Below are 68903 nucleotides of genomic sequence, written 5' to 3'. Positions count from 1 at the left end.
GAGGGGAGGGGGGGAGGGGAGGGTGTTTAGTACAGGACCCAGAGGGGAGGGGGGGTAGAGGGGGGTGTTTAGTACAGGACCCAGAGGGGAGGGGGGGGTAGAGGGGGGTGTTTAGTACAGGACCCAGAGGGGAGGGGGGGTAGAGGGGGGTGTTTAGTACAGGACCCAGAGGGGAGGGGGGGGTAGAGGGGGGTGTTTAGTACAGGACCCAGAGGGGAGGGGGGGAGAGGGGCGTGTTGAGTACAGGACCCAAAGGGGAGGGGGGGAGGGAGGAGGGTGTTGAGTACAGGACCCAGAGGGGGGAGGGAGGGTGTTTAGTACAGGACCCAGAGGGGGGGAGGGAAGGTGTTTAGTACAGGACCCAGAGGGGAGGGGGGTAGAGGAGGGTGTTTAGTACAGGACCCAGAGGGGGGGAGGGAGGGTGTTTAGTACAGGACCCAGAGGGGAGGGGGGGTAGAGGGGCGTGTTTAGTACAGGACCCAGAGGGGGGGAGGGAGGGTGTTTAGTACAGGACCCAGAGGGGAGGGGGGGTAGAGGGGGGTGTTTAGTACAGGACCCAGAGGGGAGGGGGGGAGGGAGGACTGAATGCACCAAGGCCTCTCAGAGAATCTCAGCGCTCAGAAGAGCGTGTTAGTAACGCTTCGTGACCCCGCAAGGTCACAGCCTTGCTCTCCCTCGCCCTGGACCCCGTCCGGAGCGCCACAGGAAGCGGGCGCAGCGAGACAGGAAGCGGGCGCAGCGAGACAGGAAGCAGATCGGCTCAGTTAGACCAGCCAGACGTGTGAGGGGGTATGGTACCTCCGTGTTTAACACATCGGGAAAGAACAGTGAGTGCGACCGTCAAAGACAAGAACAGTTCAGGCACGGCAATCATCCGTAGCTGAAAATAGCCCTTTGGCAGAAACGGGTGCCTCCATGTTGTTATTGTGCAGACCTTCGCATTTGAAGAACTCATCTAGGTCACGTCATCACCAGTTTAACACCCAGCCGCAAGCTTTCACCAGTGTGGCAAATTTGCTTGCATCCTCTCAAACTGGGCATTATGGGATGGAGATTCCCCTTGAGAGTTCTCTGGAGACTCAACCGTCTCCCCGGTAACCCTGGGGTGTAGCTGTACCATGTTTTGGTTGATTATATGCAGGGGCACCGCATGGGATTCTGGGCCCCCTGGCTAATGTGTACTCTGGGCCCCCTGGCTAATGTGTACTCTGGGCCCCCTGGCTAATGTGTACTCTGGGCCCCCTGGCTAATGTGTACTCTGGGCCCCCTGGCTAATGTGTACTCTGGGCCCCCTGGCTAATGTGTACTCTGGGCCCCCTGGCTAATGTGTACTCTGGGCCCCCTGGCTAATGTGTACTCCGGGCCCCCTGGCTAATGTGTACTCTGGGCCCCCTGGCTAATGTGTACTCCGGGCCCCCTGGCTAATGTGTACTCCGGGCCCCCTGGCTAATGTGTACTCTGGGCCCCCTGGCTAATGTGTACTCCGGGCCCCCTGGCTAATGTGTACTCCGGGCCCCAAAATCTAAGTCATACAGGAATGTGGTTTGGCTGGGGCCCCTGTTTGACCCCCCCTTACAATTCCCCAGCCTGATTGTACCCCATGCTCGTAGGTGTGGAGGACATGCATGGTGTTCAACATCTACAAGTGCTGCTGCAGGTTGTCAATGAAGGAAGCAGAGGTTACATACACCTGTACCAGTGTAACTACCGCAGGAACACTAAGTTACAGTTGGATATCGTGAGTCAAGTAGCCTACCTTCCAAACAACACGTTCTCCATAGGCCGGAATGGGTCATCACCTCTTCGTTCTTCTTGCTGGTCTCGTTCTCGCTGACAGACTTGCTCTTGCAGGTGCCGCGCGAGTACAGCCAGTAGTCCGTGCCAACCGCGATGGTCATGAGGCTGAAGGCGGCGAACGCACCCACCGTGGTCAACAGCATCTGAACCCCGCGGTCAAACAGACCCATGTTTCCACATTCCATGAAAGGGGGACCCCCTTTCCTCTTGATATATAGGAAATAAATATTTGAAAATTTACGGGACCAAACCAAACTAAAAAAATGGGATATATTAGAGCGAAAGGAGGGGGAAGGAGCTGGATGCGGTAGGAGCCTTATGGTTGCGTTTAGGTGAGGACTAGATAAGAGAAATGGGGACGTTATTTTCGGGTGGGTTGGGGAGGAGCACGAGGTGCGTCTCTCTCCCCTGTTTGATTAGTCGAAATCACCCAAAAGATAAGATCGTAATTCTTCACAAGGTAGGATATAACTCCTACTAAAATGAACTATAGTCCAGTTGCAGCTGTTATGTTAAGTAATGTGGTAGCCGACTACTGCGCAAAGCTATACATGTGCGGATAATAGCCCACTATTTATAATTTATTATCACGGTAACTTGAGGCTGCCTTATTGAAATGAAATATTCTGTGTCATTGTTTGAGATAAATCCCTAGGTCTTAAAAATTTAGCATTTAACACGTGAACAGTTGGTTGGCAACCTGTTTCTTAACGTGTATGGTTACAACTAAGCTGTTTTATGGAGTTAAATAAATATGAGATCAAATGGACCGGGAGAAGGGGGTGGCGGTAGAGTAATGGCAGGCTCAGTAGAGCTACAACAGTTATGCCTGACAAGTCAATATTTCTGGAACTTAAGCCAAAGCTGAATTTGCCAGTGTAGTTTATAAATAGGCCTATGTCTATGATTACCTTATTGTATAATATTGTAATTAGGTGTCGATAGTCAGAGGGAAATACAGGAGAGATCTACGAAATCAAGGGCAGGGAAAATCTATCATACTAGTAAAACAGGGGGTAAATAGATAGACGGATTCAAGTCCAATCCAGACAAACAATTATCCTTGGCTTTTATAGGCCTATGCTGACTTAATGTTTAAGTAGGCTAGCCTAAATATTACGGGGCTAACAGCAATCCAAATCAAACCACAATGGAATGAAGAAATCAAGCAAATTAATAAATTATCAAATCAAGAGAAAGCAAGTCAAAATCAAACTAAACAGCTGCTATATAGCTGCTATATTTCCTTTTTCCTAAAATTCTGGTCCCCAGTTTCCATATGTAGCCCTTAGCTCTCTGAAGGTTTCCGCCGAAAATGGGGATTTGCAGTTTGAAGAGGTTCCGTCGTCGATCCGGAGAGAGCGGGGCGCATCCAGTAAGGCAAGCCGACCATTACTCGACATAGAGTCGGGAATGGGAGAACAAGGAGATGAAAATGCCGATAAAACCTATCCTTTTCGGTACTGCTGTTAATGCTGTTGCTTGGGTATCCAAATTCACGGCGCTTGTATCAACACCAGAAGCGTAGCCAGAATCGTCCCGTTTGCATAGCCCTTGCGCCATGTACATCAAAAAAATAATATCTGGGGACACCGAGTTGCAAATCAAAGAAAATTGACAGCAGGTTAAATGTTGTACTTCGTTCTCTTCCTCTTGGTCGCTTGGATGACAGCAGGTGTTTCCGACGGTGTAGGAGTGCTGTTTGCTTAGAAAAATATTACACAATCAGAGGATGAGACCGACGGAACGTCAAACCAGCGGCACAGGGTCAGAGCAGTGGAGTTGAGGGGCGCAGATTGGACGCTGTACCCTAGTCAGGATATCAGTGTCAGCGCTATACATTTATTTGAGCCTTTCCCCCTTCGGATGATGGGGACTGTCTGTATATAGGATGTTATTTGAATCTGGCAGTTTTGATTTGCGCACGCAGATCCACGCCAATAACACACGTTGAATGAAAATATTTGTACATGTATTTTCTGTTGTGAGGGGAGGGGTGAAGAGGGAACGTACATACATGTACAGTATGTTTCTGTACGAATGGGGAGAAAGATATGTAGGATTTCAGTGAAACCTTGAAGATACGTGATACAGTTAGCCTTTTCGAAAATGTTATCCTCTTGGGAAGCACATCTTTCTTAAAATTCTATTTTTATTCTCAAATGAAGGCACCGATACAATTTTCAGCTCTGAACTCGCGGCTTCCAGAAATGGTGCATCTTCCAACGTAACTCTTATTTCCACAGCTGTCATTATTTGAATTTGATTTCAATTGAAAGGGTTTGAGTTTAGATATAGCGTTTTGATTCATGCACTGCATATAATTGACAATTTTGGAGGATGGTGGAACGTGGATTGTTCGCTGCTGTGTTCCCATCTGAGGTCTCCTTGTGCGGTGCTGAAAGAACAGCTCGTGCACGCACGCCAGCGTCGTCAATGCGCGTGTCTCCCCCTGGCTTCTGAGCGCTGCACCTGCAATTGAATATTGAACCTATTTAAACCTTTTTTTTAGGACTGTACACCGGTTCAGCAGCAGACCTGCTGGCTCTCTACCCTGCTCTCCACCGCTAGTATTTACCAGACCAGGTTGTTACACAGTATTAGGACGCTATCAGCCGTGCCACAGCGGCCTCATTCGGCAATTAGCAAACAGTCCTGCTGGTTTTGGCCCAAGCTTCTATGATCTCAACAAACCCATGAAACAAACAAACAACATGTCTGAATGGATGACAGGCTGGCGGCCAGCCTCAGCAGGGGTAATGGACTCGTCGAGTTCATCCGTCTCCGCGTGTTGTAGCCCACTGAACACGCAGCCCGTTCTACACACATTAAGGGCGCCACGGTAGCTCACGTCACCGAAACGGTCCAATAAAGCGTTATTCCCCATGGGAAAATGTGTCCAAACTTTTGGCTGGTACTGTATATCTTTTCAACATGTTAACTGAGGTTGTCCCCAGCGCTGCACACTGAATACAGCTGATGTATCAGGGCACCAGTGAGCCAGAAGGCTCACTTCCTCACCGTGGAGATGCTACAAACACTCTTGCTAATAAGGTGAGGAACACTGTTGCCCTGGCACACACATCCCCAGTCCTGTCCTCCTGCCAGTACTGGCTGCCTGCTGGGCCTCGTCCTGGGAGACACTGGAGCCTGAGGGAGGTGGAGGGTGGAGGGCAGGAGCCTGAGGGAGGTGGAGGGTGGAGGGCAGGAGCCTGAGGGAGGTGGAGGGTGGAGGGCAGGAGCCTGAGGGAGGTGGAGGGTGGAGGGCAGGAGCCTGAGGGAGGTGGAGGGCAGGAGCCTGAGGGAGGTGGAGGGTGGAGGGCTGGAGCAGGAGCCTGAGGGAGGTGGAGGGTGGAGGGCAGGAGCCTGAGGGAGGTGGAGGGTGGAGGGCAGGAGCCTGAGGGAGGTGGAGGGTGGAGGGCAGGAGCCTGAGGGAGGTGGAGGGTGGAGGGCAGGAGCCTGAGGGAGGTGGAGGGTGGAGGGCAGGAGCCTGAGGGAGGTGGAGGGCAGGAGCCTGAGGGAGGTAGAGGGTGGAGGGCAGGAGCCTGAGGGAGGTAGAGGGTGGAGGGCAGGAGCCTGAGGGAGGTGGAGGGTGGAGGGCAGGAGCCTGAGGGAGGTGGAGGGCAGGAGCCTGAGGGAGGTGGAGGGCAGGAGCCTGAGGGAGGTAGAGGGTGGAGGGCAGGAGCCTGAGGGAGGTGGAGGGTGGAGGGCAGGAGCCTGAGGGAGGTGGAGGGCAGGAGCCTGAGGGAGGTGGAGGGTGGAGGGCAGGAGCCTGAGGGAGGTGGAGGGTGGAGGGCAGGAGCCTGAGGGAGGTGGAGGGTGGAGGGCAGGAGCCTGAGGGAGGTGGAGGGCAGGAGCCTGAGGGAGGTGGAGGGCAGGAGCCTGAGGGAGGTAGAGGGTGGAGGGCAGGAGCCTGAGGGAGGTGGAGGGTGGAGGGCAGGAGCCTGAGGGAGGTGGAGGGCAGGAGCCTGAGGGAGGTGGAGGGCAGGAGCCTGAGGGAGGTAGAGGGTGGAGGGCAGGAGCCTGAGGGAGGTGGAGGGTGGAGGGCAGGAGCCTGAGGGAGGTGGAGGGCAGGAGCCTGAGGGAGGTGGAGGGTGGAGGGCTGGAGCCTGAGGGAGGTGGAGGGTGGAGGGCAGGAGCCTGAGGGAGGTGGAGGGTGGAGGGCAGGAGCCTGAGGGAGGTGGAGGGTGGAGGGCTGGAGCCTGAGGGAGGTGGAGGGTGGAGGGCAGGACCCCGAAGGAGGTGGAGGGTGGAGGGCTGGAGCCTGAGGGAGGTGGAGGGCAGGAGCCTGAGGGAGGTGGAGGGTGGAGGGCTGGAGCCTGAGGGAGGTGGAGGGTGGAGGGCAGGAGCCTGAGGGAGGTGGAGGGCAGGAGCCTGAGGGAGGTGGAGGGTGGAGGGCTGGAGCCTGAGGGAGGTGGAGGGTGGAGGGCAGGAGCCTGAGGGAGGTGGAGGGTGGAGGGCTGGAGCCTGAGGGAGGTGGAGGGTGGAGGGCAGGACCCCGAAGGAGGTGGAGGGTGGAGGGCTGGAGCCTGAGGGAGGTGGAGGGCAGGAGCCTGAGGGAGGTGGAGGGTGGAGGGCTGGAGCCCGAGGGTGTTGGAGGGTGGAGCCTGAGGGAGGTAGAGGGTGGAGTGAGTCTCTCACTATAATTCCATCTGTACAGACTGTCTGAATCATCTTGTTTTTATATTGTTATAAAATACTTTTAATTCATACATATAGCTAAACCTTGTTGTTAATAGCATCTGCATTTGGGTCTCTCTCACACTCACACACACACACACACACACACACACACACACACACACACACACACACACACACACACTCACACACACACACACACATACACCCTCCCCAGGGGATAGCCTTGAGCTCTGACTAAAGACCTCTCAGATTCTGCGTCTCTTCTAGGATTTGGGGCATCCTGGTGTTCATTAAACAATTAACCACTGACAGCACACTGCACCAATCAGAGCTCCCGGGTGGGCTCCACAGGAAGCGCCCTGCACCAATCAGAGCTCCCGGGTGGGCTCCACAGGAAGCGCCCCCACCACTCTGCAGTGGGCTGGCTGAGCTGCAGACCTGACCTACTGGGGCCTGTGTTTAAACATCCCTGCGGCACGGGCTCTGGGAACGCTTTAGGTCCATGCTGCTCTGGAGAATAAGGCCACAGAGATGTTAGGAAAGTGAGGGCCCACCTCAGGTGAGACACACCTCTGGACAGAGTCTCTCCCTGGGAGATGGGCCTCATGACAGGAAGGCTTTGGTTGAGGCTCTTCCCAGCATTCCCTCTGTTCCTCAAGAACTGCTCTTCCCAGCATGCACTCTGAGGGGGAGGAATACTGAGAGAGCTGTACATGATCCATAAAGGAAGAGCATGCAGTCATGTGTGTTACTACGCTGAACAAATGAGGCGGGTGCAGAAAGGCCCAGTCACACACACACAGAGACACACACAGACACACACACACACACACACACAGAGACACACACAAACACACCTACACACTCACACACACACACACAGAACCCAGGACCCAACACTAGTTTGGGCAGTAGATGAATATTGTCTACTCTTTGGCACTTCCCCTTTGTCCTTGCCCCTGAATTGCAAGAATCGTGATGACACCTTTCTACAATGACATAAAGTCCTCATTAAGGCCACTGTTAAGAATGTGGCTGATGGGCCATAAGCTTGAAGGCCAGCATTGTCTCTCTGTGTCGTTGTCGTCGCCTCGTCCCCCCCAGACCTGGATGCACAGCCAGTGGAGAGCACCTTACAGGGAATCAATATGTTTTCAATCTACAGCAGTGGGTCGCTCCCTCGCATTCTAATTAGAGCTGGCCCCAGCCACTGAGGAGAGGGGGAGAGAGAGAGGGAGAGAGAGAGAGGCAGAGAGAGCGATAGGAAAAAAAGCAACGAGATAAACAGAGAGAGAGAGCAAATGAAAGAGAGAAAGAGTGACAGAATTAGAGAAAGTGAAAGAGAAGGAGAGGAAGAGAGTGTGGAAAAGAAAGAAAGAAAGAAAGGAAAAAGACTAACATAGATGGACATGCAGAGACAGAGACAGAGAGAGACCGGTCGCTCACCAGTCTGCCTCTACTGGACACAGACAGAGAGAGACACACCAGTCTGCCTCTACTGGACACAGACAGAGAGACACACCAGTCTGCCTCTACTGGACACAGACAGAGAGACTCACTGGTCTGCCTCTACTGGACACAGACAGAGAGAGACACACCAGTCTGCCTCTACTGGACACAGACAGAGAGACACACCGGTCTGCCTCTACTGGACACAGACAGAGAGACACACTGGTCTGCCTCTACTGTACTTGTTTTTATCCAGAACACCATGTAGATCATTCTCTCACAGCTGCTGGTGACAGACACCTGTTCTGAGGCCTGTTCTCACTGGGCAGTGAGCCTGTTCTGAGGCCTGTTCTCACTGGGCAGTGAGCCTGTTCTGAGGCCTGTTCTCACTGGGCAGTGAGCCTGTTCTGAGGCCTGTTCTCACTGGGCAGTGAGCCTGTTCTGAGGCCTGTTCTCACTGGGCAGTGAGCCTGTTCTGAGGCCTGTTCTCACTGGGCAGTGAGCCTGTTCTGAGGCCTGTTCTCACTGGGCAGTGAGCCTGTTCTGAGGCCTGTTCTCACTGGGCAGTGAGCCTGTTCTGAGGCCTGTTCTCACTGGGCAGTGAGCCTGTTCTGAGGCCTGTTCTCACTGGGCAGTGAGCCTGTTCCGAGGCTTATTCTCACTGGGCAGTGAGCCTGTTCTGAGGCTGTTGTCAGATCAGAGAAGAAGCAGGAGGGGACTCGGCAGACCCAACTGTGACAGAGGAAGAAACACACATGTGCTGACTGCCCTGTTTCCATGGTAACGGAACGGAGCCCGCCCGCTCCTAAAGTAGCTGTTACGGGCGGCAGTCCTACGTTCACACATCCCCGTGTGGGTGTGTGTGTGTGTGGATGGTGTGGGGGTGTGTGTGAACTTGATAGTCAGTTTTTCCGAGGTTTCTGTCTGTCTGTGAGTACTTATCTACCAGCATCTACAAAGGAAGGAGAAACAAACAGATACCAAGATCATCCAGAAACACTTTCCAAGGTCATTACCAGAAACACTCTCTAAGGTGTTTACCAGAAACACTCTCCAAGGTGATTACCAGAAACACTCTCTAAGGTGTTTACCAGAAACACTCTCTATGGTGTTATCTAGAAAATATTTCTAAGGTGTTTACCAGAAACAGTCTCTATGGTGTTATCTAGAAACTATTTCTAAGGTGTTTACCAGAAAAAGTCTCTATGGTGTTATCTAGAAACTATTTCTAAGGTGTTTACCAGAAACACTCTTAGGCAGTGGTTCCCAACCCTGGTCCTCAGGGACCCCTGTTCTGCATGTTTTAGATGTTTCCCTGCTCCAACACACCTAATTCAAATGAATGGGTCGTTATCCAGGTCTGCAGAAGCCTGTTAACGACCATTCATTTGAATCAGGTGTGTTGGAGCAGGGAAACATCTAAAACAGGCAGGACAGGGTTGGGAACCACTGGTCTAAGGTGTTTACTTTGATCATTCAGGAAGCACCAACTGACCCTTGAGTTGCTGATGGCTGAGCAGGTTTAAGGAGGATCCGTCAATGTGCTGAGGAGGATCCGTCAGTGTGCTGAGGAGGATCCGTCACTATGCTGAGGAGGATCCGTCAGTACGCTGAGGAGGATCCGTATGCTGAGGAGAAACCGTCAGTGTGCTGAGGAGGGTCCGTCAGTGTGCTGAGGAGGATCCGTCAGTGTGCTGAGGAGAATCCGTCAGTGCGCTGAGGAGGATCCGTCAGTGCGCTGAGGAGGATCCATATGCTGAGGAGGATCCGTCAGTACGCTGAGGAGGATCCGTCAGTACGCTGAGGAGGATCCGTCAGTGTGCTGAGGATGATCCGTCAGTGTGCTGAGGAGGATCCGTCAGTGTGCTGAGGAGGATCCGTCAGTGTGCTGAGGAGGATCCGTATGCTGAGGATGATCCGTCAGTGCGCTGAGGAGGGTCCGTCACTATGCTGAGGAGGATCCGTCAGTACGCTGAGGGGGTTATGTAGCCCGATGTGCATGTGAGGTGTGCCCATACATGTGCATTTAAGGGAGATCCGAACCCCAAACTGCCCCAGCGAGCTAAAGGCAGGTCGTTGTTTTGTCCCTGGGGCGGTTTGTGCTTCCTGCCAAGGATTCAACTGGAACTGCAAACCCTCCAACCGCTAGGCTGCCGAACGACATGGGCATGAGCACTCACATACTGCAGACACACACACACACTCACACACACACACACTCTCACACACACACTCACACACACACACACTCACACAAACACACACTCTGCAGTATGCTGTGGCAGGCTCTGTATGCAGATCCTTCCCTCTCTTCTTAGGCATTACGTCACAGATATCAGGCAGAGACAGGAGGTAAAGATACATTGTAGACAACAATGGTTAATCTAGCAACACACCATGTTATGTCAACTGGTTTTACTTTGAATAAATCAGATATTCTGATATAGCGTTTAAAGTATAAAGAGCCTTTGTGTTGCACTGATCACAGCTATGTTAGGTTTAATGTGTGTGTGCATGTGTCTGTGTGTGTATGTGTCTGTGTGTGTATGTGTCTAGGTGTATCTGTGTGCGTGTGTGTGTGTACGTGTGTGTGCATGCGTCCATGCTTGTGAGTGTGTGTGCGTGCATCCTTGTAAGTGTGTGTGCATGTGTGTATGAGTGAGTGTGTGTGTGTGTGTGTGTGCCCAGGTTAAAGCAGGCGAGGTGAATCAGATTGTGCTTGCTTCAGTGGTATTGGAAGACTTGACCTTCCCATCCACAGCGCTTTTTCAATCCAATCCAATTAGCTTAGCAATGTGTCACCACCAGAGTAGCGTTGCGTGAACATGCTGGGGGAATCCCAATGCGAGAGAGCCCGATATTTCATCTCACTGAACCCGTAGCCTGCCCTTGTAAACATAAGATATGGAATGAGAAATGACATTCGGAGCCAGCGCGATATAAACACGAGTATAGAACAATGGCTAATAGCTATATCAGTCCATTAGGTTAACAAGCATTACTTAATGAAATGTATACTGATATCCTCCTCCCAGTATTCCTCTGGAGTCTATCTCTTCTGTGGAGACCCATGTCAACAGAACAGATTGATCATTCTAAATTCCCCTCCATAGATTTAATGCAGCAAAGTCATTTGCCGACCATGCTATGACAGGCCTCTTCTTGATGAGAGGTTCTCCCTGCACGTGAGGACAAGTGAGGAAATGTAGACGTAGAAAAAGACAGGCTCACTGAATATGTTGTTTGGAATCGAAAGGGGATTTCTTGTTTCTGTGAGTCATTTCTTGGACTGACACTCAGAGTACATTTACATTTAGTCATTTAGACGCTCTTATCCAGAGCGACTTACAGTAAGTACAAGGACATTCCCCCCCGAGGCAAGTAGGGTGAAGGACCTTGCCCAAGCACACAACGTCATTTGGCACAGCCGGGAATCAAACCAGCGACCTTCTGATTACTAGCCCGATTCCCTAACCGCTAAGCCATCTGACTCCAGAGTACCTTCAGTCAGGTAAAGGTGCTCTCAGAGTACGTGTGTACTGTATGACAAGCTTCATTATGATGAAGGAATAAAGATGCTGCTGATGATCCTGGTGTCTCTCTCTCCATATGGTGAATGTGCAAATCTGTCTTTTGATGTACCTGTTGGCTATAGCATTGTGTCCAACCACAACACAACACACATAAGTATATCAGAATCTTAGAACCTTTGTCAACGCACACCTCCCTGTGCTATAGCTTTGTTAGGAAAACAAACAGGACCGTTACACTCCAACTGTAATGTAACTAGTTTATTGACAATGGTCAAATACAGTAGAGTGTTCCAGATGGTAGGGAGTCTCTGCGATGATCTTCTCCAGATATCCACTCAGCCCAGCGAGTTCCAGCCAGGAGAGAAAGACCTAGTCCTCGTCCGTACTACTCAAAGTACATTTCTGGCTCCTTGGCAACGGTCCTTCTGTTGTCCGGGAGAAATTGGACCAGGAGACCTGCAGGGTAGAAGAACCGAGAGGCAGGAAACTAGAACAAACATCCCACATCAGCCCCCTGGAGATCCTCCAGGCCCTGTGTCCAAGTGTCCTGGAGCCAGACACTGGACCCCAAGCTGCTCCCCATGAACAGGCTAGCCTTGCATGGCAGCTCCCCACTGTGGGTGTGTATGAGTGGGTGAATGAGAGGCATAATGTAGAGTGCTGTGGGTGCCGGGATGAGAGAGAGAGTGAGAGAGAGAGAGAGACAGAGAGAGACAGAGAGAGACAGAGAGACAGAGAGAGAGAGAGAGAGAGACAGAGAGAGACAGAGAGGTGTGTGTGTATGTGATAGAGAGACAGAGCCAGCCAGCCCTTTACGTTTCTGGATACTTAAACGTATCAGTAGGCCGTCCTACTGGCTTCAAGACACCTTGAACGTCTTGACGATGGACTGAAGCGCACGGAACATCCGTACGTGTAAAGGATGTCTAAGGGGCTCCTGGTTGGTCTTGAGGTCCTTCGACTGCTCCAGATTGAGAGGCAAACCACACTTAGCCCCTGTGACAAGATAACATTTTTAATTGGTGAATTTGAAGTTAGGCTTTGTCAGAGTCATCAGCCCAATCTACAGGATCACTTAGTGATTCATTAAGGATGACAAGCAGTGGTGGTCGCTCACCAGGTGTGACGTGAGAGCTGGGGGGAAGCTCCTCCTGGGCTGAGGGCTTCTTGGGCTCCGTCTTTCTCTTCAGAACCTGCAGAAAACACAGAACATGCTGGAATCAATGGAAACTATATGACAACACCTCTCAGTCCACCAAAGCATCAGGATTTAGAACAACAACAGCCCCTCAGTCCCAACACTGCCTCTTCATTCTATACTTGCTCCATTACATGAATAACCAACCCATAATCATTCATTCTGTACTCATACGATATACTATAAGCTCTACTCTATAAGATCTGTTACATAAATAGCCCACCTTGTTCTTGAAGAGCTTGGCTTTCTTGCTCAACCACTTCAAGCCCTTTTTAGGCTTTCTGGTCTCTCGTGCAGAGGTCGACGCTGTCCCAGCATCGATGATGACCGCTGCAGGGCTGAGCTCACCGAGATCTGCCCCAGGACACAGAGCTGCAACAGCAGACTCACACAGAGTGTCATCCATCACTCTCTCCGTCAGGATCCTGACCGTGCGGTCCTGGGTCTCCTGGCAGGCCTGGCTGGAGGTCGAGGGAAGGTTCACTTCCAGGCTCTTCTGCAGCTGACCCTGAACCGAGCTCTCTGCACAGCTGTGGATGGGTTCCTGTCTGGAGGGCATCAGGGGGATGATCTTAAATGTCCGCTCTTCGAAAGCCGACAGCTTGTCTGCAGCTTTCTGCAGGGTCCTCAGCGTGCTGTCATAAAGCAGCTGGCTGGAGGAGTGGACCTGCTCCCAGAACTTCCTGCCACCAGATCTCGTCTTAGCTGATGCCTTGTGCTGCTCAACTACCTCATGGAGATCGTCCAGTATCACACCAAGCAGGTTCTCACAGTTGTCAGAGGAGACCAGCAGAGATGGACGCTCTGAGCTCTCTGGATTGGCCGCATGGGTGGTCGCCGGCTGGCGAGAGAGCTTCTGAGTTGCTCTCCTCAAGACCTGCTGGAACACATCTCTTCCTTTGATCACATACTCTTTAATGATCTCTCCCACTCGCATGTTATTATGAGCCTGGCTCTCTCCAGCTGTGGGTGGGACCTGAGGACATACAAAAATCAAGGTCTCCAGGACCTCGGTGGTTCTGTGTCCACACCCTGGCAGAAGGGTGTCAACGAACAAGGAGCGGTAGATGTGGGAGAAGGACAACTCCGGGCGCCTTAGGATCAGCGAATGATCCGAGATGGCTGAGATGCCTTCGATGAGCTCATCGATCTCCACTTCCTCTACGCCCTTGTTTAGACAGGCCAACATCTGTTCGTTGGCCAGCTCCTGGAGTTTGGTCAAGCCTTCATTCTTCACGCTCTCCCGATAGCAGAACTCACTACTTATGGCTCTGCAGGCTGCTGACACCGTGTCGACAGACCGGATCAACAGAAGCCTGATGAGAGACGGGGGCAAACTTTCCAGAGACGTCTCGTTCATCAAAGAGACGCTCTCGTCCGCCGTCACATCTCCCATCCTGGAGGAGCTCACCAGGGGGCTTAGTTTGGCCGCTGCCTTGCAAACCATCTTCTTGGCTGCAGAGGAAACATCCAATGCGTCCCATCCTGTGAGGGAGGAGCTGTTCCCTGCTCTGGATGTTGAAGACTGGCTTTCCAGCAACTCAACAGCACTTTTAATGGATTCGATGATCTCCTCGACCAGGTCACTGGCCAGGGAATGTCCATAGCGACCGTTCCCCAGATAAGGGAGCATGACCAAATCCTCAGTCAGTGATTGGCTGGATGAAGATGTGGACGAGCCCTCCTTCCTACACGGCCCAAACTGCTCCTCCAGCTTCAGCTCCACAGCCTGGACAACGTTGGTCCTCGACATGGTGGTCAGGAGCTCTCCGAGGGACCTTCCAGATGATCGACTGCTGCTCCCTGACCTCCTCAGCAGCGGTAGAGTCTGCACGTCGGCACAGACAGCAGAGAGGAAGTAGCTCACAGAGGAACAGGTAACAGGCCCTTGAGCTTCTTCTTGGAGGGCGGCCCTGGCTGCCAGGACGTTGCTGATGACCGCCTCGATCACCTCAGCTGCCACAGAGCCCAGACTGGCCTTGGCCTCCACCTGCAGATCCGGAGAGGGAGTTCCACTGGGTGTCCTGGTTGTGCCAGGGGGCATTCTCTCCACTCCACTGATGCCCTGGGAAGTGGACGCAACCTCCAGGGCTTCCAGCTGGTCTTTTGACCCAGTGGTGGGTACTGTAGGAGGGGGCAGATCCGAGGGCTCGACCAGGTCCATGTCCTCCAAACTTAGAGGCCTCACGGTCAACACCCTGATGAAGGTGCCCTTGTTTCCAGACAGACTCCCCTCTCTTCCCTCGTTCACCTCGGGCTGAGATGAGTCTGTATTATTTTTCTCCATGTCTCTTCCTCAAAGACTGCCTTAGGGCACACTTGCTGTGCAGTCTGGTTTGAGAGAGAGGCTTTCACACCTGACCCCTGAAAAGACAGACTTTTCCAAAGAACACAGAATATATAATTACTTTTTTCAGAATAATCTAATATCTACCTACATATCTACATGAGAACATTGTCTTGGAAATTTAAACCTTTAACTTAAGGTGCAAAACAATGGGACCATATTACATTATAATATTTCTCTGTTCCAATACGAATTTGTCAAGGTGAAAGTGCTGCAGAGATCCAAATCCTTGTCCAATAAAATGTTTACGTAAAACTGAGCACAGTGATCAGAACGGCCTTTATTTGATGAATTACGTCATAATACAGCAAACGTCATCAAACAGCAGACGGCGAGATTTGAAGATGGCTCTATTTACTTTTCCAAAAAACAGAGAATAGGCTACAATAACCTTCTCTGATTAATGTATTATCTACCTTCACATTTACCCAAGATCATCATCTTGAAAATGTCAATCTTACAACTTGAAAAAGTCTCTGTATCTTCCTTACAACTTTAAGGTGCAAAACAATCTGAATATTTACTTACATTATAATATTTCTGTGTTCCAATACGAATTTGTCAAGGTGAAAGCGTCGTAGAGATCCAAATCCTTGTCCAAGAAAATGTTCAATAATAAATGAGAGCAGTGATCAGAACGGCCTTTTATAGTTTAATTGATGAATTACGTCATAATGTAGCAAACGTCATCAAACAGCAGATAGCGCTCTTTACACCCGGTCTGTTTAGAGTCCAGGCCGTGGTCAGTTAAACAGTTGTGTTAAACAGGGGAGTACATTCAATTGTACATGAACTGTTTGAAAACACGTTTTGAAAAATGAAAATGTGTAAAAAGCTGTCCCATCCACATTGGAAAATAAACCGACGACATTGATGTTCCATAATCCCTTATTTAGGATTCACTACAATCCCTTGTAGTGAACGGGACTGCGCCCGACTACATCAAGTCTCTCCTGCAGCCTTACACCCCCACCCGCCACCTACGGTCTTCTTCAGACAACCGCCTGGTGGTCCCACCTCTCAAGACCGCCCGGTCCCAGCAGAAGCTCTTCTCCTGCCTGGCACCCCAGTGGTGGAATCAACTCCCCACCTCCATCAGAGACACGGACTGTCTCTCCAACTTCAAGAGAAGGCTCAAGACGCACTTGTTCCGGGAGTACAATGGTACTTAGGAATGGTTTGCTGAACCCAACGCTAGTTTCCTCAAGGATCACAATGACTCTTGCTTAGACTGTTGCTCTTGTTGGTTAGTGGTAGCTGATTTAAACTGTTGTATTCTATTTTAGTTAATCCTATTTTTATTGCTTTCCTACAGGTACACCTGCACTTAGAGATTAATGTTGTGTAATTTTAACTTGTTTAACTACATGCTCTTATGGTTTCTTCCCTTTAGCACTATTTTTTGGTTGTTCACAATATGTACTTCTTGTTTTTGACTACCCGCAATGCTGTGGGGCTATCTTGTTGTTATTATCAGTGACCTATGCACTTTGTAAAGTTCTCTCTTGGAAGTCGCTTTGGATAAAAGCGTCTGCTAAATGAATACATGTAAATGTAAATGTATTTAATTATGATTTGCCCATTTAGACGAATCAGGTTTATTTCGACTGGATATCATCCTAATGCACAGACGCGTCGCTTCACCTTTACTCATTAGGAGGCGATAGTAGTTCTCTTGAACGCTGCTTGTCTTGAATCCTCTGCACAGGACCATCGACCCAAACATGAAGGTGCAACTTTTCCATTGGTGTGATTATGATATTCATACAAACATTAACGCCACTGGATGGAACGCCTGTTGATAACATTGTTCATTATCAGCAGAAACGACACCGAACGCCTCCAGAGGTGTGGTCAGGTGAAGTCAGGAAAACGAAACTTTTTTCTTACTGGCTTTTATGAGGGTGGCTGAAAGCTCACTCTCAGAAACGTACTCAGAAAGCGATTGAATTAGACACACCCTGGTAACAAATGTAAACTGACAAACATGCTCAAAACCTATAGGCTAATTGTTTAAATTTACAATACAGTTCTTTATTGGGAGCTCGTACCAGATTACACGCTTTAGCCACAAACGGACCAGCCTCCAACGAACGCCGAAGTTCATCATGATCAGGTGAGACTACGTGGTGACTACTTAGTGTTCATTACGTTTCTTATTTGTTTGACAATTATGCATAATTACATACTTACATAATTATTATTGCCACACTCTTACATTAAAGACAAAACACCTCACATGTTTTGGTCATCTGAAACATTCATCACATTCCTGTGACTCTTTACCACAGAACTTTTATTCATGTTATTTTAGGGTCAGGTGGGGACTGTCAGTCCATTAATGATGATGCATATTGATGAGGATGATGACACTTCCATTAGCGTTCCAGATATGCAGATGTAACTGGTGCGAATCGGTGAAACTCACTCCTCAGGTATCTAATGGGCCACCTGCGTCAATGAATAGCTAGCTTTTCTTTGGCGTTGTTGGTAGTGGTGGCGCTTGGAAGTCGAGAAGTGGCAGGTTCGACTCCCTCTGACGGAGCTCGCAATACCACGTCCGTTACCTACCCGTCACACAGATACACATCCTAGCAAATGCTGACATGTCCATCAGGGTCTATTTCATACACCCCCAGCCCAATAACACACCCTGTTTACACCCCCAGCCCAATAACACCCCCTGTTTTGTCCACTGGGTCGAGACAAAAATCTAGAAAGTAAACTGGATTCACATTTTGGTATAAATGTTTTACAGTTTTCATGAGATTTCATATGCTTTTCATAAGCATAACAGTTTGAAAGCTTTACAGCTTAATTTTTTTTTTATGTTAGAACTTTTATTTCTAACGATCTTTACACACCATGGGTTGATTGCTCCTTCCATGCTTGTTTGTTTACCGTTCTTCTTCTTGTCTTATGAGGTTTGCTGGGATTTTTCTTTCGCTTCTGGCCTTCCCCTGGTAACCCTTGTGTTTCACCTCCCAACACTGTGAATTGTGGGCAATTCCCACAAAAATACGGACTTACGAAAAGACAGTAGGTGCATAAAGGGCTCAAAATGTCTGTTAAATGGCCTTTGCGCACTTAACGATAGGACAGTGGGACAGCCTATACAGCCTATACGTGAAAACTTAAAATCGTAGAATTGGCTAAATTGGTTTGAATAGTCCTAAATACAAAACTGCCTACTTAGCAACCAAGACAGTTTCCAGCTATCACGCGTAGCTATCTCAGGAATTTAAGGTTGGCATAGCTGTTATAAGTCTCAAACTATTTAAGACTTCACGATCAATGTCTATGTTCTGTACAGCACTTATCTGCCCAAGTACCCCTACAAAATCTTCAATGTGTGCCAAAATAATATCCCCTGACAATCCATGGTGATTAATTTGATCTACTAAGGCCAGCATGCGATCTCTGACACGACTAATGTCTTCCATCATCTCTCGAATCCAGGTGTCCCAACAAAAACTTCATTTTGAAACAAGTAAATGTATGTATTTAAGTAAATGGATTCAGCTATATATTTATATGATGCTATATTTATATATTTATGACAATTTCTTAATTTTTGGGTTTATCTCGTAGCCATATTTATTTATGTATTTACCTATTTATTTACCTACTTATTTATTTAATTCTGACTAAAACGGCATTCCATAGTAGCCCAACCCTGCACCCCCCTGGTATGCATCTGTTTGTGTTTTTGGTTAAACTGCGTTGCAGATTGTGCCCCCTGTCAAATCTAGGTTCAAGGTTTAACAGTATAATTCAATATTTTCGACATTTGTGGAAGTGCAGGACTGTAATAAGTCCAACCAATCATTAAGGTCTGACGGGCAAAAATCATTTGATCGGCATTTGGACCAAATGCAATGATTGAAGGGGATACTTATCTGTCTGCCTCCCAGCAGTAGTCAGGCATCACTTTTATGCATTTTGGAGAAGTGGCTTTTAAGGAAGGGGGTGGGATATTTTAGTTTGAATCCTTTCAAACTCAAGCTAAAATTACTTGGTTCGCAAAACTTGCCTATACATCCATCATCAACCGCTTATCTGGAGTCGGGTCACGAGGGTAGCAGCTCCAGCAGGGGGCCCCAAACTTCCCGAGCCACATTGACCAGCTCTGACTGGGAGACCCTGAGGTGTTCCCAGGCCAGTGTGGAGATATAATCTCTCCACCTAGTCCTGGGTCTTTCCCGAGGGCTCTTCCCAGCTGGACGTGCCTGGAACACCACCCTGGGGAGGCACCCAGGGGGCATCCTTACCTGGTGCCCAAACCACCTCAACTGGCTCCTTTCAACGCAAAGGAGCAGCGGCTCTACTCTGAGCGCTCCTCACGGATGACTGAGCTCCTCACCCTATCTCCAAGGGAGAAGCCAGCCACCCTCCTGAGGAAAACCATTTTGTCCGCTTGTACTCGCAACCTAGTTCTTTCGGTCATGATCCACGGATGTCGCACCATAACAATTATTTGCACTCACACAAATGCAGGTTGCACAGATATAATTTCTGTGGCATGTATGACCAAAACGGTTGCAATTTCGAGCCCTGTATTCTAACTAAAGTCTTGCATTTCAGAGAGGAGCTTACTGAGGTCCTGTGCCAGTACAGGTCAGACACCTTGAGCCACATAGCCACTCTGGGGGACTTCTGCGACAGACACTCAAAATGGAGCCTTCACAGGGAGACAGAGCTGCAGATGATGACAGACATCAAGGAAAGGACTGACAGAATCAATCTGACCTTCAAGCACGTCAGAGAGTCTCCGAACAAGTGGAAGGCGCTGGGAGAGTACCTGAAGAGTGGCCTGACCCAGGTGACAGCAGACAAGCGACGGAAGAATCTGGAGAAGGAGCTGGGGAAGGTGTTGAAGGACACCCTGGCCGGGCTGAAGAAACTGGACCACTTCCTGGATGCTGTGGAGAGGCTGGCGGTCACTTCTGTGTCTGTGTTCGATGACGAGTGTCCGTTTGGTGACCAGGAAGTAAGCCCTGCCGATGTCCGTGATGTCATCACCGCATCACAGAAAATCTGCCATCTTGTTGTTCGTTTCAAGAGAAATGCACCAGCCTTCTTCCTGCCCAGCCTCTTCAACGTGCAGGTGTTGGCTATCCAGCTGGACTCATACATACGCAGCACCCAGCAACTCTGTGACAAGCTGGAGAGCACGTAAGAGCCCCCAGTGTAGCCTGTTACTGTAGCCCCAGCTTGCTGGATCAGGATGCAGGGTTACATTGAGTCTTAATATTCTTATATTATTACATTATCTTAACTTCCTTTTCCCGCTGCAGATTGATGACAGTATCACAGACGGAGAGTGAATCTAGGTAAGACCTGTTGTTGACGTGCATTTGTAGCCTGTTTTAGTGTTTTATTGTTGTTGTTGTTGTTGATGTTGTTGTTGCTGCTGATTAAGAAACAGTGAGTATACTATGTTTTATTTAGACTTCAACGGGTTCATGTTTTGTTTTCTTCATCAGTCAACTGAGAAAGAAGAAGAAAAATGTCGACCTTTGGATGACACGTCCGTGCAGAATATGCTCGTCCATCTCAAATACCTCAGTGATGTCAGGTAAGCAGAACTCCCATTTCTATTTGACATCGCTCACCTCAACATCTGGACTCACAGTAGCTTTCTACCTCTTTCAGGACCAACCGGGACTTCAGACTGGTTTTCCTGTTCCAGGAGGAAGCTGAAAACTTCATCAAACTCTTCATCCAGAGCAAGCCCAGAATGTTGCAGTTTCTGACTGAGCTGGAGGGGAGTGCCGTCCAGCTAGACAACATGAAGCGTGGGGCCCAGATCTCCACAGTGGCAGGTAGCTCCGTGGGGGCGGTTGGAGGGGTCCTGTCCATCGTGGGTTTGGCTCTGGCCCCCGTCACAGCAGGGGTCTCCCTGGCTCTCACCATGGCTGGTGTGGGCATGGGGGTCACCAGTGGGGTCTACAGCGTGGGCACCACAGTCACAGAGATGGGCGTCAACCGCACTCAAAAGATAAAAGCCAACAAGTTTTTCCAGAGTTTTATGAAGGAGATGCAGACCATCCAGGGGTGCCTGGAAGATGTGGCCACAAAGATGCTTCCCGTGGTGAGTAAGGAGGATGTGACCGTGGGAGCAGGGAAGATCTTGGGGAAAGGTGGTGCCATCGGGAAAGGAATCGACTCCCTGATTGATTGTGCCTCGGGTGTGAAACTTCTGAGGAGTGAGAATGCGATTGCTGACCTGGGACAGGCCGCTAAAGGGACGCCCCTCGCCCTCTCCAAGGCAGCCCGGGGGGGGTTCATCGCTCTCAACGCCCTGTTCATTGGCCTGGACGTGTTCCTCATCTGCAAGGACAGCGTCGGCCTGGCCAAGGGCAGCAAGAGTGAGGTTTCCCAGCTCATCCGGGCACGAGCACGGCTCTGGAGCTCTGAACTGGAGTCATGGCAGAAGATCCACGACTCTCTGAAGAGAGGTCTGCTCACGTCCCAGGACACCCAGAACCTGCTGGAGATGCCCTTTTACCCCCTGGAGGAGATGACCAAAGGGAAGAAGACGTTCCCTCTCCCTCTCTTCCTCCTCTTGCTCCAACTCCTCCTCTTCCTCCTTCTCCCCTTGTTCCCCTTCCAACTCCTCCTCTTCCTCCTCCTCCCATTGTTCCTCCTCTTACTCCTATTGTTACCCTTCCAACTCTGCCTCCTCCTCTGGCTCTCCCTCCACCTCCCCTTACTCTGTCTGCATTGTTTGCTTCCAATTGTTCAAGACCTTTACTTGACCTTTTACCTATTTATAGGCCTATACTAAAACCATGATTGGTTGGTGTTGAGTAAAGCAATGAGTGATGTGAGGAGGTAGTGTGAGGCATTGATGAATTAGTGTGCCATTTTGATTGGTCGTGTTTGAAAAAGGAAATCAATATACTTCCTGTTAGTTTTTTGTGTGTTACATAGAGAATTGTGTGTTGTGTTTTGCAAAAAGTGTTTTATGTAACTGAAAACTGAGTCAAAGGCCGTGAATTAGCATGGTTTTGTAGATTTGGTGTGTGGTTCTGGTGTTTTTTCATGACGCAGTCATTTACCCATGCTATGACAGGCCTCTTCTTGATGAAAGGATCTCCCTGCACGTGAGGACAAGTGAGGAAATGTAGACGTAGAAAAAGACAGGCTCACTGAATATGTTGTTTGGAATCGAAAGGGGATTTCTTGTTTCTGTGAGTCATTTCTTGGACTGACACTCAGAGTACCTTCAGTCAGGTAAAGGTGCTCTCAGAGTACGTGTGTACTGGATGACAAGCTTCATTATGATGAAGGAATAAAGATGCTGCTGATGATCCTGGTGTCTCTCTCTCCATATGGTGAATGTGCAAATCTGTCTTTTGATGTACCTGTTGGCTATAGCATTGTGTCCAACCACAACACAACACACATAAGTATATCAGAATCTTAGAACCTTTGTCAACGCACACCTCCCTGTGCTATAGCTTTGTTAGGAAAAAAAACAGGACCGTTACACTCCAACTGTAATATAACTAGTTTATTGACAATGGTCAAATACAGTAGAGTGTTCCAGATGGTAGGGAGTCTCTCTGATGGTCTTCTCCAGATATCCACTCAGCCCAGCGAGTTCCAGCCAGGTGAGAAAGACCTAGTCCTCGTCCGTACTGCTCAAAGTACATATCTGGCTCCTTGGCAACGGTCCTTCTGTTGTCCGGGAGAAATTGGACCAGGAGACCTGCAGGGTAGAAGAACCGAGAGGCAGGAAACCAGAACAAACATCCCACATCAGCCTCCTGGAGATCCTCCAGGCCCTGTGTCCAAGTGTCCTGGAGCCAGACACTGGACCCCAAGCTGCTCCCCATGAACAGGCTAGCCTTGCATGGCAGCTCCCCACTGTGGGTGTGTATGAGTGGGTGAATGAGAGGCATAATGTAGAGTGCTGTGGGTGCCGGGATGGGTGACTGTGAGAGAGAGAGAGAGAGAGAGAGAGAGAGAGAGAGAGAGAGAGAGAGAGAGAGAGAGAGAGAGAGAGAGAGAGAGAGAGAGAGAAAGAGAGGTGTGTGTGTATGTGATAGAGAGACAGTGCCAGCCAGCCCTTTACGTTGCTGGATACTTAAACGTATCAGTAGGCCGTCCTTCTGGCCTCAAGACACCTTGAACGTCTTGACGATGGACTGAAGCGCACGGAACATCCGTACGTGTAAAGGATGTCTAAGGGGCTCCTGGTTGGTCTTGTGGTCCTTCGACTGCTCCAGATTGGGAGGCGAACCACACTTAGCCCCTGTGACAAGACAACATTTTTAATTGCTGAATTTGAAGTTAGGCTTTGTCAGAGTCATCAGCCCAATCTACAGGATCACTTAGTGATTCATTAAGGATGACAAGCAGTGGTGGTCGCTCACCAGGTGTGACGTGAGAGCTGGGGGGAAGCTCCTCCAGGGCTGAGGGCTTCTTGGGCTCCGTCTTTCTCTTCAGAACCTGCAGAAAACACAGAACATGCTGGAATCAATGGAAACTATATGACAACACCTCTCAGTCCACCAAAGCATCAGGATTTAGAACAACAACAGCCACTCAGTCCCAACACTGCCTCTTCATTCTATACTTGCTCCATTACATGAATAACCAACCCATGGTCATTCATTCTGTACTCATACGATATACTATAAGCTCTGCTCTGTAAGATCTGTTACATAAATAACCCACCTTGTTCTTGAAGAGCTTGGCTTTCTTGCTCCACCACTTCTCCAAGCCCTTCTTAGGCTTTCTGGTCTCTCCTGCAGAGGTCGACGCTGTCCCAGCATCGATGATGACCGCTGCAGGGCTGAGCTCACTGAGATCTGCCCCAGGACACGGAGCTGCAGCAGCAGACTCACACAGAGTGTCGTCCATCACTCTCTCCGTCAGGATCCTGACCGTGCGGTCCTGGGTCTCCTGGCAGGCGAGGCTGGAGGTCGAGGGAAGGTTTACTTCCAGGCTCTTCTGCAGCTGACCCTGAACCGAGCTCTCTGCACAGCTGTGGATGGGCTCCTGTCTGGAGGGCATCGGGGGGATGATCTCAAATGTCCGCTCTTCGAAAGCCGCTAGCTTGTGTGCAGCTTTCTGCAGGGTCCTCAGCGTGCTGTCATAAAGCAGCTGGCTGGAGGAGTGGACCTGCTCCCAGAACTTCCTGCCACCAGATCTCGTCTTAGCTGATGCCTTGTGCTGCTCAACTACCTCATGGAGATCATCCAGGATCACACCAAGGAGGTTCTCACAGTTGTCAGAGGAGACCAGCAGAGATGGACGCCCTGAGCTCTCCGGATTGGCCGCATGAGGTGAGTCACGGGTGGTCGCCGGCTGGCGGGAGAACTTCTGAGTTGCTCTCCTCAAGACCTGCTGGAACACATCTCTTCCTTTGATCACATACTCTTTAATGATCTCTCCCACTCGCATGTTATTATGGGCCAGGTTCTCTCCAGCTGTGGGTGGGCCCTGAGGACATAAAAAAATCAAGGTCTCCAGGACCTCGGTGGTTCTGTGTCCACACCCTGGCAGAAGGGTGTCAACGAACAAGGAGCGGTAGATGTGGGAGAAGGACAACTCCGGGCGCCTTAGGATCAGTGAATGATCCGAAATGGCTGAGATGCCTTCGATGAGCTCATCGATCTCCACTTCCTCTACGCCCTTGTTTAGACAGGCCAACATCTGTTCGTTGGCCAGCTCCTGGAGTTTGGTCAAGCCTTCATTCTTCACACTCTCCCGAAAGCAGAACTCACTGCTTATGGCTCTGCAGGCTGCTGACACCGTGTCGACAGACCGGATCAACAGAAGCCTGATGAGAGACGGGGGCAAACTTTCCAGAGACGTCTCGTTCATCAAAGAGACGCTCTCGTCCGCCGTCACATCTCCCATCCTGGAGGAGCTCACCAGGGGGCTAAGTTTGGCCGCTGCCTTGCAGACCATCTTCTTGGCTGCAGAGGAAACATCCAATGCGTCCCATCCTGTGAGGGAGGAGCTGTTCCCTGCTCTGGATGTTGAAGACTGGTTTTCCAGCAACTCAACAGCACTTTTCATAGACTCAATGATCCCATCGACCAGGTCACTGGCCATGGAATGTCCATAGCGACCGTTCCCCAGATAAGGGAGCATGATCAAATCCTCAGTCAGTGATTGGCTGGATGAAGATGTGGACGAGCCCTCCTTCCTACACGGCCCAAACTGCTCCTCCAGCTTCAGCTCCACAGCCTGGACAACGTTGGTCCTTGACATGGTGGTCAGGAGCTCTCCGAGGGACCTTCCACATGATCGACTGCTGCTTCCTGACCTCCTCAGCAGCGGAAGAGTCTGCACGTCGGCACAGACAGCAGAGAGGAAGTAGCTCACAGAGGAACAGGTAACAGGCCCTTGAGCTTCTTCTTGGAGGGCGGCCCTGGCTGCCAGGACGTTGCTGATGACCGCCTCGATCACCTCAGCTGCCACAGAGCCCAGACTGGCCTTGGCCTCCACTTGCATATCCGGAGAGGGAGTTCCAATGTGTCTGCTGGCTGTGCCGGGGGGCATTCTCTCCACTCCACTGACGCCCTGGGAAGTGGACGCAACCTCCAGGGCTTCCAGCTGGTCTTTTGACCCAGTGGTGGGTACTGTAGGAGGGGGCAGATCCGAGGGCTCGACCAGGTCCATGTCCTCCAAACTTAGAGGCCTCACGGTCAACACCCTGATGAAGGTGCCCTTGTTTCCAGACAGACTCCCCTCTCTTCCCTCGTTCACCTCGGGCTGAGATGAGTCTGTATTATTTTTCTCCATGTCTCTTCCTCAAAGACTGCCTCAGGTCACACTTGCTGTGCAGTCTGGTTTGAGAGAGAGGCTTTCACACCTGACCCCTGAAAAGACAGACTTTTCCAAAGAACACAGAGAAATTAATTACTTTTTCAGAATAATCTAATTTCTACTTACATATCTACATGAAAATCATTTGTCTTGGAAATGTAAACCTTACAACTTAAGGTGCAAAACAATGGGACCACATTACATTATAATATTTCTGTGTTTCAATACGAATTTGTCAAGGTTAAGGCGTTGCAATGATCTAAATCCTTGTCCAATAAAATGTTTACGTAAAACTGAGCACAGTGATTAGAACGGCCTTTAGTTGATGAATTACGTCATAATACAGCAAACGTCATCAAACAGCAGATGGCAAAATTTGAAGATGGCTCTATTGACTTTTCCAAAGAACACAGAATAGGCTACAATATCTTTTTCAGATTAATAATGTATTATCTACCTGAGAACATCGTCTTGAAAATGTAAACCTTACAACTTGAAAAAGTCTCCGTTATCTACCTTACAACTTCAAGGTGCAAAACAATCTGAACATTTACTTACATATATAATATTTCTGTGTTCCACTACTAATTTGTCAAGGTGAACGCGTCGCAGAGATCTTATCCTTTGTCCGATAACTTTTTTACTTAAAACTGAGCACAGTGAACACAACGGCTTTTTATAGTTTATTTGATAAATTACGTCATAATACAGCAAACGTCATCAAACAGCAGACGGCAAAATTTGAAGATGGCTCTATTTACTTTTCCAAAAAACACAGAATAGGCTACAACAACCTTTTCAGATTACTGTTTTATCTACCTTCACATCTACCCGATAACATCGTCCTGAAAATGTCAACCTTACAACTTGAAAAAGTGTCCGTACCTTCCTTACAACTTGAAAAAGTGTCCGTATCTTACAACTTAAAGTTGTAAGGTGCAAAACAATCTGAATATTTACTTACATTATAATATTTCTGTGTTCCAATACGAATTCGGCAAGGTGAAAGCGTCGTAGAGATCCAAATCCTTGTCCAAGAAAATGTTCAATAATAAATGCGAGCAGTAATCAGAACGGCCTTTTATAGTTTAATTGATGAATTACGTCATAATACAGCAAACGTCATCAAACAGCAGATGGCGCTCTTTACACCCGGTCTGTTTAGAGTCCAGGAGTGGGTTGCACCAACAGGATTTAGGACCAGTCTTAAGCTAAGACTGGCGAAACTCAACGTTCTATGTCTAAAATGATGTTGCGCCTGTTGCACCACGCTGACTTAAGCTGCTTTTTCCCTAAGTCTAGTCCTAAATGTTACACCCTGTGGAGAGGAGTCTTATGTTAAAACAGAACGTTTTCTGTGTTGGTTTCTATAGTAGGCTAACTTTCACAAAACCTTGAGTGCAGCTAAAACAACAAGTAGCCTATAACAATGGCGCGTCTAATTTATAGATTGCATAATGAACGCGCTTTAAGACGTGAGAGAGTAGTGCGAGACAGAACTAACCCGCTGGATATGTACAATGATGAGGAGTTATTTCAGAGGTTTCGTTTCAGTAGGGTTGAGATTTTTTCTCTAGTGGACGAACTGTCCGACGATTTGCGCTTTCAGGCAGACCGAAATGCTGCCCTGACGCCAACGTTACAGCTTTTAATTGCACTGAGGTTTTATGCAAACGGTGCATTTCAAAACACTGTGGGGGACATGATCGGCGTGTATAAATCTACAGCTCGTAGAGTTATTCGTAGGGTTTCGCTGGCACTGAGTCGCCGCCTACCGCATTATGTCAACTTGCCTAACGAGGCCGAGGCAATCGCTGTCAAGCAGCGTTTCTGCCAGGCGTCTGGCATCCCTGGTATCATCATGGTAGAAATGTATGGGTATCATGGCAACGCACGTTCCATTCTAGAATTCCACGGGCACTTTCATGAACGCGCATGTTACCACCAGTCTTAGTTAAGACTGGTCGTAAATTCAGTTGGTGCAACAGGCGTTAGATATGGGCCTAAGACCGTTCTTAACTAAGACTGACTTAGGACTTAAGACAGTCTTAGCAAAGACTAGTTGGTGCAACCCACTCCAGGCCGTGGTCTGTTATCAGTGTTAAACAGGGGAGTACATTCAATTGTACATGAACTGTTTGAAAACACGTTTTGAAAAGTAAAAATGTGTACCCCCCCCCCCCCACACACACACACACACTGTATCTAGAAAAATATATTTAACAGAGGTATCCACTGTTATCTAGATGTTAAAAGCTGTGCCACCAACATTGCAAAATAAACCGACGACCTTGGTGTTCCATATTGCCTTATTTAAACATGATTTTCCCCTTTAGACGGTTTATTTCGACTGGATATAATCCTTGTTGGCCTTTTCAACAAAGCCAAGGACTCACACTGACTTTAAATCACAATCTGCACAATGACACCCTGCACATTGCAATTTGCACTATTGTATCGTTTGCACTATCTGTATTTTTAGGTTAGATTGTTAATTAGGGCTACTTATAGTTTATATTTTATTTTATATTATTCTTTATTCCTCTTAGTATTAGCTAGACCCCCCTTAGTATTAGCTAGACTTTGCTCCATTTGTATAGTTAGTCCACATATTTAAGTTCCAATATTCCTATATGTTTAATGTATGCACCTCCCTGCCAAAGTAAATTCCTCGTTTGTGCAAACATTCATGGCGAATAAAGTCCCTTCTGATTCTGATTCTGATTGTGCACAGACGCTTCACCGTTAAACATTGGAGGCAATACTAGTTCTCTTGAACGCTGCTTGTCTTGCATCATGGGTCTGCACCGGAACATCGACCCAAACAGGAAGCTTTTCCATTGGTGTGATTATGATATTCACATTAACGCCACTGGATGTAACGCCTGTTGATAACATTGTTCATTATCAGCAGAAACGACACCGAAGGCCTCCAGAGGTGTGGTCACTTGGTGAAGTCAGGAAAACGAAACTTTTTTCTTACAGGCTTTTATGAGGTTGGCTGAAAGCTAAATCTCAGAAACTTTCTCAGAAAGCGATTGCATTAGACAAATCCTGGTAACGAATCCTGGTTACGAACTGACAAACATGCTCAAAACCTAGGCTAATTGTTTACATTTACATTACAGTTCTTTATTGGAAACTCATGACAGACGCTTTAGCCACAAACGGACCAGCCTCCAACGAACGCGGAAGTTTATCATGATCAGGTGAGACCAAAGTAATAATGAATACTTAATGTTCATTACGTTTCTTATTTGTTTGACAATAGCGTTGTCTGTAATCAGTGTACGTCATGCTGGCTGTTCTGTATGAATAACCCTGGCTTGTTTATTCAACTAGATCGTGCCTCCCTAAACTCAAATGCAAAGTTCTTTTTTGGCATAAATACTCACCTGGTTAAACAATATTGCCAAGCATTTTCAACACATATCATGGAATCTAACTGTCATCTATCATAAAACAAACACCAATATAAACATGATGTCATATTTACTGTAGCTATTCTAACCGAAGTCTTGCATTTCAGAGAGGAGCTTACTGAGGTCCTGTGCCAGTACAGGTCAGACACTCTGAGCCACATAGCCACTCTGAGGGACTTCTGCGACAGGCACTCAAAATGGAGCCTTCACAGGGAGACAGAGCTGCAGATGATGACCGACATCAAGGAAAGGACTGACAGAATCGACCTGACCTTCAAGCACGTCAGAGAGTCTCCGAACAAGTGGAAGGCGCTGGGAGAGTACCTGAAGAGTGGCCTGACCCAGGTGACAGCAGAAAAGCGAAGGGAGGAGCTGGAGAAGGAGCTGGGGGAGGTGTTGAAGGACACCCTGGCCGGGCTGGAGGAACTGGACCACTTCCTGGATGCTGTGGAGAGGCTGGCGGTCACTTCTGTGTCTGTGTTCGATGACGAGTGTCAACAGTTTGGTGACCAGGAAGTGAGCCCTGCCGGTGTCCGTGATGTCATCACTGCCTCACAGGAAGCCTGTCCTCTGCTGGTCCGGTTCAGGAGGAACGCACGGGACTTCTTTCTGCCCAGCCTCTTCAACGTGCAGGTGTTGGCTATCCAGCTGGACTCATACATACGCAGCACCCAGCAACTCTGTGACAAGCTGGAGAGCATGTAAGAGCCCCCAGTGTAGCCTGTCACTGTGGCCCCAGCTTGCTGGATCAGGATGCAGGGTTACATTAAGTCTTATTATTCTTATACTATTACATGATCTGAACTTTCTTTTCCCGCTGCAGATTGATGACAGCTTCACAGACGGAGAGTGAACCAAGGTAACACCTGTCGTTGACATCTTATGAATCCTTGGTAGCCTGTTTTATTGTTTTACTGTATGTTGTAGCTTCTGCTGCCTACTCGGTTTTATTCAGACTTCAGAAGGTTTCTGCTTTGTTTTCCTCATCAGTCAATGGATGTTTTGGAGAAAGAAGAAGGAGGAAAATGTCGACCTTGGAGCTTTGGATGACACGTCCGTGTTGAATATGCTCGTCCATCTCAAATACCTCAGTGATGTCAGGTAAGCTGAATTCCCACTTCTATTTAACATCGCTCACCTCAACATCTGGACTCACATTGGCTTTCTGACTCTCTCAGGACCAACCCGGACTTCAGACTGGTTTTCTTGTTCCAGGAGGAAGCTGAAAACTTCATGGAACTCTTCATCCAGAGCAAGCCCAGAATGTTGCAGTTTCTGACAGACCTGGAGGGGAGCGCTGTCCAGCTAGACAACATGAAGCGTGGGGCCCAGATCTCCACTGTGGCAGGCAGCTCCGTGGGGGCGGTTGGAGGGGTCCTGTCCATCGTGGGCCTGGCTCTGATCCTCGTCACAGCAGGGGTCTCCCTGGCTCTCACCATGGCTGGTGTGGGCATGGGGGTCACCAGTGGGGTCAACAGCGTGGTCACCACAGTCACAGAGACCGCCGTCAACGCCACTCAACAGAAGAAAGCCAACGAGTTGTTCCAGAGTTTTATGGAGGACGTGCAGAACCTCCAGGGGTGCCTGGAAGATGTGGCCAAAAATATGGTTCCCGTGGTGAGTGAGGTGGATGCGACCGCGGGAGCAGGGAAGATCTTGGGGAAAGGTTATGCCATTGGGAAAGGAATCGACTCCCTGATTGATTGTGCCTCGGGTATGAAACTTCTGAGGAGTGAGGATGCGATTGCTGACCTGGGACAGGCCGCTAAAGGGACGCCCCTCGCCCTCTCCAAGGCAGCTCGGGGAGGGTTCATCGCTCTCAACGCCCTATTCATTGGCCTGGACGTGTTCTTCATCTGCAAGGACAGCGTCGGCCTGGCCAACGGCAGCAAGAGTGAGGTTTCCCAGCTCATCCGGGCACGAGCACGGCTCTGGAGCTCTGAACTGGAGTCATGGCAGAAGATCCACGATTCTCTGCAGAGAGGTCTGCTCACGTCCCAGGACAGCCAGAACCTGCTAGAGATGCCCTTTTACCCCCTGGAGGAGATGACCAAAGGGAAGAAGACGTTCTGGCAGAAATTCAATCTCTTTCCCTCTTTTTCAAAGTCCTAGCATTGGCCTGACCAATGGAGATGATTTTTCTCATCTCATGTTTTCTATTTCAACACTAAATTCAAGACTGTCATTCAAATGAACCCAAACCTTGCTTTTGCACATCAAATGAATAATCTACTGTGTTTGTCTTATTTTATTTTAATTCTTTGTTTATTTGAACAATTACTGTAATTGTCTATTACTTTAACTTGAACTTTTTTTAAACTTTTATTTCACTAAACGTACGATTTTCTCATACTGTCATGATATTAACAAGGGGTTGCTCTGTTAAGGTATTTCATGTATACTATCATGTATACTAATATTGCCACACTCCTACATTAAAGACAAACAACCTTCTATGTTTTGGTCTGTAACATTCATCACAGTCCTGTGACTCTTAACCACAGAACTTTTATTCATGTTATTTTAGGGTCAGGTGGGACTATTAGGTGGGAACCAGATGGGGATGCAGATTGATAAGGATGATGACACTTCCATTAGCGTTCCAGATATGCAAATACACATCTTAGCGAACGCTGACATGTCCATCAGGGTCTATTTCATACACCCCCAGCCCAATAACGCACCCTGTTTTGTCCACTGGGTGGATATTTTTTTTTTGAAAGTAAACCGGACTCACAATTTGGTATGCGTGCTTTAAACAGTTGTGTTGTATACACACACACACATGTGTGGATCTGAGTGTGTGTCCATAATGTATCAGGAGGGCCAGCCTGTACACATACAGGCCAGCCTGTAAACATGCAGGCAGTAAGACACAGTAACTGCTCATGTAAAGCCCGGCCTCAAGGTGGCAGCAGCTCAGCTAGAACAGTCCAGTCAGCCAGGGCATCAAGAAGAAGAGACAGCCGTGACATCACCAGTCCAAAGTCCTCACTGCGTATGAGCTGGTTCCCGTCCTCTCCTTAACTCTTCCTGTAGTCACCTGCAGGCTGAGAAGACCCGTCTAAACTTCACCTGGAATGGAACAGCTCTCCAGCTACCTGTGTCGGTACAGGAACTATAACTTTGCTGTGGGCGTCACCACCGCAGAGTACATCGATTCTCTCCAGAGTTTCGAGATTCGAGACAGTGACGTCTTCCTGGTCACTTACCCCAAGTCAGGTGAGTCACACCACCTCCTGTGTTTATGAGTGGATGCACATGGAAACATCCCACTGTGTTTGAGTGTTTATGACTTCTATCACAGAGGCAGAACCTGCAGAACTTGCCTCCCTCTTTACTATACAGGGACGATATGGACCCAGCGGATCATAACGTGTCTGTACGACCTGGAGGAGCAGGTGGAGGAGCAGGTGGAGGAGCAGGTGGAGGAGCAGGTGGAGGAGCAGGTGGAGGAGCAGGTGGAGGAGCCCAACACCCTGGAGAGGATGCCGTGGCTGGAGTACCGTGAGGGCCGCTCGGACTACGCCCTGAGACCCTCCCCCAGGCTGTTCGCCTCGCACCTCACCCCTGCACTCATGCCCCCCGGACTGAAGGACAGGAAGGCTAAGGTAAGCTGAAGCTCCATGTACGAATCGAGTGTGTGATTCCCGAATTGAGTGTGGGAATCCTGAATCAAGTGTGGGAATTCCCTGAATCGAGTGTGGGAATTCCCTGAATCGAGTGTGCGATTCCTGAATCGAGTGGGGGATTCCTGAATCGAGTGTGACAAATCAGGTGTGCCACGCAGCTGGTGGTATTTCACAATACACAAAACTGCTTTGGGTGATAAGAAATCTGGATTTAAAACCTCTTTCAAAAGTGTAAAATCTATAATGAAACTTCCACCCCTGACCCAGGCACTAACCCTGTTCCTTTGGCCCTCCGCTAGATCATCTATGTGATGAGGAACCCCAAAGACACCCTGGTGTCATACTACCACTTCTGCTGTGTCTGGGCCCAGCTGGAGACGCCCTCATCCTTTCAGGACTTTATGGAGCAGTTTCTGGCAGGGAACGGTGAGGATTGAAGCCCTTGTGAAGCACAATCTGGCAGGGGGCCCTGTTTCCACACCCCAGTAACCAGGCTGGTATGTGGACATCAGGGAAACATCTGTCCAGTCTGACTATCCAAGATCATTGTTACAGGTGCCAGGCATTGGTTGACAGTTGGCACACTATATTTCTATCATCTGACAGTGGCTGGTTTGACCAACAACACTTGTCAATTTATTTACCTTCAGTTGGTGCCGAGTCCTGGTTTGACCACATCAGAGAATGGCATTCCAAGAGAGACCAGTACAACATCCTCTTCCTGTCTTACGAGGACATGATCTTGGTAAGATGGAGAAATGTTCTGTCTCATCCCAAATAACGCTGCAAGACCTACCCCTGAACAGTCAGGGGTAGGTCAGGAGAGGGCGAGAGCAGTGTTGAAGGATGGATGTGGTCTCTGTAAAAATCTTGTGTTCCTGCTTCAGGACCTGAAGACTGCGGTGACGAAGATATGCCGCTTCCTGGGGAAGAATCTTGACGAGGGCGCAGTGGAGCAGGTAGTGGAGAAGGCTACGTTCAAGAACATGAAACAGGACCCCAAAGCCAACTACAAGTTCCTGCCAACAGAGATCATGAAGGGAGACTTCATGCGGAAAGGTCAGCCATCTTAGATAAGGGTTCTTCAACTCTTGGTGCTCCAACACTAATCTGAGCTCACACCTGATTCTAGTAATTAGCTGTTTGATCAGGTAACTACAGATGAATTGACTCAATTAAGTGTGGTTAGAGAGAAAAACCACAGGCAGGTAGCTGTCTAGGATTAGAGATCTGATTAGACTGGGGAGATCCACAACTGTCTAACCACGGAACCTAAATTGTTACTTCCAAATAATATCGAAAGTAACGGGTTACCACAACCACATGACGTTGTACTGGTCTGGCAGGAGAGACAGGAGACTGGAAGACCATGTTCACCGTGGCCCAGAGTGAGAGGTTTGACCACATCTTCCAGCAGCAGATGGGGGATACGCCCGTCCGGTTCATCTGGGACACGACAGGGATGTCCTGATGAAGAGACCGACTCGACACACCTCACAGTGGGACACAGGGACCCTCACAGTGGGACGCAGGGACCCACCTGGCAGTTATCTTTGTGATTCTAAGTTTATATGTTTGTAAACAGAAAAAGAGCAGCACAAAGAGACAGTCCTGCTATTACAACAGAAGTGGGAATGAAACGATGATGTGAAATAAAACACAGAAGACTCGCATTCCCTCAGATCTTTATTTGAAAGCCAGAAGACGTTCTCTGCAAGGGGCTCTAGTCACGTTCATGCTCTCCACATCTTAATTCTCCTCTATATCTAGAACAGAGAGAGGAGAATTACACATTAGCATCCCAAAATATTCATGTGTTCAAGTCTATTTGAATGAGCCGGTCTCACGCATTGAGACTATCGCCTGTGCTTGCTTCCAGGAATGATTGTATTTTTGTTTTCATCTCACCTTCCTCTTCTTCTTCCTCTTCCTCCTCCTCCTCCTCCTCCTCCTCATCTGAGCTGAACGTCCCGTCAGGCAGGCTGTACACCCGGATCACTTGCTGTTGACGAACACACACACACACACACACACGAGTTGACTAAACAGGAAAAGCTTTTCTATTCATCAGGTCTGACAGCTCTAGCTATAGACACACATGAATGACATCTGGGTGCAAAAACAGACTGGAGCTTCAGTCTTCAACTCCGGGTAGTGACGCTGGCCGGCTCACCTTGTTGGGGTCCTTCAGGATCAGGTACTTGCCCTCCTCCAGCTTGCGGCAGATGTCGATGACACAGCGCAGGATGCCCCAGGCGTTCTCCATGCTCAGGTTGATCTGGCTGGCAAACTCGTTGGGCTTGAACTGCTGGGTGCCCAGGATGACGTGGCGGGCTGAGTCCTTCACGTGGTAGCGGGAAACGTACCTGGGGGACGGAGGTGGGGCAGAGTCAGTTCTGGGACTGGAGAGGGGAGGCAGAGTCAGCTCTGGGACTGGAGAGGGGAGGCAGAGTCAGCTCTGGGACTGGAGAGGGGAGGGGGTTCAGGGTCAGCTCTGGGACTGGAGAGGGGGGGGGGGGGGGGGGGGGGGGGGTTCAGGGTCAGCTCTGGGACTGGAGAGGGAGGGGGTTCAGGGTCAGCTCTGGGACTGGAGAGGGGGCAGGGTCAGCTCTGGGACTGGAGAGGGGGGGCAGGGTGAGCTCTGGGACTGGAGAGGGGAGGGGGGGCAGGGTCAGCTCTGGGACTGGAGAGGGGGGGCAGGGTCAGCTCTGGGACTGGAGAGGAGAGGGGGTTCAGGGTCTGTGTGTGTGTCTCCTCACCCCAGCTTGAGGTACTCTGACCCGGCCAGCATGGCGCAGCAGGTCCAGCGGGCCAGCTTGTAGCTGTTGTTCTTCAGCTCGGTGGCCAGGACCGCCCCCCTCTGGGAGTCCAGCTTCTGGCGCCAGTCCACCCCGTTACAGTGCTGAGGGGACAGAGCAGCACATCAGTCATTCCACCCAGAGCAGCACATCAGTCATTCCACCCAGAGCAGGAGATCAGGAGTCCCCCTCTTCCCCATCCCCTCCTCCCTCTCCTCACCCTGGAGTCCCACTCGTTCAGGGTCTTGATGTTGATGAAGGACACTTCTCCGTTGGCCCCGGTCATCACACCGTCGTGCTCACAGCGCACGATCAGGTCAATGTCCTCCCCCAGCTTCCAGCGGCGGTACCTGACACACACACACATCAGGACTCTGGGGTACCATGTAAAACACTCAACAGTAACCCAGAAAATACATCACTGCAAACGCCATTGATAATCATGCGTCTGATTTATAGTTCTCTCTTCATTGTCCAGTTCACACTAGCCAAACACCAACAGTCTGCGTTTGGTTCAGTGTAGGTAGCCGCAGTACTGCGTCTCCCCAGTAGAGGTCAGTACCCACCTGTAGGCCACAGAAGCCACCTCACTCTTGTCCATGTCCTCTTCCACAAACGGGTTGGAGTTGGGGAACTTGTGTCTCTCCGATCCCTGCAGACAGAACCCCACGTTACTGACATACAAAACACTGCTCATAACAGGACCTGCTCATAACAGGACCTGCTCATAACAAGACCTGCTCATTTACATGATAAAAGTAAGCAATAAATCTAAACTATTATGAATGTAACAAACAATGAAGTTATCATTGCTGCAGGTGTGGTTGACGTTATGGTTGATGCAGGTGCGGTTGATGCAGGTGTGGTTGATGCAGGTGTGGGTGACTCACGGTCTCACTCGCGGTCACTACCCTATGCTCTTTTGTAAAGCTCGCTCTTGGAAGTCGCTTTGGATAAAAGCGTCTGCTAAATGCATAAATGTAAATGATGCAGGTGCGGTTGATGCAAGTGTGGTTGATGCAGGTGTGGGTGATGCAGGTGTGGGTGATGCAGGTGTGGGTGATGCAGGTGTGGGTGATGCAGGTGTGGGTGATGCAGGTGTGGGTGATGCAGGTGTGGGTGATGCAGGTGTGGGTGATGCAGGTGAAGGTTTACCATGCGGAGGCACTGCTGGCTGAAGTTATGGTTGATATAGGTGGCCTCCATGGCCAGGTTGCGGGGGGAGTTGAAGGAGTTGCCCTCATCCTGAGGGGGCTCGTTGGCTGTCTCACTCACGGTCAGCAGATCTGACACACAGCAGGGGGGAACAGGAGTTAGCTAGCTAGCTAGGGTGTTGGGTAGCTAGGTAGTTCATTAGGCAGCTATCTAGTTATGTAACTGGCTAGCTAGTTATCCAGCCAGTTAACTAACCAGCCAAAGTTAGTTAAGTAGGTAGATAGTTAGGAGGTAGCTAGATAGTAAGGTAGGTAGCTAGCTCGATAGTTAGGTAGCTAGATAGCTAGATAGTTAGGTAGCTAGCTAGCTTGTTAGGTAGCTCGTACGAAGGTAGCTAGCTACATAGTTAGTTAGCCACAACAAGGCCAAACAGACATTCAGTTTACATCGGAGGAGGAAGGAACTGTGAGAGCGATGGACAAACTCAGAACGTGGCATTTCATCAGTAGACAAACAAGAAGGAGACAAACAGGAAGGAGCTCCAACACATCCAGACAGGCTCACCAAAATCAGAGTTGTCCCTCTTGTCAAAGAAGAGCTTGTTGCCCACCCTCTGGACGATGATGTCCCAGGAGTTGACTGAGCGCGTGCAGCACATCAGGGTGGCCAGGATGGCATCGGTGGCAAAGACGTTGCCCTGAGTCTTAGCCAGCTACAGACACACAAGAACACCCCCAGAGATCATGAGTTGAACAGGCGCCGTCGGTGCACATTCCCGGAGGTGTGGGCGTGGCTGTTACCTTGCGGATCACGGGGTCGTCGGTGGTGGTCACCGTGTGGAAGATCCTCTTGATGCTCCTCAGGGATTTCTCGTTGCGAGTCGTGATGCGGTCGAAGGCCTTGTCGTAGTACTCCAGCGCCCCGCAGCACTCGCTGTGAGAGGGGGTGAAGGGGGTCAGGCTACGTGCTCCAGCCCTCCACTCCCTCCAGGAGCTGGTTCACCGCTCGTGAAAAGCAGCTTGAGATTTTTACTACCCTTCGCCTACTTGCTTCGACCTTCCCTTCAACCCAGCTGTCAGTCACTAACAACACATCAACTCATTCAGGAGCTGCTGGAGGTGGGCGTGCGAGGTCTTTTGTCTGTAAATTGCCACTGTTCGGTGGTTAATACTGGTCTTTTCTTCAAAATAATTCATACAGTATTGAGCAAAAGTCTAAGGTATCTAAGATATTTTCGTTATATATATATTATTATTTTTTACCTTGTCCTAAATATTCTGTATTGGTGTGGCAGTATAAAAGTGCATTGTTGAGAAAATGTAGTATTTTCCTTCCATTGGTATTTAAAGGTATTGGTTGTTTGCTTTACTTTGTAAATTTTTTTGTGCCTAATACTTTTGCACAGTACTGTATGTATTCCCCTCTACTATTTCATGACCAAACAATTACAAAAATAAAATAAAACCTTAATCACTTGTAACGCCTGTTCTGCTTTACCGCTTATGAACAGCGCGTAAGTTCAAATCTAACGATCCAATTGTCTCTGGCAGTTGAGGAGTCGCCACAGCAGCGATAACTAACCCAGCTCACGCTACAGGACAGAGTGCAAACCGATTGGCCGACAGACGACCTTTACAGATCATCTCTCTGCCGATAGGCTGCCTCCCTGATGCTAACCTTCATTAGCCTATAGCAGCGCAGCTGTCAACCTCCCCACCCAGCCGGCCTCCGCAACCTGCCCGTCAGCCCCTGAAACCTGACCTTGCTTGCCTGCTTTGAATTAAGTCCAAGAACATTTGCTGCTGATGCTGCTGTCCAGTGGACATGCACTGTTAGAAGCAGATTAGTAGCAGCTTTGAATGTAAATAGAGTTTGGGGAGGTTTTCAAAAGTCAATGTCCCAACTTTGTCAGCAAGGCCTGGTTAGCGTCACGCTGCTGCAATCGCAGCAATGTTCGCAGGGCAGCACACCGTCAAAGTACAAACTGTACTTCTTACAGCGTACGTGTGTGTCTGTGCGTCTGAGTATGTGTGTGTGTGTCTGTGTGTTTAAGTGTGTGTGTGTGTGTGTGTGAAACAGCGTGCAGTTCTCACATGTCAGTGGGATCTTCAACCTCCATGTATCTCATCTTCATCAAGCGGGGGAAGTCCATCTCCTCCTTCACCTCCCAGTCGCTCCGTACCTCCACAGACGAGTCTCGGGGCTTCAACTGGGCATTGAAGAATAAGGACGAGGGGGAGGAAGGAGGGGGGGAGGAAGCAGGGGGGAGGAAGAAGAGGGGGGAAGGAGAGGGGGAGGAGAGTGGGCAGGAAAAAATTGTATGGTAGCATTTGTGAAGAAATTCAGTAGGAACATCATCAAAACGCTTCACTGGCAGGTTTTCACTAGCACAACACGATTGGACTTTAGATTCTCACTTGTGGAAAACTGCCCGTTTTCATCTCAGAATTAACATAATCAATGTCACATTGTGGCATACCTGGGATTTCTGGTCCCACTTTTGACGAACACCAAACTGCTTCTGGAACTTCTTCTGCAGACGCATGCGGTCCCTGGAGAGAGAGGTATAGAGAGGGGGAGACAGAGAGAGAGGTATAGAGAGAGGGGGAGAGAGAGAGGGGGAGACAGAGAGAGGGGGAGAAAGAGAAGGACACACATATGGGTTAGTTGGGTGACTCCCTGGCAGTTTGCTAGGGGGTGTTCCTGATGGGCGGGGCAGCAGGTTGCTAGGGGGTGTTCCCGATGGGCGGGGCAGCAGCTCACCTCTCCTTCTGCTTGGCACTCTTGGGCAGAGTCTGCATGTTGAACTGGGTTAGGTTCCTGCGGTCCTTGTCCCTGCGCAGGTTCCTCTGTAAAGAACACACGAGTCCAGGAAACACAGTGAGACAGTGTACAGGCACGTGTGTGTGTACATGAATGTGTGTGTGTGGGCGTGCCCTCTACCTGAGCGAAGCGCATGCGGTTCCTCTGGTAGGCAGTCTTCTGCGTCTTGGCAGTGTCCACCAGCTGGAAGCTGGTCTCGTCCTCCTCATGGAAGTACGCATACTGGCTCCCGCCCCGAACTGAGACGAGTACTTGTCTGTCAAAACACGCCTGTCATTCAGCCTGTGAACACGCCACTAACACGGCTTAGGACAAATTCGGGGTGGAGCTCTTACAACATGTTCCTTACTTGTGTATCTCTTATCCTGGTAAGTTGCTCCGGTCCAGTCAGCGACCTGCACAAGTAGAGAGACCAAGTTATTAAGCTCCCCAGACCCCAGAGGAGTCCTTATATATTTCACTATAGTTGCTTTGGGCAGCCTTTGTTTTCTAACGAATAAAGTAAAGTGAATATATGAAAACCTGTTACCAACTAATTGCTAGTGGGGAAAAATGCATGTTGTCACATGTTTCTGAAGTGAAACACTTCAGTCAAGGAAAAAAGCTCCAAGGTGGCCGTACATTTTCCACGTTATCTAAGCAGCACAAACGTGTAGCTATTCTGCTCGAGCCGTCATTTCACGTTGAGAACGGAAGTGACGACTATTTTGCGGGTGACAGTTGTTAGATATTACAATTCTGACATGTGTATCTACATTTACTGCCAATTTCAGTGGAGTCATCAGTCTTGACCCAACCTAGGATGACATGCAGATGAGGACTCGACTAAAAGTCGGCGGCCAGATCGGGCCTAACACTAACCTTGCCCAGACGGTCTCCTTTGCTAAAGGGCTGATAGGGCATGTCCTTAAACTTATCCGGGACAGCACAGGGGCCCCAGCCCGAAGGGTTGTCCTGGATCACAGGCGCGTGGAACTTCGCCATGTCCTGAGTTGGAAAGAGACGGAAGACGCGTTTCATGGAAAATATCAGCTCCAAAACGAGAGTAAAATCTCTCAACAAAATTAGCAAGTTTGCCAACTAGCACTGACGTTAATGACACGGTCTCAGACGATATTCAGCACTGCTCTCATCACTTTAAGGTACGTTCATGCACCATCAGTTTGCGCAGTGGACTAGTCATCATTGACTTGGCACTACTTGATAATCAACACAATTTTAGGTCGTTTTAAGAACGAGCTACAAATCAGTGTTGTCGATGTTGGGTTTTTGTCTTGAAGCAGACAGACAGAGGGTGAAGAAGCTGAGTAATTACACGTACCTACCACTAGCCATCTTTTTATGAAATAGCTATCTACAAAATTATTTAATAATGGATTACAGATGTATAATAAAGTATACTATTCTATTAACCTGTTATATCGGTGATATGTGTTTGTCTATAAAAGGAAATCAAATGTAAACTTAGAATCTGTATCGTTAAAATATGGATAAGGATGGTTAGAGGCGGAGTAAACTAGCATTAGCAAAAACCCAGGTGGTCGCTAAAGATTACTAGCCAGCTGGCTAGCACTACAGTAGCAACCTAGCTAGCTGTAGTAGGGTGCTAGGCCACGTCCTTCCAATACACTTTACATTATGATCAATATTAACAATTTTTCTATTTTCCAATGTTCCAACCTCTCTCAAATTTTTATACCCGTTGCTTGAATCTTACCTTAAACGTTGCAACACTCAATCCAGAGGTTTTATTAAACCACACGGGAGTGCCGCAATTTTCCTGCTAAGCGCCGGTGTGAAAGGAAGTAGAAAAGAGCCGTAAACGAAATTCTTTTTCCTGTCGTAACGTTGCCCTTTGCGACAATGAGTACATAAATTACAGAACGTAATGATTGTTCCATAATAATAAGTCCATGGATTTCAGGATCTGTAAATTGTGTGGATATTCAATATTTGTAGTTTGTAATTTTTGTATCTATACTTTTAATTTCGTATGCACCCTCTTCACTTACCAGCAAATGATGTATCGTTTCATCACATTACAAATTATTAGCATTACTATAACCATTACCAACTAATTGAATACTTATTTTTAGAAAGTGACATTAAGGGCGGAAACACATTTTCAGCTCTACTCAACCCCCCCCCCCACCCACCCCACACACCCGTTAAAGACATTCATAACATGTTGGCACTCCACTCAATGTCAAAAGGCTAAGTGTTTAATTTATCAAGCGCACAGTGTAACACATTATAACACAAGGTTATTCTGAACAATGATAAGAAACTGCTACGTATAGGCATAATATATTATATATTTTTACAAGAATACTGCATAATTTGGTTTATGAAGACCTTTTAAAAGGGTCTTTATAACTAGTTATTTATAGCTAGTCAAAATATTTAGTTGACGTTCAATGTTGTAACAGAAAGTTTTTTTTCCGAGAATTTTGTGACAACTGTGATTGTAATTGTATTCATTTTAAGACCAACAAAACAACTGCGTGTGTGTTTGTACTTGTTGCACTTTACATTACATTGGTCATTTAGACTTACAGTAAGTACAGGGACATTCCCCCCGAGGCAAGTAGGGTGAAGTGCCTTGCCCAAGGACAAAGTCATTTGGCTTGGCTGGGAATCGATCCGGCAACCTTCTGATTACTAGTCCGACTCCCTCATCGCTCAGCCATCTGACTCCCTTTAAGATAACACCGTATTGGTCTAAAAGGGACATTTGTTTTGGACTCCATGCTGCAGTTTATCCCACTAAAAACATCAACATTAATCAATACACAATATATCCAGCAAATTACAGATGAGGTCCCACTATACATATTCATTAAATAACTCAATGGTTAAATCTACAGGCTCTACCATTTTCACATGCCTGAGATGGACAATGACCAGATGCTCTCAGGTAACAACATCACAATACACCAAAGGTACCAAAACAGGTCAGCTGGGAAATCTGTTGTTTGGTATTATATGTTTGAGAGTAGCTCTAAACCTATCCTTAATTATCTTTGAACACGTGGTATTTAAGTTATGCACCTGTTTCTGCTGTGGCTGGTGAAAGTTAAAAGGAAGAACTCTTATAGGCTCTGTCCTAACCTAAGCTGCTATTCAGGTTCATATTCAAGTATTCCTGTGCTTGCAGGATGTAAGCAATTGAGCTGAGCAGGACAAACAAGGTAGATGCCTGTTCACAGACTTCCAAGCAGCTCTGCAACACACAGACACACTGCAACACACTGCACTGATGTCACACAATCCACCACAACATTCACAGCATTTTAAACATAACACACTGCTCATTTACTGATAGTCAGATGACTCCTTTATTATGCGCTTCTTGTGATATCAATTTCAGCATGTGACATCGCCGCCATTACAAATGACTGTACTTTTCGAGTCTAAACTCACCAAGGACAAGTACAACCAGTAACCGTGCTATAGTCTACTCCATTCGCCTTCATTCAGTGGGATGAATAGTTGCTGCATTCAGATCTCTCTCCAGGCTGACTGGAGTGCCACACACTGTCTGTGAAGGCAGAGAGAGTAGAGAAGTCTTTCTGAAAGACCCACACACTGGGAAGGCAGAGAGAGCAGAGAAGTCTTTCTGAAAGACCCACACACTGTTAGGCAGAGAGAGCAGAGAAGTCTTTCTGAAAGACCCACACACTGGGAAGGCAGAGAGAGCAGAGAAGTCTTTCTGAAAGACCCACACACTGGGAAGGCAGAGAGAGCAGAGAAGTCTTTCTGAAAGACCCACACACTGTTAGGCAGAGAGAGCAGAGAAGTCTTTCTGAAAGACCCACACACTGTTAGGCAGAGAGAGCAGAGAAGTCTTTCTAAAAGACCCACACACTGTTAGGCAGAGAGAGCAGAGAAGTCTTTCTGAAAGACCCACACACTGGGAAGGCAGAAAAAGCAGAGAAGTCTTTCTGAAAGACCCACACACTGGGAAGGCAGAGAGAGCAGAGAAGTCTTTCTGAAAGACCCACACACTGTTAGGCAGAGAGAGCAGAGAAGTCTTTCTGAAAGACCCACACACTGTTAGGCAGAGAGAGCAGAGAAGTCTTTCTGAAAGACCCACACACTGGGAAGGCAGAGAGAGCAGAGAAGTCTTTCTGAAAGACCCACACACTGTTAGGCAGAGAGAGCAGAGAAGTCTTTCTGAAAGACCCACACACTGTTAGGCAGAGAGAGCAGAGAAGTATTTCTGAAAGACCCACACACTGGGAAGGCAGAGAGAGCAGAGAAGTCTTTCTGAAAGACCCACACACTGTTAGGCAGAGAGAGCAGAGAAGTCTTTCTGAAAGACCCACACACTGTTAGGCAGAGAGAGCAGAGAAGTCTTTCTGAAAGACCCACACACTGGGAAGGCAGAGAGAGCAGAGAAGTCTTTCTGAAAGACCCACACACTGGGAAGGCAGAGAGAGCAGAGAAGTCTTTCTGAAAGACCCACACACTGGGAAGGCAGAGAGAGCAGAGAAGTCTTTCTGAAAGACCCACACACTGGGAAGGCAGAGAGAGCAGAGAAGTCTTTCTGAAAGACCCACACACTGTTAGGCAGAGAGAGCAGAGAAGTCTTTCTGAAAGACCCACACACTGTTAGGCAGAGAGAGCAGAGAAGTCTTTCTGAAAGACCCACACACTGGGAAGGCAGAGAACAGAGAAGTCTTTCTGAAAGACCCACACACTGGGAAGGCAGAGAGAGCAGAGAAGTCTTTCTGAAAGACCCACACACTGGGAAGGCAGAGAGAGCAGAGAAGTCTTTCTGAAAGACCCACACACTGTTAGGCAGAGAGAGCAGAGAAGTCTTTCTGAAAGACCCACACACTGTTAGGCAGAGAGAGCAGAGAAGTCTTTCTGAAAGACCCACACACTGGGAAGGCAGAGAACAGAGAAGTCTTTCCATGATAGACATGTCAGATGGAGCCTTCATGGACACAAGCACACAGAGGCCCCAACACAATAACAGAAGAATGGAGGGTTTATTTAAACATTCAAGGATTCATGACGTGTTTTACTTATTCTTTTAATCCACCCCTGCCATCTCATAGTTGACCTTGCTCTGACAGACTGTTACGAACTCAATTGAGTGCCAGTAAGGTATTTCATCTCAATAGATGTTGTAAAATGCACTGACAGCAGTGATCAAAGATGCAGAATCATTATAGAAAAATGGTTGTTTCAAAATGTGAAGCGTGGTTGTACAGTCGTGGCCATATGTTTTGGCAAATGACAAATGTTGTGTTTTGCAAAGTTTTCTGGATCAGTATTTGAGGAAAAAGTTTTCACATGTTTCTATAAAATACTGGAATATAATGACGGACGGACATTTCATTTTTTTAAAGCTTTTTTGGGGGTGAAAATGGTTAATATATGCACATAGTCCCCTCTTTTACAGCAGTCAATCTGTTCTTAAAATCCAATCAGAATGATAGAGTGATTTCACCTGGCTAGAACTTTGCCCTGGGCTGATGATATGACTTACTGAAATGATGTTAGCAGTCATTTGATGCCAAGGCCCAGCAACCTTTGCAAACACAGAACGTATGTCGCTCCCAATACTTTTATCCACGGCTGCACAGACTGTTCTGTATGGTCTGTGTGGTTGGAGCTGCTGGAGCAGAAGCAGACCTACCTGTTAGGCCGTCTAGGCGGTGGAAACACTCACTTCAGAAAACAATCACTTCAGAAAACACTCACTTCAGAAAACACTCACTTCAGAAAACACTTAACAGCTGATTTGGGGAACTACACCTTCAAGGGGGCTAGAGAAAAACAAATGTTATATGATCAGAGTTATGATGTTAATTGCCCACAAAATGATCACAGTGAACTGGCTCAAGCCTCACCCACCTACCGTGACCAGAGGGACCAGGGGGCCCAGAGGGACCAGGGGGCCCAGAGGGACCAGGGGGCCCAGAGGGACCAGGGGGCCCAGAGGGCCCAGAGGGACCAGGGGGCCCAGAGGGACCAGGCTGTGAATTGTCCAGCAGACTGGGCGAGGAGAGAGGAGGATCAGTTCATCAAGACACCCTTCTGTACTGTGGGTGTTTTTACTTGGAACAATGATGGAGCTAAACCGACCCATCTTCTGCGATGTCTCCTAAGCGGCATTGAAGACCAAAAACAGCTAGACTAGCAAGACAAATTGCAACAAGATAATTAAGATGGAATAGGCGACTGTACACTGATTTTTTACCGCTTCTTCAGCAGGGGGTGTGACTTGGGTCATTTTGAAGTCTGCGGGGACAACGCCAGTTAATCAAAACAACATTTTCTTAGCGTGACATCAACAAATGATGTCGGTAGAGTTCGGTCCTCTAATTCACTGCAGAATGATGCTGCTGACTGTGGAGGCCACAGGCGAGGCAGTCGAAAAGAGCAAGGGCTTCCAGGAACGAGACAAAGGTGCCGCATGTCCTTCAGAAACGGTATAATTTATTCTGCCCTTTTCTTCTCTACCTCTTCCCCTTCCTCCTTCCATAACCCCTCGCTGCCTTCCACCCACACCCACACCGCTTCGACCAACTAATAACAGAACACTCAGGGAACATTCCTTTTAATGTGCACTTCAGCTGGACTTTTGGTTTCTTAGCAACCTGCCTAGCACAGGGCTAGAAACACACTGCGTATTGTTGCCAGGGTTACTCTGAAAGGACGACCCAACTATATACTGTCTATTATGTGAAAAACTAGGAACGTGTTCCTGTATCTTGTTGTGGGGGGGGGGGGGGGGGGGGGGGGGGGGTGTATGCATCTCTTGAACCAAACCAACAAACAAGTGCAGATAGTGCCAGCAAAGTAGGAAAGTTGAATGTGAGGGAAAGTTGAAGGGCCCATTATCCCAGTGCATTAGCCCAATTTATTAGCCCAGTGCATTGTACAGTAGCAAGACCAGGCAGCTGTCTTGACACCAGGGTTTCCACACCTTGAGAGGTACTCTGCCCAGAGCTCTCGGAAGCATAGTGAACGTTCCTCTTGAAGCTGAGACGGTTGGAAGAAAAGAAGTTCCCATCATGCTCTCTGGTCCGTTTCCTATCATGCTCTCTGGTCCGTCACCCAGAGATTAGCCCAGCAAACATGTTGTGATCCATCAAAAACTCTCTGGGACCAGATGATACTCATTTTTACCCCAAAGTTATCCTGCTTTTGAATTTTAAATGAATGTTGAGGCAGTGTGAATCAAGAGAGCAAAAGCAACCAATGGGACTGGGGTAGAATCAAATAAAGCTCTGCTCAAGTCTGTGTAGAGTATCAAACCAGAAGCAAAAGTCGTTTAAAAAGGTGCATTTATAGAATTGGATGCTGATGAGTATAAATAAAGTAGTTAGTTGTTCAAAACATCTCAATCAAAAACACAGTTTACAAGGAGTTACGCTTCCAGGATAGCATTTTGAGCTAATGTCTCCACCCACATCAAATTGGATGTTTTTCTTTCTGAAGATATTTTTATGGCTAATAGCCGGCCAGTTCACAATGACCTCCGCCAGCTGTTACTGAGAAAGAATTAGAGAACTGCCCTCATGCCCACCTGCCTCTGTCCAAAACTTGCAGTTTGCACCTGAATACTAACGCTAATCGAGGAATTGGAAGCGCTCCAATATTTGGGAAAGTAATGAAAAACAGCTGTGATGTATTTAGCAGCACCCATTAAGTCTTGTGCTGTGCCTCTCCAGCTACATCTTAGAAAGAGAAGATTCCATTTTCCTGCTCCTCTACCTGCCTGTTTCGTTAACAGGCACGATTCAACTATGTAATTAGAACACTGTGATATATCAAAGCCGCCAAAAAAAAACGTACGGACCTTATCAGCACAACTCTTTTTTTCTTTTATCCTTGATCTCGTTCCCTGTGTTTTCCAGACACTAATGAACGAACATCATTAGGGTTTTTAGTAAGACGTAGCTATGTTCCTTGACGTCAAGAATGAGTCATTTTCAACATCTCATGGCATATTTCAGCTTTCAGTTGTGGACATTGTGAAGCCAGCAAAAATTAACCAGTGTGTTATTCCCAATAAGTTGATTTGTGTTTTTCATATTTTGCATGTCTCACCTACAAGAAGATTGATAAACCTGAAGGGTTTATGTTATGGAGTATCAATATGTCACCATCCCAATGGACTCCGCCCCTCTCAAAACATGCACATCCTGTTATGAACAGTTGAAATAAAAACAATCAAGATGTGACACAGAAAGCACTTAACTTAATTACATAAATCGTCCCATGAGTGTATAGGCTATGGAGTGAACACGCACACACTCACACACACACAAACTCACTCACACATACACAAACACACACACACACACACACAGGAGAAAAGGCATCAGAGGTATAAAGCAGGAATGTATCCTCTTTCCTTTTGAATTTAATGGAGGGCATCAATTAGTTTGTATGGAGATCAATACAATGTCCACAGCAGGGCCCTGTCTCAGCCAGGAGCTCCCACAGGAAGCTTCCGGGGTCACCAGACATTCCTGTGGTGAAGACTGACATTCGACCTTCCGATGAACACATCAGGCAGTGCATCAGCTTTGTTTTGGCAGATCGTTTCATGAATAACCCGTCAGCCTGTCCACTTCAGCCTTCATGTTTCTGGTGAAAACTCAGACTTCAGATCCCATTTCATGTTACTTAACTGTCTCTCTGTGCACCTACGTGCGTATGTGTATATTATGTTACATTTGCGTGATACTAAGTTCCTGCTGAAGGTATGCAAGCCTAGCAATGCCATTGTAAACTGGTGTTGAGTTCTTTTTGTTTCCAAACAGCCCTGATGTTATTGAAGGATGTCAAGGATGGATTGAAGATCTACTGCTGCGGTGCTGTGGGGGAGGAGTCACAGTGTCTCTGTTGCTACGGTGCTGTGGGGGAGGAGTCACAGTCAAAGTGTCTCTGTTGCTACGGTGTTGTGGGAGAGGAGTCACAGTGTCTCTGTTGCTACGGTGCTGTGGGGGAGGAGTCACAGTGTCTCTGTTGCTACGGTGCTGTGGGGGAGGAGTCACAGTCAAAGTGTCTCTGAATCCTGTCAGTGTGGAGTTTAGGAATACAGAATTGAGAAAACAAGCTGATGATTAGACCTTTCCAAGTGATTTTGTCAAACAAAAGGCCTAAATCGAATTAATGAACCTTTTGTGGTACATTATGGTTTGTTTTCTCTTGCCCAGGTTAATATACATAATGAAGTGAGACAGCTGTTTCACAGCAACAGAATCTTTATTTGTCAAATGAGAGGCTGATTTCTGCTGCGTCACAAAACAACACTGCAGCTACACAAGAACACAAGATTCTTGCTTTGCAGAGTAAAGCATCTGCATTTTTTGATAAGCAATAACCATCTTTTTGTGAACAGTTCAGCAGCAACCTACTTGTTTGGTCTTATCCCCAAGCTGTCTCCTCTGCCTGCCATGTCCCTTTATGAGCAAAGATGAAGCCTGGTTTCTGTTGGATTTGGTTTGGAGGAGCTAAAAAGTAAGAGCACGGTAACACTGCTGACCTTTTGGTGCGCCCTGATCAGGGGCGGTTTCATTAAAGGTAGGGTAGGTACAGTTTTTGAGAAGCACTTTTTGTCACATTTGCTGAAAATCTTCACATCCTGATAGCCATCAACAAATCAATTGCTCTGACAGTAAAATAAAATAAATCCGATACCAATCATTGTGTTCAAACTGAATGCAATGTTTGGACTGCATTCAGACTGAATGCAATGATTGGACGGGTTACCTGCATCTCTGCCTACATGCCTGCTCGTGCACTCATAGCACTGGTCAGGCAAACACGTTTATGTGTTTTAAGGGAGGGGTTGGGATTTTCCTACCCTGCCTTTAAATATTGGTGGGACTTTTGGAAAATGGCAAATCAGCCAAATCCTCAGTTATAAAAAAATCTGTCCCCTCATATTTCCCCTCACTGTGCCCATGGCCCTAATGGGAACGTGATCAACGACAAAACCTTCATGTGAAGACATGTGGTCAAAGCTGTACCAGTGACAAGAGATGTCCTTGGATAGTGAGACTAAGTCCCCGACCAAACAGCAGATCTGGGTTACGGTACACACAAACTTAAATAACTAGTAGGCACCGTTCTGCTCTTAACCTTGAGCGCGTGGCAGTGTTTGCATAGGGTTTCCATAGCAGCTGCTGCCCAAATACGTGAGTGAAATCAGCTTCAGCCATCGCCTGCAGTCTTGTTCGCCTCTTTGTTTCTAAACCGTATGAGGGCGGGAGCATGTGGGTGGGAATCAGCCAATGAATCACACAGATTCGTGAAGATACCTGCACTCGACCAATCACGTGATCATATATCTGACACCTTTTCACCTATAGCCTACTACGGTAAGCATAAGCGGATTATCACTGAGAGAACAGTTGGATCACACACAGAACAGGGCATAAAGTCTACACACACTCAAATACGTCAACATCAACCAGTCGCCTTTTCTGAAAAGAAACCGATTATCATTCAACACTGTGCACTCTGTTTACAACCCTATGTACAGTTTTATGGAGATGGAAAGTGAGAGGGGAAAAATCGAATCTGGTGTTCTAGCAACAAATCTCTGCCGTGTGAGTTCAACCATGCTTTCTCACATCTACGGGAGTGTGTGTGTGTGTGTGAGTGTGTGTTTCTGTGTGTGAGTGTGTGTGTGTGTGTTTCTGTGAGTGTGTGTGTGTGGGCGTGTAGACTAAAAGGCAGGGCTGTAAGCTAGAGGAAAAGCACACTCTTATCATTTATTAGATAGCAGTGACCACTGTGTGTTTACCACCCCGAATATAGAATTGTTAGGATCAACGAGGGGGATGCAGGAGACTGAAGAATAATGGTCACAATACAATGAGGCACTTGGTCAGTCAGGATGTTCAATATGGCTTGTAGGAGAGCTAGTGAGATGATGAGGCTGCTTTACAGAACTGCAAAGATATGTAGGTACATGTACCACACATGTGTGTGTATATTTACATGCATGCAATATCTCAGGTTGTAGTATGCTTGGATAACCAACCAGCTGTGAAACACCAGCTTCACCCGTCTAAACGTACCTACCGTTAGACAGCTTCCATGAGCATGAAACATTTAGGTTTCTGAGTCCCAGACAAGGTTACCAAACTTCCTCGTTCACATATACATTTACATTCTGATGTTGAAATAATTCTTTTTTTTATCCTATCATGGCAGTGTTTTACAAAAACTATACCACTACGTACATATATGCATTTGTTGTACTATTGGCTAATGCGCTCTCCCCGACAAAGTTCAAACAGAAACAACCTTGATGTGTCAATTCACTGGGTGCCTGCCAACATTACGTCAACTTTACCCAACTCCAGCCCAAACTCCAGAAAGTCACGAGTCTGCAATCCCGTACCTTCACTTCTGAGGGAAACATATCGTCACACTGGGAAAAGTTATGTACAATTACAGAATTCACTGAGTAGGTCAATACATAGGCACATACATATATACATATTGTGTTCATCTTACACAACAAGCATCACAAACGCAAAAGCTACACGAACGTCTGCTCCAACAAATCTGAACACAAATGGATTCATGGAGTCTGTTGTCTTAATGCTGCAGTAAGAAATAAATCGGGAATGCCTTAAAAGTTAAAGGGAACGGTTAACATTGATGGGTTTTCTACGGTGCCGTGTCAGAGAGTCAGTCTTCTGCGACACAGCGGAACACTTAGAGTTCTGTTCAAGCAGCGCGTCAGACGACATTCAGAGAAACGATTTGTCGTTACAGGTAACTGATCTCCAAGGAGGTGCTCTTCTCCACCGGTTCCTCCGGCAGGGGCTTGACGTTGCCGTTCTTGGCCCCAGTAAGAAGGGCCGGCATGGGGGCTGCAGGCCCCGAGCAGGGGCATTTCCCACCAGCCTCCCCAGACGTGGCTCTCGTTTCTGGGGAGCCCAGCTCAGGCCCCTCCTCATCCTCTCCCTTCCCTCCGTACACCACTCTTGAGGAGCTCTCGGCCTGTCCCTTCCCGTTCCCGTTCTGGGCGATCCGGCATATCTCCGTCATCTCCGTGACGTCCTCCCTGTCCTCCTCGTCGTCCTCGTCCTCGTCGCGGACCACCCTCCTCAGGCTCTCCCTGGGCATCAGCACCCTCCGCCTCTCCTCCTGCCCCGCCGCCCCCGCCGCCGCCGGCTGCTGCTGCTGCCGCTCCCTTGGCTCATGGCTCTCCACCTTCCTGGACGAGCGGCAGAGCGCCTTGCGGAAGCCCCTCTTGAAGTTGTCCGACATGAAACCATAAACGATGGGGTTGGCGCAGCTGTTGGCGTAGCCCAGCACCACCACGAAGTAGTAGAGGCCCTGGTACCCGGGGGGCAGCGACACACGCAGGTTGATGATGTTCATGGCGTAGAAGGGGAGCCAGCAGAACACGAACACGGCCACCACGATCACCACCATGCGGGTCACCTTCCGCTCCGACTTGCGGCGCTTGGTGGAGGTGGCGTGGACTTTCTTCCCCGAGCTGCGGATCTTGAAGACGATGAGCAGGTAGCAGAGGCAGATGATGAGGAGTGGGCAGATGAAGCCCACCGTGGAGGTGTAGAGGATGAAGGCAGCCCGCCACACCTCCTGCGGCCTGGGCCAGTCGATGTTGCAGTTGCCGCCGTCCTTCTCGATGTTGGCGAAGACCACCACGGGCAGCACCACCAGGAACGACAGCGCCCACACCGTCCCGTTCACCATTTTGGCCACTTGGGGGCGCCGCCACTTGGAGGAGCGGAGGGGGTGGACCACGGCCAGGTAGCGGTCGATGCTCATCACCGTCAGGCAGAAGATGGAGGTGAACTGGTTGATGGAGTCCACCGTCATGACCAGGCGGCACATGAAGGAGCCGAAGGGCCAGGTCTGGAGGGTGTTCTGGACGGCCAGGAAGGGCAGCCCCAGCATGAACAGCTCGTCAGCGATGGCCAGGTTCAGGATGTAGATGTTAGTCACCGACTCGGTCTTGGAGTAGTGAAGTACGATGTGGATGACCAGGGTGTTGCCTCCCAGGCCGATGATGCAGACGATGATGTAGATGAGGGGGAAGAGCACCCCGGCAAGCCCCTGGCCCGGGTCCGGCTCTGTGGAGTTGGTGGAGTTGAACAGGGTGGAGTTGAACAGGGTGGAGTTGAACCATAGGAGAGACCAGGGGAGGGCGGCGTAGGGGCTGAGGAGGGAGCCATTTTCCCAAAACTCGTCTGCCATTCCAGGAAGGTGGATGGGAGGGTCATCCATGGAGGGGGTCAGAGGGGGAGGGGAACAGGGGGACATACGGGAGAGAGGACCAGGGAGAGAGGACCAGGGGAGAGAGGACCAGGGAGAGAGGACCTGGGAGAGAGGACCAGGGAGAGAGGACCAGGGGAGAGAGGACCAGGGGAGAGAGGACCAGGGAGAGAGGACCAGGGGAGAGAGGACCAGGGGGTAAAGGGCCAGGGGGCAGGTACGTCTTATCACAGGAAGCTCACACCCACTGACACTGTGGGAGTACAGGATGTTTGCCGAAGAACATTTCTAAAAGAGAGAGAGGGAGAAAGAGAGAGAGGGAGAGAGAGAGAGAACCAAAATTAATTGATGAGCTTCTTTAATGGCAGACCCTCTGAAGTGTAAAAAAAACATTGGAAAAGAGGAAGAGAAACAGTGAGATGAAGAAACGAAACAACAAAAGCACGAGTAGAAAAGGCAAGATAACTCAACAATGGGCACAAACTCGTAATAAAACACACCAAATGAGAGACGCCTGTGACTCAGACAGGAAGCAATTAACCCAGCCAAGGAAAGCTGGGGTAGATCGGCACGGCAATGAGTCTGTGTTTGGTTAGCTTTCCTGGGTATTGACTACTCAGCCATGTCAAACATTGTGTTTTCCCATACGTCGTCACTGCAGCAGCTAATCATTGACATCATGAATCCAACCTCTCAGGGCCACACTGCACTGTAAGGCGCATCTGCACGCCGGCTTGGGATTAATGTATGTGTGTAGCGTATGTGTCAATGTCAATATTAGTGTACAGGACCGTATACTTGTGTCAGTGTGTGTGCACACAGTGCTTGAGATGAAAGCAAGCTTGAGCTAGCTGCGACGCTACGGAGGGGCCATCACATGAAGCCCTGGATGTGTCACTCTGGGTAAACAACCTGATGTGTCTGAGGGGCTGGGTAAACAGGGCACCTGGCTCTCTCTCCATCCACCGCGCTCTGACGTCTCCCAAACAAAACTCCCCGGGCTCTGGATAGCTTCTTCTTTTTCTAGATAGAGGGCATGCTAAAGGTCATGGGTTCAGGGCGTATAGAGGGCATGCTAAAGGTCATGGGTTCAGGGCGTATAGAGGGCATTACATTACATTACATTTAGTCATTTGGCAGACGCTCTTATCCAGAGCGACTTACAGTAAGTACAGGGACATTCCCCGAGGCAAGTAGGGTGAAGTGCCTTGCCCAAGGACACAACGTCATTTGGCTCGGCCGGGAATCGAACTGGCGACCTTCAGATTACAAGCCCGTTTCCCTAACCGCTCAGCCACCTGACTCCCTGACACCCATGACCTGATGCTAAAGGTCATGGGTTCAGGGCGTATAGAGGGCATGCTAAAGGTCATGGGTTCAGGGCGTATAGAGGGCATGCTAAAGGTCATGGGTTCAGGGCGTATAGAGGGCATGCTAAAGGTCATGGGTTCAGGGCATACATGTCATTAGACATGAGTGGATGGATGAAGGAGGTCAGTATCCTGGATGGATGGATCAGGTCAGTATCCTGGATGGATGGATCAGGTCAGTATCCTGGATGGATGGAGCAGGTCAGTATCCTGGATGGATGGATCAGGTCAGTATCCTGGATGGATGGAGCAGGTCAGTATCCTGGATGGATGGATCAGGTCAGTATCCTGGATGGATGGAGCAGGTCAGTATCCTGGATGGATGGATCAGGTCAGTATCCTGGATGGATGGGGTTGGATGGATGGAGCTGCCTGATCTTAATCACAGAAACAAGACAGAGCCTAACTGGCAGGTTCCTTCAGCATACGTGATTAGACGGAACTTACCTCTCTGTGTCTCAAGCTTTTTTTTCTTATGCTGGGTACATGCCACAAGATAATTGATCATTGTAACCCTAGGTAACGCCCCAATTATCTTGATGGTCAAGAGTGAACCTTCTTGAAAGAATTTCGGAGCCGCCCCGATCGCAAATCGTAAATACTTATGATCAAAAATCCTGATGTGTGGGGGGAATCATGGCACACCAAACACATTATTTTGGCCTCATGTTTGTGGTCTCTCACATTTAGAAAATCTTTTAAGATAAAAACATATTTTAGTGTGTACCCAGCATTAGTGGCGTCTTCCTTTTCCATCAGGACATGAGCTCCGTCTTTCATCAGAGATGCCAGACTTGCTTTCCCAGAGATACATCTAACCGCTGTTTTGAAAAGCTTGTGATTCTTTACATCTTTTCTATCTCTCTCCCTCTCTCTCTCAGAGCTTTGAAAAGACGTCTGAAATTAGAAATTAAATATATAACCTGGAAGGGATATCTGTGATGTGACCTGAGTTTATTGATAGTCTTATCATCAAACACTTTGACTGAAAGGTTATCTGCACTTGGATAAAAGCAGCAGCAACAGCAGAGTGCTTCTCAGCATCACTGGAACTGCTCTCCAGCTCCGCGACACAGGAACACTCCACTGGTAACCATGTCGATGAATGAAGAGAAAATCCTAATTCCTTCAAGGTAGAATGAACCGTAGTTTTCTCGTATTTTTCATTTTCTGCTTTCAGATTTCCCCCCTGGCCCCTCCCCTCGCCCTCCTCCTTTCCAATAACATGAAACAGTTTTTTTCATTTTTTTTCATCACCATCACGACAACCCCTATAAACATTCCTACTGTCTCTGTGTTTCATCAGGAACAGAGATGAGAGAACACCCTTGGATTGGGAACAGACATCACAGACAATCAAACAAAGGGCCACAGCACAAGATGATGACATGCTTCTGTCAGAGAACAGACAGATGCTCACTGGAGCCACTTCAACACAACATCTTCACTTAGATCTGGCTGGGATGTTAGCAGATCAGGTCCTTCGTTTGAGGCCTCCTTGTCACCAGAGACCATCCAGTGAACCCAATATATCACATCATTCAACACTGATAATGTCGTGCAGAACAGGTCTTACTAGTTAAGTTTTGCAGTAGATACAGAGCACATACAATCTTCACAATGCAAGCCTTCCACCAGAGTGTCTTGTAATTTGATCAAGTGCAAGCAAGACATTGCAACAAAACTGTCCACAAAGCCGTATTTCAATCTACATTTCCCAGATAGCTTATTTCGAACACCCAGCGCCCCGGCTCAAGTCTGGATAATTGATCTCATAACTCAGAACCCTGGCTCTCATCTACGCTGTTTGTCATGTCTTAATCTGGCTCTCATCTACGCTGTTTGTCATGTCTTAATCTGGCTCGTTAATCTCTCCCGCCACACTGAGGACCTTGCACCCGCTGGCCATTGTGTCGTGAACCACCTCCTCTGATTGATACATCTATTTAATTTGCAAACGGAGGTCCTAGGCTGGTGATCCGGTCACCAAGGAGACAGACGTGTTCCGCAAATAGATTACACATACGGCATCTTACGTCATTGGTCCCGCTTCATCGCTTCAAACAGCCACAGCGGTGGAATCGCTTCTTAAAGGACATGGTTCTCCTCTACCTTTTGGGTTTCAAGGTTGTTGGGGTCATCTGGTGCCTTGGTGAGGTTGTTGGGGTCATCTGATGCTTTGGTGAGATTGTTAGGGTCATCTGGTGCCGTGGTGAGGTCATTGGGGTCATCTGGTGCTTTGGTGAGGTCATTGGGGTCATCTGGTGCTTTGGTGAGGTCATTGGGGTCATCTGGTGCTTTGGTGAGGTCATTGGGGTCATCTGGTGCTTTGGTGAGGTCATTGGGGTCATCTGATGCTTTGGTGAGGTCGTTGGGGTCATCTGGTGCCGTGGTGAGGTCGTTGGGGTCATCTGGTGCCGTGGTGAAGTCATTGGGGTCATCTGGTGCCGTGGTGAGGTCGTTGGGGTCATCTGGTGCCGTGGTGAGGTCGTTGGGGTCATCTGGTGCCGTGGTGAGGTCGTTGGGGTCATCTGGTGCCGTGGTGAGGTCGTTAGGGTCATCTGGTGCCGTGGTGAGGTCGTTAGGGTCATCTGGTGCCGTGGTGAGGTCGTTGAACCTGATCGATACTCGTGTTCCCACCGGGCAGAAGAGGATCAGAAAGACGGCCACTCCACAACGCCTGTCTTTTCATGTGTGTTGTTGCCATGGCGAGGCCTGTGATTGACAGCAACAGTTTCAATTTGTCTTGGGCACAAATGATAAAAGGCTTTCTATTACGTAACAGCAATCAGCTAAGATGTCTGCCATTGGCTCTGGTCGCCCTGGGTCTCTCAGTTCTGTTTATTGTTCCTGGGTCGTTTTACTCTGCTTAAGATCCTCTCTGGTCATCCACCATACAAAGACAGACCCCTGAATTCTGACAATAAAATTACATGCCAAAAATAGACCTACGTCATTCAACCAGGGTGAGGATAAGGCCTCTTCAATCTATGTTGCAGGAAACAGGTACCAGGAAGTACTTTACCTTGGAGGTTTAAATGCCCTCCTGCAGAGAGCCTCGTCACTGATCCAGGGTTTGTTTCTGAGGTCTCTCTCTCACACCTGTCAGACGTTTGATTGGAGGATACCTGGAGCGGGGGGGGGGGGGGGTTCATCGTTCAAGTTTTGCAAACGTGAAAACAAAGCTGGGTGTCTGAAGGATAAAGATTATATTCTACAAAGTCTTGTAAGATAAAGTCCAGTTTTGTATGTGTTGTTTTAAATGAAAGGCTAGTTGACTAAGTAAGTAACTCATTATTCGAAGAGGACATTCAGCTTTTTGCTTCCCGACGAACACTAACATGAGCTGTCATTGGCTGGTCTCTTGGCAACACAAGCATTTATCGGTATGACTTTTTGGAGCTGTCTTTCAGGGGTGCACGAGAGAAAAGTAAAGAGAAGCCCTTTCATTTCCAAATAAGTCTCAATATCTTCCGAGTGCAGGAGTCTGATCTCTCATCTTGAAATGGATAGCAGACACGTCCAACCCAGCTTCATGGATATGATAGTTCTGCACACGTCTTTTCATCTTTTACAATTTAACTAATTCAACCTCTCTGGGCTCCATCTCCACCAGACCTGGAGCCCAGAGGGAGAGAGAGGGAGACCTGGAGCCCAGAGGGAGAGAGAGGGAGACCTGGAGCCCAGAGGGAGAGAGAGGGAGACATCCTGACAAGCCTGCAGCAGGAGCATGACATTCACAACTTCTTCTCGTTGGTGACAAAGATCCTGGCTCGTGATGAAACCAGTGCCTGTCAGCGCATGGTGAATGCAAACATCCAAGTCAAGGTCGCGGTCATGCTCGACCGAGTCGCCGTACAGAGTTATTTGACTAACTTATCTGTCGAGGTGTTTCTCATTCTCGTTCTCTTGCAACTGCTGTAGGGTACTGAATGATAAATGACGCATTCTGAACCAGTACGTGTGTGTTGGTGTATTTAATTTCAGTGCAATAATGGTACAAGCTGTTGATGTTACAGCAATAATGGTACAAAATGTTTGCCATAGTATCAGTGATTCAGTGTGGTTAGACTGTCTGGAAACATAACTGTTGTTGTGTGTGTGTGTGTGTGTATTGTTTGTGTATAAGTGTGTGTACTATAAGTGTGTGTAAATGTGCCTTTGTGTTACATGTAAGTGTCATGCAACCAAACACTCTCAAGAGAGCATGTGTGTGCGGGAGGTGCCAGAGTTAACTAGCATGGATGCTGTCTATGTCCAGTTTTCTTTGCGTGTGTGTATGTGTTTGTGTTGATGTGTTTGTTTGTGTGTGGGCTAACTGCTCTGGAGCGCACATTCCCCATCTCAGAAAGTCCCATCCGCCCACATAATTCAAATCATACAGGAGGCCTTGAATAAATTAAGGAGTGATGATGAAGCATGTCTATAAATGAATGTTTGATGATTTATTCATGTGATTATTTATACCCTTCCCTCCACAACCTGCGGAGTGTGTGTCAGTGCTGGTCTGCAGCAGTGTTAGCAAGCCTGCTCTTCAAGGTCCACTAACACCAGACACCAGCTGATCCTCCGCAGATGGGCCTGTCGCCCAGGACGACCGAGCTGTTCTCCTCCACCAGCTTCATTCAGTTTCAGACCCCCTGCCCTCGTCCAGTCCCCACGTCCCGCTCCGACCCATTCCCATGCACCAAGCACATTCCCGGGGCAGAGACGAGTCCAGCTGTCTGACTGGAGCCAGGGCTGAGTCTGTCTGACTGGAGCCAGGGCTGAGTCTGTCTGACTGGAGCCAGGGCTGAGTCTGTCTGACTGGAGCCAGGGCTGAGTCTGTCTGACTGGAGCCAGGGCTAAGTGTGTCTGACTGGAGCCAGGGCTGAGTCTGTCTGACTGGAGCCAGGGCTAAGTTTGTCTGACTGGAGCCAGGGCTGAGTCTGTCTGACTGGAGCCAGGGCTAAGTGTGTCTGACTGGAGCCAGGGCTGAGTCTGTCTGATTGGAGCCAGGGCTAAGTGTGTCTGACTGGAGCCAGGGCTAAGTGTGTCTGACTGGAGCCAGGGCTGAGTCTGTCTGACTGGAGCCAGGGCTAAGTGTGTCTGACTGGAGCCAGGGCTGAGTCTGTCTGACTGGAGCCAGGGCTAAGTGTGTCTGACTGGAGCCAGGGCTAAGTGTGTCTGACTGGAGCCAGGGCTGAGTCTGTCTGACTGGAGCCAGGGCTAAGTGTGTCTGACTGGAGCCAGGGCTGAGTCTGTCTGACTGGAGCCAGGGCTAAGTGTGTCTGACTGGAGCCAGGGCTAAGTGTGTCTGACTGGAGCCAGGGCTTTTGAGGTGGGAGGGAGGGAGGGAGGGAGGGAGGGAGGGAGGGAGGGAGGGAGGGAGGGAGGGAGGGAGGGAGGGAGGGAGGGAGGGAGGGAGGGAGGGAGAGAGGGAGAGAGGGAGAGAGGGAGGAAGAGGAAGGGAGGACCAGGTGAGGGTGACGAGTGCTGCGCTAGGTGAGGACCTGAGGGTGGTTTTCTGTTCGCCGGACCCAGGGCTTGCAACCGATTGTTTTTCCTCCCTCGCTGACTTAGCGGTCTCTTTGAAAAGCAGCTTGCGTTTAATGAGGCCGTGCCTTCTCTGGGTCGGCGGAGGAACTAGCCCCCTGTGGTTCGTGTGCGTGTTTGTGTACAAGCGGCTGTGTCACTGCCTGTGTCTCTCTGAGCAGGAAGAGGTGCTAAATACTTTTCATGTCTGAATATTCAACAGTTGTTCACCTTTCTTTGAGAAGAATTACAAGTGATAAAAATATATCCAAATTCACTTAATTTATTCCAAACTATTTTGTTATGGTCACTAGAAACTGGAAAAAAGCTCAGAGCGTTTGCTAAAATATAGGCTACAATACTCACGTTTTCATTTTTCAGTTCGAAATATCAGTGCTTATGGCATCCTTTGACCAGAGTAAAGGGTTTGTCCTAGCAGTGGTGTTTGTCCTGCAGGGTAAGAGAACGTGTCTGTAGATCCTTCCCAGCAAGCACCAGGCTTGGAGGTGAAGAGTGCCCACAGAGCACCGGGTGAGGAGTGGATGGTTTCAACACGTCACTTCCCTGCTGTTCAAGCAGCGACAGAGCAGAACAGCTACCGGTTACCTGTGTCATTCAGGCAGGAGGGTGGGTTTCATTTGACATCGGGGGAGCATGTCCCACCCACTTTAAAACAAATACCCTCCACCCACCATACACACTTTATATGACGCAAAAAATATTTAAGGGTCGCATCCTCAATTATTTAAAAAAATCAGTCGCATCCGCATTTGAAAACAAACCTACGCGCTACGCCCCTGCGTCCAGGCAAACACGAACACGCATAAAAACGTCGTTTTATGCCGTGCGTAATTGGACATTCATGACTGTCTCGAATTATCGAGCAGCCTCCGTTGAAGAGCGCCACTGTCAAGTGAGGAATCGTTAGCCCCCTTCACCCTGCAAGCAGGCAGGTGGAGATGACTGACACGATGATAATTAAGCACTCAGGAGAGAGCCACACATATTTATCACTGGCATGCTCCTGCAAGATTGTGTCCTAACTAGATGCTATTGGCTGAGCAAGGAACACTCTGACAGGTGCAATCTGGCTGTAAGTGTGGCTGTGACAGAACAGTGTGATCTGTTCAATACAATTAAATACTGTTCCCAGGCCGGTCTGTTCCCATCTCAAGGCTGGGATCAATACAAATTAATTCCGTGCAAAACACAAGACTCGCGCTGAATGACAGAAGAAGTCAATTTAGCAAAAGCAGGCAGACAGCGTGGTGGTCATCTGCGGTCCATCAGCCATCATGAGAGTCCTCGAGCACCGACTGGTCGCTTTGATTGACAGGAGAGGTTCAGCGCTGAAACTGGCCTTGATCTCAGTTCTCAGTTTGTCAGTTTCTCAATTATTTCACTGTTTCTCTTCCCAGTGTGTGCTACATGTGACCAATTACAAACAGCTAAAGAACAAGACTTCTGAAAATCGTTCACGTTCCTGTATTGTGCCACATTTGCCTATAGGCTAGGCATACACCTTTGATATTTTACAAGCGAGACCGCCCACACACAGCCTGTTAAATAACCTAAACTTGTCCACATTGGTCTGAATTGTAATGCATTGATAAAGCAGTAAGTGACTATAATGATGCGGGACATCAATTGTATGAGAAGGCGAGATCGTAACAGTAAAAAAAAAAACATGCGACGGATTGGATGTTACAGTTTATCTCATCAAAAAGTTGTATTTGATGCTACAATAATGACCTTGAATATGTTTTTTTGTAGAACTATTCCAATGTTTCATAGCAAATGAACCCCGCAAAGAAACGAGAGAAGGCAGCGTGTTTACCATAGAAAGACCGCAGAAATACCTCTGGCAGTTATTATACTTTTCATGGCCTAATAAATAGGCTAGTTTTACAAACAAATAAAAGAAAAAGACAAATTAAACTTACCTCACAGACTAGGCGACTTTTGAATGTCGGATTTTGGTCCGCAAACGTGTTGATAAAGGTAAGCTTTTAAAATAAATTAACTAGGCTAAACTTCCAGGTAGTAGACTACAGCGTAATCGCTCAGGGTGGAATTTGCCAAAAGGAACTGTTTTGACGGTCAGAACTCGGTAGGCTTCTTCAGTTTAACAAACGTTAGGTTTACTCACTTTAGTTTCCACCTGATCCAATTCCCAGTCCTAATGTTTGGAGAAGACACTGGCATAACATTACTCGTCTCACCATCTCTCGCTTGTAACTAGGTAACGCTGCTCTCCTGGTCTCAGCCGCCCCACGGAGCGAAGTAGGAGGCGTTGAAATGAAACCGTGTGCGTATATGTGCGCGCGAGTGAGGCTATGGGGAGATCTCCCCTCGTTACATTCCCCTTCTGCGCCCTGAAAATCCCTCTCTTCATCATATTAACATGAATATGCTTTGCACTGTTACTTTGGAAGATCTTCATCGCATAGAGTGATAGCCTACATCTATTGAAGGCTATTAAACAGACTCATGGATTCATGAACCGTTCTACTAATGCTGCGTGATTAATATATGTAAATCCTGAACGCTAAACGCAAGGGTAGAGCTATAGTAGGCTACTGTGCACGGTGCTAAATTAATTAAATGCAAATATAAAATGCCCACCTTTGCCAGTTGCTTAACTGAATTAGTGCCCAGTGTTTCTTTCCCAGACAATGACTGCAGTAAAACAATTGTATTTTTATTATGATCATTGACTTATAATCCTTTTGCTCTTTCTTGTAAGTCCCTTTGGTTAAAAAAAAGTCTGCTAAATGATTAAATGTGATGTTTTTTCTTGGTTCTGCCTTGATATCTAGCGAGTCAGATTTTTCGGGTGTCATCTAGCCAGCCTTTGAAGGATAATCAATCACTCATTACTTTCAGTGAGTCACACCCATCTCTACGTTGATCATGGTCAAACCAACCACTGTATCACCTTTTCTCAGCCACAAAACTCTCTGTCCTTACCAACTACTGACAGTTCAATAGCTTTCACAACATATCTGGAGTGAGGAACCACATTGCCAAGACAACCAACCCATGTGACATGCCCTTGACTCCAGAGGTGTCATGTGTGGACTGTGTGAAGGTCTTGCTCCGACGCCCTCTCTGAGCCGTGGGGCAGGTCTGCAGCCAGACACATGGAGCTCCCATGGTGCACCAAAGGTCATGCACACAAACCCAGTCCTTCTGCCTCCACGGTAGAGGAGAGGGCCCTGATGCACGTCCACAGACACCTGGCTGTGTCCAGCCATGAGGAGGACATCAGGTGCCTGCTTACAACAACCACAGGCGGATCAACAGCTGCAGCACATATACGGCACATCAGACCTGCCCCGATGGCTATTATTATCTCTCTCTCTCTTTCTCTCTCTCTCTCTCTCTCTCTCTCTCTCTCTCTCTCTCTCTCTCTCTCTCTCTCTCTTTCTCACACTCTCTCACTCTCCTGTTGCTACGAGGATGTCACCCTCTTCCCTCGCTGGCTGGCGTCATCATCATCAGCTAAAACACAAGCTGATGAGCCAGGCGGTGGCTCTCAGGCTGACTGGCAGGGCTGGAACCCCATCGTGTGCTCCATGACAGGCAGACTCCCATTCTGACGGTTCCTCCATGCCTGGTGTGTCAGTCAGGGGGGGCTTGACAAGGCAGTGTTACTGTGATACAGTCAAATACAGCCCCGTTCCTGTGATACGTACATGTAGTCATTTAGCAGACGCTCTTATCCAGAGTGACTTACAGTAGGTACAGGGACATTCCCCCCGAGGCAAGTAGGGTGAAGTGCCTTGCCCAAGGACACAACATCATTTGGCATGGCCGGGAGACGAACCGGCAACCTTCTGATTACTAGCCCAATTCTCTAACCGCTCAGCCACCTGACTCCCTTCATGTAACGTAAATGCGAGGGATGATCTGTAAGTGGCAGCTTTCATGACAACGAGCTGTAGTTCAACAACACTCTGGTTTTAACTTGTGGTATTAGTCATAATGAGTCTCTAGTGCTGTAGGAAACACATGGGCACACACACACACACCTACACACCTCTGCACATTCCTACACACACAACACATACGTACACACACACACACACAACATATCACATGCACACATGTATACTACACACATTACGCATACACACACTCACACCTGCCATGTAGGTGTACTGCACACACACACACATACCACATACACACACAACACCTACACACATACCACATACACACACAACACCTACACTCACACAGAGATGTACACAAAATACATACAAACCCTCTTTTTCTCTCCTCTCATTTCCTCAAGGTTAGTTATTCACCCAACAGTATGACAAGCATAGAGGGAAACACAGAAAATCCCTCCAATCTATACTGGCAACCGCTCCTATAGCGTTTGCCTTTGGTCGGAGGCTGAATGCACCATACTCAAGGGTCAGAAATATTAATCTATTAAGCATTGCACAGTTAGTCGGTGTAATGGAAATGTTGGTCATATGCATAGATGTATGTGTATGAAATCTATAATCTTCTATGTTCATTGGTAAGAGACAGGAAGGGAAGATAATTAAGTTGAGTTCAAAGGAATGTGAGGTGCTGATGGCTCTGTGGGCAGCTTGCCCTGGGGGATGGGTGAAGCATTTTATATGGCCTTCTGTCCTCTGGTTACTGTAAGGGGTCAATGAGACAGTTGCTCTGAACTTTGGCTAGAAGGACTGTGTCCTGTTTCATTGTTTGTGTTAATTAAAAGTATTGTTTGAAGATGGTCACACAAAGGACAGTTGACCATTTGACTGGTCAACCCCTGTGGCTTTATTATCTACTGCTCTGGAGAGAGCTGTGACATCAAAGAACTTCGGGACACATAGGAGATGTATTGTTTCAAACTGTCACCAAGTTGAGTTGGCCAATCACAGAGTTTGTTTCATTGATTGATTGACCATATAGAATGCCATTTGATCTTAAGTTTATATAAGGCAGTGCATGTGTGCTGGCTGATCATCACTCTTGCGAACGATTTGTGGCTATCACACCCTTCGCCAAGACGGATCACAAAGTACTTTGTTTAAATCATATGTAATTGTATAGTCTAATAAATTGTATTAAAACCATATCCCTTGACTATTCAGATCGACACAGTGCCACTCGAATTCTTCCTTTACACTTGGTGCCGAAACCCGGGATCCTCGTCTGCTCAGCGTTTAACAGACTTCTCCCTCTGATGGCGATTTGATCAATCCGGCTGGAACAGCTGCCTTAACCTCCAAAATTTTTCGGAGACAGCGGGGCCGATTCTAGGGGAGTTTTACTGGTTGCGCTGTTGCTGACGCGGGGTCTTAAAGAAACAGGTGAGATATTCTTTTTGGTCACTGTGTGATATTGAATTGTCTAAATATGGTTATAGGCTATTGTCAATAATTCGGTTAAAAGTTAGTAATTGGGCAGTGGTCTGAGGAACAGTGTCCTGTACGTGTGAGTCGTACGAATTAATGAGGTACGGTTGTTGAACCTATCTTTTACGTGAGAGTCGTAAAAAACAAATCTGCAGAGTGTGTCGACGGACATACATAGAGGTCGTGTGTTTGACGAAACAACACAGAGGGAGAAAAAATTCACATGTGATATCGTGTTATGTGTTTCTTGGAGACCCTAAGGATTAGAATATGTTGGATTGGTGATAGTTTGAGAAGTTGTATTGGCAATTGTGGTCATAACAGTTCTTATTTATTACTAAGGCGCTACATGATGTCTAAGTCCAGAAGAGAAGTGGAAAAGTATACTTGTGAGAACCGGTAACCAGCTGAGTTAAAAATAAAAAAAAAAAGATAAAGAAAAGAAGTTAGGAAGTAGGTATAGGCCTATGAAGTTTGTAAACGCGCGTGTTCATTTTTGTTTTACTTGCAAGTTATGTTTTTTGAGGTTAAAAGAAGTATGGGCAGTAATTAATGGTGTCAACGTAAAAGCTATATCTACAAATTACAAAAATCAAAATTTTAAATTATTTTTATTTTGGTTTGAACGTTTGTAATTTACGATTGTAGGCTATTCGGTAAGGGTATATGTTCATTGACAAGTTGTGAAATCGGAAATTGAGAGTAAAAAAAAAAAAAAAAGAAAGGAAGGAAGGGGGTAATTGTGTCTTTATGTTCCTTCGTTGGTTATTGTTGGTTCAATGTGTTCAAATACGGATTGTAATTCGAAAATGAATAGGGCTAAAGATTGGTCTGGAGGCAGAATTAACCTGTCCAAACATCGATTACATGAAGCAAAAGTATGGTAACGATAGTTTATTGCAAATGCAAATATGGATTGATATATGTGGATTTCGGAGTGTGGGTTCATTTTGTTGTGAAATTATGAAAAGCTTGTGCAGAGAGAAATTGTTACACGATTTGGAAAATAATAGATGTAGCTTGGTTGGATGGCTTTTCAGAATTGGATGGAGGCAGGTAGAGTCAAAGAGAAATGGATATTAGAACAGATAGTGTGGGGAAATTTTCATCTATTTCCACACAGATTCACGATTCAAATTGTATGGCTGTTCCGCAGACACACTTTGCGGTGAGTATTCATCCGTAGCCCGTAGTGGTTAGCGGGTGGATGCGCAGGCGCATTAGGTCTTGCTGGCTAAGCGAGAAGAAACTGAGGTCAGACGTTTGTCTTACGACTGAAGTGTTTTCTGACAGACGGTTGTCTAAGATAAGTCAAGAAAGCAGGATCCTGGAATTTGTTTATAGATTTGCTTTGGATTCCCGCAAATATTGCGGCTTGTGCTTTGACTTGCACTATTGCACTATTGCCTATTATTCAAAAGAAGGAGAAGTTAAAGTCCCCTCCGGTACAAAAGGGTTTGAGTCCCTAAGAAGGAGAAGTTAAAGTCCCCTCCGGTACAAAAGGGTTTGAGTCCCTGAACGAGTTTAAGAATGTTATAGGCTTGGGTGGCATTGTTTCTGTCTCGAGGGACAGCACTGAGTTACGATTGATCAAAGTGAATGCAGAACATGTTTAAATGTGGTTGGAAAACATGTAGGAAAGTCGAAGACACAAAGTTAGGCCAACACGATTGGATAGGAATGGTCAATCTATGTTGAGCACAAAATGTGTGGTTTGATTGGGTGTATTGAGCATTATGGACGTGAATGTACGGAGATGTGTCATCACTGTTGAAAGTTTTCTGGAAATTGGGGGCAAACTCGCAAATTCTTGACCGTAAATTGAAGTCCGAACTGGTGACGAAGGCTACTATGTTGACACACGTACACAGATGAAACACTTGGGAGAGACTTTGTTATATTCTCTTCAGATTCTTATGGATGTTTATCGGTTATGACATCGTTGGTAGAGGAGTGACGATTGACTTGTTATATTGTTTTACAACAGTGTGTTAACCGATATTTGATGTTAGATTTACAAATGTCTGATTTGTTTTGAGGATGGAGACAGTCTGTTTTTGAAAATGCTAATGCTAATTCTTTGGCTGAATTCTCCATTTGAAAAGAGGCGCATGCGCTTGAGTCTAGCGGCTCATTCTGCGTGCAGTGGCCCACAACATCATGAGTGATAAAAAAAATAAAAAAAGAGAAAACAAAAAATACACTCATCTGAAAGAAAATTTGACGTTGAAAATAGAAATGTATTGGTTTGAAACACATGTGTGTTTCTGTTTCTTTGTCAAAGTTAAGAAAATATTGTGAGTTGGCATACTTTTGATTTGGAAATCATGTACAGACCGAGTTTATCTTATGAGCTTGATTCGATATTGGATTAGTAGGCTATGGCGCTGCTAAATTTCGGTTCTTGGGTCAGATAATTGTTAAAGGCCAGTTTTGGCAACGAAAGCGATATTCATTCGAAGAATTACAATCCAAGGTTATTGAAACGTTTATAGAGTTTTTGTGTGTGCAAACGGAAATTTCAGTTTATGTTGTTAAAGGAATGTTTTTTGTTTAGGCCTACGTATTGAATTTATCTGGAAATGTTGCTTCGGTTTTGTGTTGTGTGAATGAGGTTACTGTAATATCTACGTTTGATTGTAACATGTGCGTACTAGATATCCATTGACATGGAAGCAATTGATGGTTTTTATTTTCATTTGTGTGGGAAGTTCACAGATGTGATGGTTGTTTAAAGAAATATGTAAAGGGTTATGAAGACGTGATTAGAAAGGTTGATATGATTTTAGTTCCGTTTTAGGCCAGCCTGTTGAACGAAGTCTTTAACAAATCGTTAGGATAGCTTTGGGATCTGAGAGGAAAAGATCAAAGCTGTGACTTTGTTAGCTAGCTAATGGCTAACAACGAAAACGTGGAGAAAGTGCATTTTGCTGTCCGGAGACCGAGGAGAGTCCAGGAAGTTGAATTTGCAACTGTGGAAGCGACATTTGTAGCTAACAAATTTACAGACAGATTCAACAGCGATGGCGGCGGGTACAGGCTAGTAAAGGAATTACAGCTTGAAATTTGGAACCAGTATGGGAAGCGTATGACGCATGCGCAGATGTAAATTTGAGAGATTGACAAAGACGCAAATTTAGAGTAATAGATGAATTTGGACCGAGTTTTACATAGACTACTAATTTGGTTGCTTTTGAAAATGTTACGTGATGAGTATTTTGATACATTTGTTAACAAGGTTTTTGTTTGTTTGAGTACATTTTATGTGTTAGAAATTCCGAGGAGAAATGGAGAAAGGTGCATGGGGGCTAAAACAGAGTCCCGTTACGTTGAGATCTTACAGAGGTGATAAGTGAAGAGAAGGTAAGCGCCAACCATCTGTGTTGTCAAAAGAAAAAAAAAAGGAAAAGTTTCAGAGTTTTGCTCTGTCCCAGAGCGCTTGTTTGATTCGAGTTTAAAATGCGTGCTGATAGATGGGCTATGTTTATTTGAGTTGATTCATTGAGTAAAACTAAGAGTAAAAGTGAGTAGTGTTACACTAAACCATATACAAACTACAAAATAGTCAAGTTAAATGTTTTCATTTTGGGGTTTTTGGTCCGCCAATTTGAGATTTGAGATCTGTGCATTACGCATGCCAAGGGTGTTTTGGCTGGTATATGAATATTCAAAGGAGTATTCTGTATTACATGCTTTGATAAGACATTTGAAAAGTTAAAGAACAAGGTTTTGTTTTATGGGGTTATGTTACTTTTGTTAAATTGTGAATTTAAAGGTTTAAAAAGAAAAAGGAACTATGCATATGCTTTG

General features: G+C 47.7%; 7 protein-coding genes across 13 annotated transcripts; 3 read left to right on the top strand and 4 right to left on the bottom strand.

Moving 5' to 3' along the window:
- Positions 1-12194: 12194 nt before the first annotated feature.
- Positions 12195-16720, bottom strand: LOC124479601. Of its 3 annotated transcripts, XM_047038414.1 has the most exons (5): positions 16613-16720; positions 15497-15560; positions 12845-14998; positions 12541-12616; positions 12195-12419 (listed from the first exon to the last, which is right to left on the bottom strand). In XM_047038414.1, the coding sequence occupies exons 3-5, from the start codon at positions 14906-14908 to the stop codon at positions 12283-12285; spliced, it is 2277 nt and encodes a 758-aa protein (XP_046894370.1). In that variant the 5' UTR covers positions 14909-14998; positions 15497-15560; positions 16613-16720; the 3' UTR covers positions 12195-12282. The 3 variants fall into 3 exon arrangements, with proteins under 3 accessions (XP_046894370.1, XP_046894369.1, XP_046894371.1); XM_047038413.1 differs by lacking the exon at positions 16613-16720 and having other exon boundaries at positions 15497-15953; XM_047038415.1 differs by lacking the exons at positions 15497-15560; positions 16613-16720 and adding an exon at positions 15133-15165.
- A 133-nt stretch (positions 16721-16853) lies between these two features.
- LOC124479703 lies at positions 16854-22284 on the top strand. The gene is given in 6 exon segments (XM_047038566.1): positions 16854-17084; positions 19553-20143; positions 20266-20301; positions 20455-20503; positions 20506-20546; positions 20624-22284. Coding segments are annotated over 6 exon segments (1860 nt in total). The 5' UTR covers positions 16854-17076; the 3' UTR covers positions 21759-22284.
- A 238-nt stretch (positions 22285-22522) lies between these two features.
- Positions 22523-29594, bottom strand: LOC124479600. Of its 3 annotated transcripts, XM_047038410.1 has the most exons (5): positions 29506-29583; positions 26724-26787; positions 23657-25825; positions 23353-23428; positions 22523-23231 (listed from the first exon to the last, which is right to left on the bottom strand). In XM_047038410.1, the coding sequence occupies exons 3-5, from the start codon at positions 25733-25735 to the stop codon at positions 23095-23097; spliced, it is 2292 nt and encodes a 763-aa protein (XP_046894366.1). In that variant the 5' UTR covers positions 25736-25825; positions 26724-26787; positions 29506-29583; the 3' UTR covers positions 22523-23094. The 3 variants fall into 3 exon arrangements, with proteins under 3 accessions (XP_046894366.1, XP_046894365.1, XP_046894367.1); XM_047038409.1 differs by lacking the exon at positions 26724-26787 and having other exon boundaries at positions 29506-29594; XM_047038411.1 differs by lacking the exons at positions 26724-26787; positions 29506-29583 and adding an exon at positions 25962-26208.
- apol (apolipoprotein L) lies at positions 28537-31637 on the top strand. 3 transcript variants are annotated; one of them, XM_047038438.1, is made up of 6 exons: positions 28537-28697; positions 28888-28968; positions 29289-29882; positions 30005-30040; positions 30172-30282; positions 30360-31637. In XM_047038438.1, the coding sequence occupies exons 2-6, from the start codon at positions 28961-28963 to the stop codon at positions 31291-31293; spliced, it is 1683 nt and encodes a 560-aa protein (XP_046894394.1). In that variant the 5' UTR covers positions 28537-28697; positions 28888-28960; the 3' UTR covers positions 31294-31637. The 3 variants fall into 3 exon arrangements, with proteins under 3 accessions (XP_046894394.1, XP_046894392.1, XP_046894393.1); XM_047038436.1 differs by having other exon boundaries at positions 28537-28755; XM_047038437.1 differs by having other exon boundaries at positions 28537-28968.
- An 89-nt stretch (positions 31638-31726) lies between these two features.
- sult3st1 (sulfotransferase family 3, cytosolic sulfotransferase 1) lies at positions 31727-34494 on the top strand. The gene is made up of 6 exons (XM_047038506.1): positions 31727-32403; positions 32530-32792; positions 33113-33239; positions 33464-33558; positions 33701-33872; positions 34160-34494. The coding sequence occupies exons 1-6, from the start codon at positions 32262-32264 to the stop codon at positions 34282-34284; spliced, it is 924 nt and encodes a 307-aa protein (XP_046894462.1). The 5' UTR covers positions 31727-32261; the 3' UTR covers positions 34285-34494.
- On the bottom strand, positions 34487-41402 carry eif3d (eukaryotic translation initiation factor 3, subunit D). The gene is given in 17 exon segments (XM_047038446.1): positions 34487-34579; positions 34722-34815; positions 34987-35179; positions 35573-35715; positions 35832-35961; positions 36178-36263; positions 36767-36897; positions 37331-37478; positions 37567-37699; positions 38860-38975; positions 39246-39318; positions 39530-39615; positions 39710-39825; positions 39828-39845; positions 39939-39984; positions 40451-40576; positions 41307-41402. Coding segments are annotated over 16 exon segments (1653 nt in total). The 5' UTR covers positions 40574-40576; positions 41307-41402; the 3' UTR covers positions 34487-34562.
- A 9199-nt stretch (positions 41403-50601) lies between these two features.
- sstr3 (somatostatin receptor 3) lies at positions 50602-52807 on the bottom strand. Its single transcript, XM_047038304.1, has one exon. It carries the CDS (start codon positions 52805-52807, stop codon positions 51347-51349), a length of 1461 nt encoding a protein of 486 aa, XP_046894260.1. The 3' UTR covers positions 50602-51346.
- Positions 52808-68903: the final 16096 nt, after the last annotated feature.

Source organism: Hypomesus transpacificus, chromosome 17 (genome assembly GCF_021917145.1).
Source record: "Hypomesus transpacificus isolate Combined female chromosome 17, fHypTra1, whole genome shotgun sequence".
NCBI classification, from domain to species: domain Eukaryota; kingdom Metazoa; phylum Chordata; class Actinopteri; order Osmeriformes; family Osmeridae; genus Hypomesus; species Hypomesus transpacificus.
This window is presented reverse-complemented; position numbering and strand designations above follow the sequence as displayed.

Excerpts from the sequence above, each read along its gene's own strand:
- sult3st1 (XM_047038506.1), top strand. The coding sequence starts at position 32,262 with ATGGAACAGCTCTCCAGCTACCTGTGTCGGTACAGGAACTATAACTTT. Across the intron at positions 32,404-32,529 it reads GGTCACTTACCCCAAGTCAG|GGACGATATGGACCCAGCGG; the intron begins GTGAGTCACACC and ends TTTACTATACAG. Across the intron at positions 33,240-33,463 it reads GCAGTTTCTGGCAGGGAACG|TTGGTGCCGAGTCCTGGTTT; the intron begins GTGAGGATTGAA and ends ATTTACCTTCAG.
- LOC124479600 (XM_047038409.1), bottom strand. The coding sequence starts at position 25,735 with ATGGAGAAAAATAATACAGACTCATCTCAGCCCGAGGTGAACGAGGGA. Across the intron at positions 23,429-23,656 it reads CCAAGCTCTTCAAGAACAAG|GTTCTGAAGAGAAAGACGGA; the intron begins GTGGGTTATTTA and ends TGTTTTCTGCAG. Across the intron at positions 23,232-23,352 it reads CAGCTCTCACGTCACACCTG|GGGCTAAGTGTGGTTCGCCT; the intron begins GTGAGCGACCAC and ends GTCTTGTCACAG.
- sstr3 (XM_047038304.1), bottom strand. The coding sequence starts at position 52,807 with ATGGCAGACGAGTTTTGGGAAAATGGCTCCCTCCTCAGCCCCTACGCC.
- LOC124479601 (XM_047038414.1), bottom strand. The coding sequence starts at position 14,908 with ATGGAGAAAAATAATACAGACTCATCTCAGCCCGAGGTGAACGAGGGA. Across the intron at positions 12,617-12,844 it reads CCAAGCTCTTCAAGAACAAG|GTTCTGAAGAGAAAGACGGA; the intron begins GTGGGCTATTTA and ends TGTTTTCTGCAG. Across the intron at positions 12,420-12,540 it reads CAGCTCTCACGTCACACCTG|GGGCTAAGTGTGGTTTGCCT; the intron begins GTGAGCGACCAC and ends ATCTTGTCACAG.
- apol (XM_047038436.1), top strand. Across the intron at positions 29,883-30,004 it reads TGTGACAAGCTGGAGAGCAT|ATTGATGACAGCTTCACAGA; the intron begins GTAAGAGCCCCC and ends TTCCCGCTGCAG. Across the intron at positions 30,283-30,359 it reads AAATACCTCAGTGATGTCAG|GACCAACCCGGACTTCAGAC; the intron begins GTAAGCTGAATT and ends TGACTCTCTCAG.